Source organism: Lacerta agilis, chromosome 2 (assembly GCF_009819535.1).
Source record: "Lacerta agilis isolate rLacAgi1 chromosome 2, rLacAgi1.pri, whole genome shotgun sequence".
Lineage (NCBI taxonomy): Eukaryota > Metazoa > Chordata > Lepidosauria > Squamata > Lacertidae > Lacerta > Lacerta agilis.
Window position 1 is genome coordinate 40,423,149 of NC_046313.1, and position 70,481 is coordinate 40,493,629.

General features: G+C 43.7%; 4 protein-coding genes across 10 annotated transcripts in view; all 4 read left to right on the forward strand.

Annotated features, from left to right (window-relative positions):
• The window catches only part of LOC117041208 (volume-regulated anion channel subunit LRRC8E-like), an 11,177-nt gene extending 6,883 nt beyond the window's left edge, over positions 1–4,294 (forward strand). For 4 of the 5 annotated variants that reach the window (XM_033139709.1, XM_033139707.1, XM_033139706.1 and 1 more), the window contains exons 2-3: positions 600–742; positions 1,854–4,294. In XM_033139709.1, the coding sequence (XP_032995600.1) occupies positions 605–742; positions 1,854–4,106 (2,391 nt within the window). In that variant the 5' untranslated portion in view covers positions 600–604 and the 3' untranslated portion in view covers positions 4,107–4,294. The remainder of the gene's footprint in view (positions 1–599; positions 743–1,853) is intronic. The other variant, XM_033139705.1, reaches the window with a different exon arrangement.
• Positions 4,295–8,539: 4,245 nt separating this feature from the next.
• LOC117041210 (volume-regulated anion channel subunit LRRC8D-like) lies at positions 8,540–13,702 on the forward strand. The gene is made up of 2 exons (XM_033139710.1): positions 8,540–8,800; positions 12,297–13,702. The coding sequence occupies exon 2, from the start codon at positions 12,299–12,301 to the stop codon at positions 13,460–13,462; it is 1,164 nt and encodes a 387-aa protein (XP_032995601.1). The 5' UTR covers positions 8,540–8,800; positions 12,297–12,298; the 3' UTR covers positions 13,463–13,702.
• Positions 13,703–17,439: 3,737 nt separating this feature from the next.
• Positions 17,440–45,658, forward strand: MAP2K7 (mitogen-activated protein kinase kinase 7). Of its 3 annotated transcripts, none has more exons than XM_033139712.1 (12): positions 17,440–17,619; positions 23,642–23,689; positions 34,073–34,223; positions 35,121–35,187; positions 35,329–35,442; positions 35,750–35,869; positions 35,988–36,095; positions 37,350–37,529; positions 38,254–38,334; positions 43,080–43,222; positions 44,153–44,198; positions 44,593–45,658. In XM_033139712.1, the coding sequence occupies exons 1-12, from the start codon at positions 17,496–17,498 to the stop codon at positions 44,728–44,730; spliced, it is 1,320 nt and encodes a 439-aa protein (XP_032995603.1). In that variant the 5' UTR covers positions 17,440–17,495; the 3' UTR covers positions 44,731–45,658. The 3 variants fall into 3 exon arrangements, with proteins under 3 accessions (XP_032995603.1, XP_032995605.1, XP_032995606.1); XM_033139715.1 differs by lacking the exon at positions 17,440–17,619 and adding an exon at positions 23,923–23,982 and having other exon boundaries at positions 23,644–23,689; XM_033139714.1 differs by lacking the exon at positions 23,642–23,689.
• Positions 45,659–60,509: 14,851 nt separating this feature from the next.
• Positions 60,510–70,481, forward strand: part of LOC117041211 (transforming growth factor beta receptor type 3-like) — an 18,810-nt gene continuing 8,838 nt past the window's right edge. Inside the window, exons 1-12 of the mRNA XM_033139711.1 lie at positions 60,510–60,676; positions 60,786–60,917; positions 63,895–64,067; positions 64,531–64,650; positions 65,087–65,270; positions 65,773–65,932; positions 66,496–66,637; positions 66,895–67,081; positions 68,075–68,325; positions 68,461–68,640; positions 69,342–69,662; positions 70,333–70,465. Of these exons, the coding sequence (XP_032995602.1) occupies positions 60,592–60,676; positions 60,786–60,917; positions 63,895–64,067; positions 64,531–64,650; positions 65,087–65,270; positions 65,773–65,932; positions 66,496–66,637; positions 66,895–67,081; positions 68,075–68,325; positions 68,461–68,640; positions 69,342–69,662; positions 70,333–70,465 (2,068 nt within the window). The 5' untranslated portion in view covers positions 60,510–60,591. The remainder of the gene's footprint in view (positions 60,677–60,785; positions 60,918–63,894; positions 64,068–64,530; positions 64,651–65,086; positions 65,271–65,772; positions 65,933–66,495; positions 66,638–66,894; positions 67,082–68,074; positions 68,326–68,460; positions 68,641–69,341; positions 69,663–70,332; positions 70,466–70,481) is intronic.

A 70,481-nucleotide genomic window follows, 5' to 3' on the forward strand; every position in this document is an offset into this window, starting at 1 on the left:
ACAAACTTAGTTGGTCTCTAAGGTGCTACTGGAAGGAATTTTTTATTTTATTTTGTTTTGACTGGCAGACCAACACAGCTACCTACCTGTAACTGTATTTTTCTATTTTCCCTGTGTATTTAAATACATTAGCAAACACAAGCAAGGAGTGGCAGTTTCTTGAATCCTTGGGTGATTCCCCTAAGCAGCAATGTTGCTGACCAGGTAGCCCTGCCTTGCCTTGCTTCAGTGCTGGGTGTGGCAGCCATAAGCTGCCTCACTGCGAGATGTGGGTGCTGGCCCATGAAAGAGGGAGTAGCATGTCAAAGCACTGCAAGGGGTCCTTATAGGCCTAGAGATGCTACTGCAGTAGATGCCAGGATCTGCCTAATTTGGCTATGTTTTCTGTCAGGTGTAAACACTGGCTATTAAAGTGTTTTTTGGGGCAGGCACCGATCTAGAAGGCAGCTCCCTCTTCATGTACATGGTATTGTCTCAGTGGTGTATGTATGCAGGGCAGAGGACACCTAGGTTGTGCAAGAACAGGAAGAGATTGTAGGCCCATGAGCATTGCTAAAAGTGAGAGGTGACTGTTCTAACCCTTCACTGTCTTTTGGCAGGCAGTATGATCCCGGTGGCCGAATTCAAGCAGTTCACAGACCAGCAGCCAGCCTTCAAGGTTCTCAAGCCATGGTGGGATGTGTTGGCCGAGTACATCACCATAGCCATGCTGATGATAGGAGTTTTTGGCTGCACTTTGCAAGTGAGTGAGTATGGGGGGGGGGAGCCCACGCACAGTTCCCAGATGCTGCCATGGTGTCATAGAATCAGAGAATAGTAGAGTTGCAATGTAGGTGTCTCAGCTAGAGCATCTGTGAAAGATGGTCATCCAGCATCTGCTTGAAAACCTCCAAGGGAGGAGAATTGGAATCATTGGAATCTTGGGGTGATGTTCCACTGCCTGCGGGAGAAGAGGCTCTAAACATTTGGGGGCACTCTGGGTGGAAAAGACCCTGGGCACTGAAATGACCAATTCCTACAGCCTGGGGGGGGCTGGATTCTCTGAAGCCCAACCACTTGTAAGAGATGGCGGCCTAGCACAGTGCACCCTCAGTAACATAGGCAGGGAGGCTCTGTTCTCCAAACGTTGAAGACCCACTTCTCTCCTACGTGGCAGAGAGGAGAGATTGAGTACCTAGTATACTGGATTCATGCAGCCCTAGTACAGAAAAGAAGGCATGGGAGCCACAACTTTCAAGATTCTATCCCATGTTACAGAAAGGGCATGAAAGGGTGATAGATACCGTAGCAGGGCTGGGAAAGACCTCTGTGCCATGACTTCACCTTCTCTTGGCAATGCTTTATCGTAACTCTCCTCAGATCCAAAGAAGCCTACAGAGGGTTAGATCCTTGGGAAGGACAGATGAGACACGTCTCGTATAACCCCTCATTCTGTAATCAGTATTGAAAACGCAGCCCTATAGCCGACACAGCATAGCAAATGCATGCAGACGAGTAATAAGCAGATTTATACAGGGGCAGATTTCCCCTTGGTCCCTTTAGTATTAAGACTAGATTATCAGTTCATTTAAATTAGGTCCATTTTGACTACACATGAAGCAGTATTAGATATTATCATTTCAGACTACAGTTGGGGGGGATGCCTTTTTTTTTAATGTAGAACAAAAACTCATTAAAAATGAAACCAGCACATCAGAAAGAGCTGTTCTAGACCAGCCCACTCCTTGCCATGCTAGTTTTCTACCTGCAGGCTGTACTTGTTCATCCCCACCTGATATAAGCTGTTGCGTTCTACCACCAGCCTCTGTTTTATATCATGTTCCTCTCTTCTCTTTCCTAACCTGATGTGACAGGTGACACAAGATAAGATTATCTGCCTTCCCAACCATGTGCCTGATGGCACAACCTTCACTGGTGCATCTTGTGAAGATTTCACGAAAAAGAGAGCCAATACCTCCGAGCCAATAGGACCCTCTGCCAACCAGCGAATGAATGGATTGAAGAACAACCTAGACCTCCAACAGTACAGCTACATCAATCAGATGTGCTATGAGACGGCCCTCCATTGGTATGCCAAATACTTCCCATACCTTGTGGTCATCCACACCCTCGTCTTCATGGCGTGCACCTCGTTCTGGTTCAAGTTTCCTGGGACCAGTTCCAAGATTGAGCATTTTATCTCCATCCTGAGCAAGTGCTTTGACTCGCCCTGGACTACTCGAGCCATCTCTGAAGTGTCTGGGGATAACCAGGAAAATGCAGTTTTAGAGAAGGGGTATCGGAGGAGGAAAAGCAGTGCCCCCAGCGAGACAGCTGAACTCAACCCCCCCGGGGGATCAGTGTCAGAAAAGAAGGTTTCAGAATCCTCTCCAGCTAGCCTATTGGACAAAAAGGAAGGGGAGCAGGCCAAGGCTCTCTTTGAAAAAGTGAAGAAGTTCCGGCTCCACGTTGAAAAAGGAGACATCCTTTACACCATGTATATCCGCCAAACCGTTCTCAAAGTCTTCAAGTTTCTCGTCATCATTGCCTACAATGCAGCCTTGGTTCCCAATATCAGCTTCATTGTGCCATGCACTGTCAGGATGGAGGACATGACGGGCTATGGCCATTTCTGCTGCAACCACACCAAAGCCCACCTCTTCTCCAAACTGGCCATCTGCTACATCTGCTTCCTTGGCATATACGGCATGACGTGTCTCTACACGCTCTACTGGCTGTTTCACCGGCCGCTGAAAGAGTACTCCTTTCAATTTGCACGCAACGAGACAGGCATCAGCGACATTCCTGATGTCAAGAACGACTTTGCTTTCATGCTCCACCTCATTGACCAGTACGATTCCCTCTACTCCAAGCGCTTTGCTGTGTTCCTTTCTGAGGTCAGTGAGTTCAGACTCAAGCAGATCAACCTCAGCCATGAGTGGACGGTGGACAAACTGCGGCAGAAGCTGCAAACCAATGCCCAAGGCCGGCTGGAGCTCCATCTCTTCATGCTGCCAGGGTTGCCTGACACCACCTTTGAGCTGAATGAGCTGCAGTCCCTGAAGCTGGAGCTCCTCAAAGATGTGACATTCCCACCCTCAGTGACTCAGCTGGCCCAACTCCAGGAGCTCACATTGATCAACTCTCCTGTCAAGCTCTCTTTCACCTCTCTTATGTTCTTCCGTGAACAGCTGAAGGTAATGACTGTGAAGTTTGATGACATCAAAGATATACCACTATGGACCTACAACTTGAGAGGCTTGGAAGAGTTGCACATCTCAGGACTTTTCAGCCCAGAGATGGGCCGGGCAGGAACTCTGGAGAACCTGCGTGAGCTGAGGAATCTGAAGACCTTGACTCTGCACAGCAACATCTCAAAACTGCCACCTAGCGTGTCTGATGTTGCTGCCCATCTGCAGAAGCTCAGGATCTACAATGATGGGACTAAGCTAGTGACCCTCAACAACCTCAAGAAGCTCTTCTCTGTGCAAGAAGTGGAGCTGATAAACTGCAACCTGGAACGCATCCCCCATGCTGTCTTCAGCCTGGTGAACATGCACCAGTTGGACCTCAAGGATAACCAGCTGCAGTCCATTGCGGAGATCATCAGCTTCCAGCATTGCCGCAAGCTGGTGTGCCTCAAACTTTGGCACAACCACATTTCCAGCATTCCTGAACACTTCCGCAAGCTCAAGACCTTAGAGCAGCTTGACCTCAGCCATAACCGCATTGAGGTCCTCCCTTCCCAACTATTCCAATGTTCTAGGCTGCACACTTTGGACCTTTCCTATAACAATATCCAGGTCATCCCTCCTGGGATGGGAGTGCTGCAGAGCCTTCAGCATTTTGCCATTTCTCACAACTCCTTAGAGGCACTGCCAAATGAAATCTTCTTCTGCAAGCAGCTCAGGGTTCTCAAAGTAGGACACAACAAACTGCATCGCCTCTCTGACCGTGTGAGTTGGCTGCCTTCACTCTCCACACTAGACTTGAGAGGAAACCCACTTCAGGCCCTTCCCTTGGAGATTGGCCAGTGCCCAGTGCTCAAACGGAGTGGCCTGCTGGTGGAGAGCAATCTTTATGAGGCGTTGCCTTTGGAAATTAGGGAAAAAATGGAGGATCAGTGATGGGGAGAATGATAAATGGGACCTCTCATGTGTTGGCCCCATTGAGTCCAAACATGGACTGAATGGAGGAGCTGGCTGAAGTTCTATCTTCGGCTGGAACCAAGGAGGGAATGGGAACTTTTCACCCTAATAAAGGGAGCAAAGGAATTGAAAAGACACAACAAAGAGCAAAAGTAGAAAGTGACTTTAAAAACCACCAACAACCCTGTTTTCTGAATGGATAAGACCACAGGAATTATCCATGGGGGGGGGGGGAGCACAGCTACACCTGACCAAATCATCATTATAGCTATTTTTATACATGTGTTGTGTACTGGTGTATCTTTGTGAAATGCCCTGGGGCTTTGCGGGATTGTTTTGTTCAGAACTTCTATCTCTGTTCCCTTCTCCTCACCACTGTATTCAACTCGCAGGCCTGTAGCTTACAAAACCCATCTTTTCAGCTTATTAGAAAACTTTCTTTTCTGCAGTTTCAAATGCCTATATATCATGGGGTGGGGAATCAGGGACAGACAGCTCTTCAACAGGGAAATAGCCTAATTCCCTTTACTTCTTTGTTCAAAGAAGGGCTGTGTTCCTTACCACCGGAAGGACCAGAGCACAATGCCTTCACATACCACTGACTGTAAGGAATCTTCATATGTTTTGTGTGTGTCTGTGTCATACATATGAGTTGCTTTGTCCTTAGAAACCTCACAATCTGGTCCTAAATAGTTTAGTTCATATGTCTTCTGCCAGATTGAATATATAGAGGTGGTTGGATAATGATTTCACCTTCCATTTGCTGAGAACTAGTTGCTTGAGGGAACTTATACAATAAGGGAGAGGTTGCAGTAGTCCCTGGTAATTATTGTTTTGATTAATTAAGTCGTTAAATTCAGAGCCTGCTGAACAATGAAGGCTGAAGTCCCGTGCACACATAACGGCAACAAACCCCACGAAGCTCAGTTGGACTTGCACTTGAGTCAACATTCATAAGACCATATAGAAAGGTGGCAAGGAGACACCCTGATCTATTTGCACTCTTACCAGCAGTCCCTGGGACTCAGCTGCTGAGCCTTGGTTCTGACAGGAGCAAGCTGTGCCCTACACTGGGGCAACCAGTCAGCCAGCCAATGCTTCATACCTGGGAATGGCACAATATGCCTCATTCCTCATGCCAAGGTGGTTGGAGGAGGAGGATGGGTGGGAATGAGAATCTGCTATGTGACTCACAACCAACACAGCTGCGTTTTGGGAGTGCTTCTGAGGCCAGAAAATCGGAAGAGGCTGTTCTGCAGCAAGGTTGTAAAACAGGCCTATTGTGCAGGAACATGCTTTGGTAGCATGAATAACACTGAAGGTATTAACACTGTGGTGGGAGGCCTGGTGTTTACAAGAGCATGCACCACAGTAATTATTTGGCAGTTCATATTTTTGTTTTCCTGGCAAAATGCATTTACTTAAAAGACTTAAATAACATTGGGGGAGGGGAAGAAGAAATGCAAGCAGAATTAAAACAGATGTAAAACATTGTAAAAGGCCGGGATCAATGTAAGAGATCTTCAGTTAATTGGGGAAGAGGCGTAACTTAGTGGTAAAGCACATGCAAAAGGCCCCAACCTCAGTCTCCAGGTGAAGGATAACAGGTGATAGGAAAGTTACAGGTGGGTAGCCGTGCTGGTGATAGGAAAGATTCCCCTACTTGAGCCGCTGCTCAGAGTAAACATTACTGGGCTAGATAGACAAAGAGCCCTACCTGGTATAAGGTAGAATCCTATGTTCCCATGTGCTTGGTACTAAAAGGATATAAAGTGCCAGCTGGGCTTCCTGGAGAGGACATTCCATAAATGTGGTGCCACCACTGAAAAGTCCCTTTCTCTGATTGCCACCAGTCTAACCTAAAGAGGTCGAAACACTTAAGAGATGGGCCTCGGAAGATGACCTATGCATTTGAGCAGAGACCATGAGGCTGCAATCCTAACCCCAGCACCTGGTAGTAAGCCAAGCAAGCAAGAAGCACAGTTCAAGGCCACATTCCAACCAGACACCTGAAGGCCAATGAAGGGTGAGGACGCAGGGCCTAGGGAGAGGTGTGGAGGGCCTGCATCTCTCCCTCCCTGCCCAGGTCTGAAGTTCCCTGGGGAGGTTCGACTGACGCCTTCATTATACACCTTTAGATGCCAGGCAAAAATGTTCCTCTTCAACCAGAACCAGACCTTCAGCTGATTGACATCTTATACCCCTTTAAAATTTCTGTGTGGGAGGGGGTGAGCGGGGTTATTGGTTTGTGGGTTTTTTGTTCTTGTATTATCATGTATTTTGTGCTTTTATATTGTATTTTTAGGTTGTGAACTGCCCTGAGATCTGGGCAAAGGGCAGTATACAAATGTAATAAATTATCATCTAAGCTGTACACCACCTTAGGTTTCAGGCAAGGAGTTTGGGAAAACACTGCAGTGCACCACAGAGGAGTCTGTCAGAAATGGTTGGGATTGTCACTATGTACATCCACTGCCTTTGATATGGGCAATGACTGAAAGGGTCCAGACATGATGGATTAGATGTCGGACTGGATCATTTGCTCCAGTAGCTACTTATGCCAGTATTGGATACCCGACAGATTTATATTCTCTCTTTGATCAGAGGCCTTCAACTGGTGGATTGGGGGCCCACTACCAGGTTGCAGCCTGATCTAAGGTGGGTCACAACAGCATCACTACCACCATACAAATGTATGGAATGAATGAATGAATGAGTCCCCAAATACTTGTTTGGATTACATGGGGGTCCTGTGTATGAAAACACGGAAGACTGTTGCAGCTTAAACATTTATGTGCTATTTACAGGTAGGTAGCTTTGTTGGTCTGCTATAGTCAAAACAAAACAAAACAAAGAATTCCTTCCAGTAGCACCTTAGAGACCAACTAAGTTTGTTCTTGGTATGAGCTTTCGTGTGCATGCACACTTCTTCAGTGCTATGTCACTAGGTTCATTGGCTGTGTGTTAGAGCCTAATGCCACCTAGTGGTTAAAATTATTCAAGCACCTCAAAGAGCAATCATAAAACGCACTTTATTTGTGAAAGATGTGGGTGTTCAAACTCTACTAGACAAGGCTTTTCAGGGATAAGGCAAATAGCCAATTCTTCAAACCCCACTGAAGACCCCTATGCACAACTGCGATTTGTTCTCCTATGCGATCAATTAGCTGCAGACTTCCTTTTGGAAGGGAAGGTTATACATGTTTAAAGGGAATAAATAAATAGGTGGCCACTGTCCATTCCTAATATGGAATTAAGCCTCCTTACCAGTCCTCACAGCATACAGATTTCTGGGATCACAACCAACCACATTGTTCAGCTGTGTCAGTTCTCACAGGGATGTATGTGGGTAGAGTGGGTGATTATGTTCCTGTATTGCACAAGTGAAAAATAATGCAACTTTAAGGAGAGATTTTGCAAAACTGAATCAAGGAATACAGTACATGAAACCTTGACCGAAAAATATTGCATCTGTGCCAACTCTGACCACACATCAGAAAGGGCGGGACCCACCAGTTGATACATGCAAAAGACATGAGTCAGTCAGGTTTCAGGTTGTTATGGGACCTAGAGAAGCCGAGGGAGCTGAGCAAGAACAAGTGGGTGGTCCAAAACAGGGACAGTAGCTTAGGGTGCAGGCATCACACCAGAGAAGAGTCCCTCAGACTGGGGCTAAGGCTTTATTGGGCCTCATGGGCAGGGATTGGCCTTTGAGGGTCACCTGACTGAATGCTCAGGTAGACCAGTATTATATGTCATTGAAGCACAGTTCAGCCTGCTAAACATGCAGTCAAAACAGAGTCCTGGTGCTGCAGAGATTAAGACACCAGTCTGCTGGGAGTCCTGGTTTATGCACACACAGAGGGTGCCATGTAACAGGCCTCTGCATCCTGGGAGCTTGCAGTCTACAAGAGCCAGTATGCTGTGATGGCTATCATGTTGGCATTACTGTATACCAGGGATACCTGGATCTTCAAACTGACCTGTATCAACTTGTGTGCCCTTCCCTTTCTCATGTGTGGCTAGAGTTTCCATGTGCGTCACATTCTTCAGTCAAAGCTTCAATTAGTCCTTGATTCATTCTGAAAACCTTTTAGCCTCTTTATTTCACAGTTGTGTAATGCAGGAACAGATTTCTTGCACAAGTCACTCCACACACCCCTGCCCTGATGACCTTATGGCTGTTACCGGTATTATCAGCCTCCCCTACCTCACAGGGTGGTTATGAAGAGAAAATGAAGGCAGGAAACTATGTTTTGTGGGTGAGGAGTTCTCTGGTGGTTTAGTGATCTTAGCTTAGCCTCTTTCTTTCTTTCTTTCTTTCTTTCTTTCTTTCTTTCTTCCTCCCTCTCTCACATTTTTCCACTGCGAGTGACAAAAGACAGAATAAGAAGTGTGAGTGAATCTGAGGGCGTTTGTCACAACTGGTAGCAATCCCTTTGCAAGGAAATGAATTCCGAGCAACGGAGTTTTGCTTCCCTCCTCCTTCCTCCAGTCCTTTCGTCCTGCATGGAGCTGCCATGGAAACGGAATAAAGCCTCTTGCACTGACTACAGTGTGGTGTGCAGGCTTAATGCACAAGCCCAAGAAGAGGGTCTGGGAGAGGAAGATCCTTGCAGACGGGAGAGAAAAGAGCAGAGGTTGTGCATGAAGAGCTCTAGAACCGCCTGCAGGTGAGGAATTGATGCCAAATGGGATAAGGAAGTCAGAGAGGGAGATGTAACCCATGACCAGTGTTATAACCACAGCCAAAAAAATGCTTGTGTTTATGCATGCTAAAACCACCCTTCTATTTAAGGACAGCCTGCTGCAGATCTAGCAACAGCGAAGTGGTTCTGTTTCAGGGCTGAGTGTCTAGGAGTGCACGTGTTCTGTTGGTGGATGTTTTAGGGTGCCCCCAAACTGTTGATATTTTGTGGGAGGAATACAAACACATACTTGAACTTTAGGTTTGCACAGTTAAAGTGGATTGCAACCTTCTGTCATCCTAGTATCACAAATCCACTTTAAATAAACAACATTGGACTTTTCGCAGTTTACAAAGTGATGGGGAAATGCATTCAAAAGTGTGGGATGAGTGAATTGTTGTTGTTGTTGTTGTTTATTAGATTTGTATAATGCCCTATACTTGCAGGTCTAAGGGCGGTTCAATGACACATAAACACCCTGCACGCAAATAAGGGTGAATGTAAGATAAATACTCTTTGTCATACAACTACCCCATAAACAAATCAGAACAAATGCTCAATGAAGATCAGATATTGTCCAACTACTGTGTAAGCTTTGTGCAAGCATATCAGGATGAATGTTGAATGAACAGGTTGTCTGGAGGAGCTCCAAGTATCGTGGACAAACAACAACACTGTCAGCAGCAACAGCCAAAAGGGAACTGGGAACTAAAGCAACAGCTGCTATCAGAGACACCAGAAGATCTTCCCACAAACAACTTTTAGCACAAATGTGCAAATCACTTACTGTATTGGTATCTCTGCTTTTCAACTTCAAGTAACAGTAATTCTTTCATCTACTCAGAGTGGGATATCATTAAGCCTAGGCCATTTCCCACTTGCCTGATCCTCTGTAGGATGTGGAAGACAAAGATGGGGAAATGGAAAATTGCCTAAACGCCACACAGTAAACCACCCTCTGTATGGCCTTAAGGCATTTTTCCATCTTTCCACTTTCCACAATGCGAAGTCTGGTTACAGGATCTAAGGAGAAAGTGTGAGTAAGGAAGTGTTGTTGCTATTCATGACTTGGAGATAGGTCTTGCTTGGTGAACATCTCAGCATGGCTATATATATTCAACACACGTATTGAATATTTTTCAAGCCACTCCATCTCATTGCAATTATTCTTATTATTCAATAAGATATTTATATCCTGCTCTTCTGTGCCAAAAGCATAATCAAGATAGCATGCAGGACAAAATAATAACAACAACAAACTAAAATGCAATGTTGAAAACAATAACAAGGAAACCACAATAGCAACAAAAAAGCAGGGTTGTTTAAAAAAGATTAAGAGTCCATAGGTCAGGGGTGGGAAACCTGTGGCTCTCCAGATGTTGTTGCAGACTCCCTCAGCCAGCAGAGTCAGTAGCAAGGGTTGATAGGAGCTTGAGGATTCAGCTACATTAGTAAGGAAAAAGCATAACATTGTGACTCCACATAGTACTGTGGAATTCCGTCTCGCCAACTTGCTTTCCCACTATGTTTTTTATAACACATTTTCCAGAAACACTTTTTTTGATGTGTCTAGATCCAGCCTATAACCAGCGACAACTGAAGGGCTACAAGTCCCTCCCTGCCCTAGATTATTATTTTTTTACATTTGGAATGGCAGTTGCCAACTCAGCGACCACAGATGCCCTGCTACCCACAAAGGGCTTCATTGGTGCCCCTGGGTGGGGCAGGACAGATTATGAGTTGTCATCTTTCTTTCTTTTTTAAAGTACTGGTAAGTCTCTAGCCTTCCTGGAAAGTTATGAAGCAAAACATACAGGTACCCTTCTAAGTGATTTCTGCAAGATGGGACAGCCTGGGAGCTGCTGCCTGTCAATGCTTTTAACCAATGAGTGAAGCTGTGATTGATTAACATGTTGTTTAGACACCAGGTATTAGGAATCCCTGGGATCCTAAAGAGCTGTTTTCTCCTGCCCTTTAGTGCACTTTTCCTGTTTCTGTCTTATTTCTAGCCTTTGGATTCTCTTTAGTTTGCCCTTCTTTTCCCCGTAGCAGCCAGGATGCATCTTCCCTAAGGTCTCTTAGTATTTACTAGGGCTTATTCCCAGGTAAGTGGGTGCAGGATGGCAGCCTAGACTTTGGTTTATGGTTGACACTCAGGAAACAGGAGGTTCTTGTGTATTTGGCAGCTGTATGGCAGGTATAAACTCAACAGGTCAAGACAAGCCTTTCCTACTATGGAAAGCCTTGCCATAACTGTACTCTCTCTAAGTCTGGGTTATGCCTGACCACTTCGTTCATCATTGACGGTGCTATCAATAGTGCCACACAATGCCCGCTGTTCAACTACCAGGAGAGGAGCATTCAGTATGCCAACATCAAAATGATGGAACTCCCTCCAAATGTGCATTATGCAAGCTCCTTCTGTTTTATAATTTCAAACACATTTCTGTTTAACCAAGCCTTCCCTGAAGTGTGACCAGTTCTATATTTTAGTCATTCATCACGGAACAGTTTTAATGTTTAACTTTTTATATTGCTCCATGTAACTTTGTATTGCTCACAGATTAGGGAGATATATACATATATTACAGGGCCACCTTAAGCATATCCAGCATCGTGGTGCAAAGCTCCATCCCGCAGCGCCCCCCCCGCATTTCCCAGAGGTTTTTTTTTTTTAGGGAGGATGGTGCTGCTGGCAGAGCTAGAGGAGGCGGGCAGCAGCTAGAGGGTGGCTCCTCCAGCGGGGAAGAGGTAGAGGCTGGAAGCGGTGCCTCCCAGCTCAGCTGGCCACTTTGTGCCATGGTGGCCATGGCAGATGGATGCGACACTGCTTCAGCGCGGCATGGCGGAGGCGGGTGAGGACAGCGAGCAGATGCCGGAAGGTGCTGCGTCCAGCCTCCACCTCTTCCCTGGAACCCAGAACTTGGTGCCCCAGCGCCCCACACCACTGTCATGATATTATTACAAGCCGAGCTGCAAAAGCTGCATGCAGCATGACTATGTGTCTGTTTTTACCCTGTGAGAAAGCTACCAGTTCCACCAGCTTTCTCACACACATGATGTTTTTGTACTTTATTATTGTACCTTCACTTTCGTTTCTGGCTCAAAGATGCCGGACACGCTAATGCACAGCTCTGACTTATTGAGCTGGCTAGCAGAGACATATTCTGCATCGGATCTACAATAAAGTAGTTTTAGCCTTAATGGCTTGTGTGTGTTGTTCTTCATGCTGGGAACAATCACATATTATCAATGTGCCCCTGGACTCGAGTAGCCAGGAGTGCACGGAGGCTTCGTCCCTACCTGGGGGTCAGTCTCACAACTTGCCCCCACAGGACGTTTCCTAACAACCACTAGCCTCTATGGGTAAGACGCCCCTGTATATGTGTATATTTATAAATGGAGTACTTGCTAAATGTGCTAAACAAGCAGTGCAGTAGCCAAGGATGTTACTCAATTCCCACTTGCCATTTGCTTCTAGTGATGTTTAACCTGACAGAAGTGACCTTCCTCGGTGATGCCCACGCTCGGTTCCAGACTCTAAAGCCTTGGTGGGATGTCCTGATGGACTACTTGGTAGTAGCGATGCTGATGGTCTCTCTCCTCTCAGGTACTCTGCTGATTTCTGTTGACCATATGACCTGCTTGCCTCTGAATTACAAGCTAAATGAGACCACAGCAGCTATGCTCAAGCCTGGAGCTATGGACAGTGCCACCAGCGAAGAGTTTTCTGCTGAGAACAGTGGACGCCCAATCAACCTTGACTACCAGCAGTACCTGTACATAAACCATGTCTGCTATCAGAATGCTTTGCCTTGGTTCTCCAAGTATTTTCCTTACCTAGCACTTGTCAACTCACTGCTCTTAATGGCAAGCAGCAACTTCTGGTTCAGGTACCCTAAGACGTCCTCAAAGATCGAACACTTCTTATCCATCCTCATGAAATGCTTCGAGTCACCTTGGACCATCAAGGCCGTATCTGAAATGGTCTACCAGAATTCCCTAGACCTACCCAAAACCACGGATACTGGAGGGTGTCAAGAACAATTTATTTCCCCTTCATCCTCTCCTATCCTTGACTGGAAGGAGAGGGAGCAGGGCCGGGCACTCTTTGAGAAGATCTGCAGATTCAGGGCACACGCTGAAGGTGCTAGCTTGATTTATATGGTCTACATGGGACAAACAATCTTCAAAGTTGCCGAGATCCTAACTGTGCTGGGCTACACCTCCAACTGCATAGGAGCCATCTCCTTTGAACATGTTTGCTGGCTGGACACAGAGAACCTCACTGGCTACTCTGTTTTCCTCTGTAACCACAGCTTGGCTTTCATTCTGCAGAAGTTGATGGTTACCTACCTGTTCTTGGTATTCCTCTATGGGGTGGTGGGGGCTTACCCACTGTTGTGGCTGCTGCGGCAGCCACTGCAAAAGTACTCCTTTAAGCAAACGCGAGAAGACAGTCACTTTCTTGGCATCCCAGATGTCTACAATGACTTTGCTTTCCTCCTGCACATGGCTGATCAGTGCGACCAACTATACTCCTGGCGGTTTGCCATCTTCCTCTCAGCCATGAGCAAGGGCTCTTTGCTCGATGTGGGCCTTGAACACAAGGCAAGTATTGAAGGGCTGCAGCTGCGTGTGCATTGATACTCACTGGCATCAGAGAACTAAGGCTTCGCAAGCTGCCAGGCTATCTAGGGCCCTCTTCTGTGAAATGGAAGTCCTGAAGCTTGCAAACAGTCGCAGACTAAAGCAGCCAGAAAAATAGGTATACTAACCTTTCTCAATCCTCATTGGTCAAGATGGGCCCCACTGACCTAGGAAGGCCCACAGTATGCCACATCACGTTTCCTGACATTATAACCTGGGGTTGCCTCTCTCAGGAGTCTCCACCAGTCTCTCTAGCAACTTTGGCAAGATGAAAGATGCACTGTTCAGACCTGCCCTTGTTGGGCTGGGATTATGAATAGGATTTCATATAGATATGAATATGGAAGGGGTGCAGCTCAATAGTTAAGCATGGGCTTTGTATGCAAAAGAGCATAGGTTCAATTGTTGGCATCTCCAGTTAGGGCTAGGAAAGGCTCCTGTCTGAAACCATGGAGAACTGCAGCCGGTCAGTAATACTGACCTAGACAGATCAATAGTCTGATCCAGTTTAAGGAGCCTCTGATATTCTGATTAACTGAGGGCTGAAGATAAGGCAAATTCATGACTGGATCCTTTAACTTTTGTTTCTATTTTAATGCACTAGTTTTTATTAGCTGCTCTGCAATAAAAACAACAGGTACCTGCATTGCCTGTGAACTTTCCTCCCTGGGGTTAATAACAGCTCTCTCTCTGTGTGTGTGTGTGGGGGGGGGGAGGGATCAAGGAATTGGCACCAAGAATTGGAAAACTTCAATAGAAACCAAAGCCTCTTCTGTATTTCTGCTTAAAACAACAATCCTATACACTGACCTGGGAATAAGTCCAATAGGGACATACTTTTTTAGTAAATATGCATAGGAGTGCTGTAGCATTTATTACATCTGTTCTAGCCCTGAGATATTAACAGAGAAGTAGATCCAAGCTGGCATGATTTCCCTGAGCTATGCTCAAAGTAAACACACGAGCACATACAAATTAATGTATAAAATTGTAACATTTTCTCTGAATAATCTTTTCAATGTTTGTTTGTTTGTAAAAAAAAAAAAAAAAGAATTGCAGGACCCTACAGTTTCAATTTAAGAGTGTAAGGAGTTGTAGGTAGTGAAGTGATCCACTTTCTGACACCAAAGGAAAATATTAGTCATATGATGGCACAATGGGCCATCAGTGTGCCTGGCTGTTAACCAGAAGGTTGGTGATTCAAACCCACCCTGGGACGGCTGTGGGCAGGATTCCTCCATTGCGGAAGGTTGGACTAGATGACCCTTGGGGTTCCTTCCAACCGTAGAATTCTATGATTCTATTTCCAAGCCGCTCATATGTTAATGAAACTAGTGTGGGTTCAACAAACCCTTCTGTCAAAACAAAGAAGATATGTCCTCCTCCATCTCCCTTTCCTGCCTGTCTTAGAGGAATGACACCTTAAGGAAATATGAAAAATGTGTCAATGAGGCACTGACATAAGAAAAGAAGTGTTTCTTATGACAAGAATGAAAAATCACCATAACCTATAACAAATGGAGAGGCCTTGTAGCCCTGCAATCAGAAACAAGGATTTACAGTACAATCCTATACATGTCCATCCAGAAGTTCTATTGTGGTTAATGGGGCTTCCTAAAGTAAGTGGATATAGGATTGCAGCCTTCTTAACTGGTAAGCAGATTGACAAAGGGCTAGTCCACACTTTCACTTATGTCATGCCTGGAAAGCATGAGTCCAAGTAGTTTCCTGCAGATTTCTGCATGACCCACACTTTCAAGGCATGGGTCCAAGCAGTTTCCCCCTTACCCCGCTCCTTTCCAATTGAAAATCTGCTCTTTAGCAGCAGGACGAGAGGAAGTGTGGATAAGCTGGGAGAGCGAGCTCACAAAGTAACCTTAGTAGTCTCTATAGAGTTAAATGAGACAGTTCTGTGGTGTCCCCAGTTCCAAAAACAATTCAGGACAATGTCCCTTATTTTAAACACAAACAAGGAAGAATGCCAAAAACAGAAAAGAGCAACACAGTGGAACTCAGAAGACAAAAAGTACTGTACTCCCATAGACACGAAATGGCCTGTTATAGTTTGCATTTTGTTGGAAGAAACCTATATTATCAGAATGTTCTGGCTGAAGGCAAAACATAATTAAGTGTAGCTAAAGTCACACAGGTGATGTTAACTGAATTAGAGGTGACAGACCATGGCAGGAAAGTCAAAGGAAAACCAGTACGTAAAACTAATTAACGCTCCCCCCCCCCAGCATTTCACCTTTAACAGAAAAACTCTAGGAGTCTGTAAGGATTTGACATTTCCTTTTGATGCAATCTGTACAGTATATGTATTCTTCTATAGGTAAGAATCAAGTAGTTAAGGTGTGGGGAACCCACGGTCCTTCTCCACACGTTTCTAGACTACATGTCCTATCATCCTTGATCCTTAGTAATGTCAGCAGATGGTGATGGGAGTTGGAATCTATCATCTGGAGGGTTCCCCACCCCTGAAGTAGAAGGAATAAATTTAAAATTAAAGATGTGTGTGTCTTAGGATGGAGGCATGTGTGCATGTATATATACATGCAGTTTTCTCTTCTTAAACCCTAACTTGATCACCATCTAAGAGAATGTAATAAAGGCTTGCTTTGCTCTGTACTTTGGTAGCTGTTATCTCATAACATGTTTTCCCATGTACTTCTTCATGCAGTGCATAGTTAAACTATGGAACAGGAGGACAAAAGGTTGGACAGCTTTTGAAGAGGATTAAACAGATTCATGGAGGATGCTGTCAGTGGTAACTAGCCGTGATGGCTACTAGCTCTGCCTCCACTGCTGGAGACAAAATGCTTGATCCTGAATACCAGCTGCTGGAAACCACAGGCAGGGAGAGTGCCCTTGTGCTTGGGTCCTCCTTGTGAGTTTCCAACAGGCATCTGGGTGGCCACTGTGAGACCAGGATATTAGATTAGATGGGCCAGAAGGCTCTTCTTATGTTTGCATCAGACCCTTAAAAGACTGCAGTTCACATTTTAGATGGGAAACAGATCAGCAGCAACTCTAAGGAATATAAGCTCAGCTCTTTCGACTCCCAGACCTGTGCTCTGTTACTTACACTGGATGTCCCAGCAAACATTCTATCATGGGTACTCCACAATACCAAGAAATAGACAACCTTATAAAAAAACCTAACTGTGATTCCCAGCGACCTTTCATGAGGTTGTAGCTGGTTCCATTGGTTCCCTATCTGCGCTTCCTAGTTTCCTATTTGATTCAACAGGCGTCGGACCTAACAGAAGCCAGTGCGACAACTCCCAACTAGTGCAATGCCCTGCAGTGCAATGCATCTTGCTCCGGAGTGTGAGAACCCCCAGAACAGTGCATGCGGGGGTTTGAGGAGAGAGACGGGAGAAAAGGCAGCATATACGTAAATGCAACAAGTACACACATTATTAAGAAGCACAAAGGAAACCCAAGCGCAGGCAGGAAAAAATGCTCTTCCTGTATTTGGAGCAGTTCAGCTCCGGCTGGTCTTCAAGTGTGAGAGGTACGTGTCATAGAATCACAGAACTGTAGAGTTGGACCCAGACAGTCATCTACTCCAACCCCTGCAGGAATATTCTGCTGCAGGCGGAACTTGCACCCAGGACCCCGAGATCAAGAGCCTCAGGTTCTATTGACTGAGCAACCGGGCAGCATCTTCTAACACTCGTCCGACCCGTCATGACTCCCAGACATGCTCCCTAGCCTAGTCCCCATTAAAAATGAGTGGAGATGCACGAATACCGGCGAGGGGAACGTCCAAAATATAATTGACGGAGCGGCCGTGTCGATACTAAGCTCGGGCAGCGCTTTGGTGCCCCTTGCGCATGCGCAAGCGAGGAAAAGCCGCGAGGCAAAACAAGCACAGCGGGCAAAAGTGGAGCCGTGCCTTTGAGGTGGGAGGAGGAGGATGATATGGTGGCCTGGTTGGTCCTTTCCGCGCATGCGCACTGCGGTGTTTGTGTATTCTGGCTGCGCGGTGGCGGCAGCGTCGGCGGCTCCGGGGGAGGGGGGGAAGATGGCGGCGTCCTCGCTGGAGCAGAAACTGTCCCGCTTGGAGGCCAAGCTGAAGCAGGAGAACAGGGAGGCCCGGAGGCGCATCGACCTCAACTTGGAGATCAGTCCGGCCCGGACTCGGCCTAGTAAGGGAGGCTTTGAGGGGGGAAACGGGGGCGGCGGCGGCGGCTGGAGAGGCTCCGCGGAAGGGCCCCCCCTGCTTGGGTGACTGACACGGGCCCGCCTGGGCAGGAGCCCCGGGACCAGAGGGATGGGGGGCGGGGATGGGAAGAGCCGAGCTGCCACGGAGAGGGGCCGGTAGGGAAAGGTCCTCCCGGAGAAGCGAAGGGGTCGGGAAACCCGGGGGGCGGGGGGACAAGGGGGCTCTTGTTTACCACGGAGCCTGGGGGAGGTGGAGGCCCAAGGCCAGGACACACCGGGGCAGGGAGAAAGAAGACCGAGGGGAAAAGGTAGAGAATCCAGTGGGGAAGGGACTTGAAGGAAGGTGTGGGCGGGGGAGGGGGAAGAGAGTTTGAGAAGGAAGAAACATGTAGGAAACAGAGTTGGGACCTGGGACCTAGTGCCCGGGCTATGATCTGCGTGTGGGTTTTTATAGAAGAACTCAGGGTGGAAGGAGAGGAAATGAATGTAGCAGTAGGGGGGCACCGACAGGAGGTCATTGGGAACCTTAGGTTAATCGATCTTCCTGGGGGTGGGAAACCACCTGTGTGTTGAGTTAATGATGTGATGGCGTTAGTGGACCGTGGTTCTTTGATATTTTCATTAAAAATGAGGACAGTACTTAGAACTCTAGAGTTGCTTTAGTGGGGCCAAGAGAAGTTCCCATTTACTGTATTCTGATTAGAAAAATTGATATATAAGGAGTTATGCTGTAACTGTTATACTGGAGGAAGTAAAAGTGGATTTAGGACCCCCCAATTGCCACATTATAACCATGTTTTTAAAGTTAGGGAAGTCTAAGCAACTGCTCATACCCTGCAGTGGAGAGGGAGGAGGGGTGGGTTAGGAATACCATGAAATACCAATACTGTATGCTGTGCTCAGAAATGTCCCCAAGTGTATGCATCTCTAGATCAGGTTCCTGTCATTTGCTGGACTAGTATCTTTTTTGTAAACAAAGAAGTTCACAAGAGCTCTTTATTTAAGTTCTAACTTAAATATAGGAAAGTTCCATATTGTGTACTGTATAGAGCAGTGCTTCCAAAAGTCATATGGTTTTCCCACCCCATCTTGGATTAAAATTTAATGCATCTTTCAGATGTGTATCAGGGATCCTTCTTGTGTCATAGTCTAGTTAATAGTGCATCTTGGTTTATTCTCTTTCTGTTTAGTTATCTTCATTGGTGTTTCTAGGAAGACAAAGGACTTGCCAATTGTACAATGGACTATGGCAAGGACTTACCTGTAGCCTCCATATGCTGAGGGATATAGACATGTGTAGGCATCCAATATGGTGACTTAATTCTTTCAAGATTGCCCTTTAAAGTCAGTTAGAGGATGAAAAGTGTGAAGCTCATCTATTCTCGCAGCTTTTAAAGTTGAATTATTGGTACCTCTGGAGCATGGGAGCTATTTCAACACTGTCTGGACCTGCAGTGCCGTGATAATGTGCACAATCAAAAATCATGTGAGTGGATGCTTATTTATTAATTTTGACCGTTTATGTCCCACCTTTCAACCAAACAATTTTCAAGGCAACTTACAAGCAGGAGGTAACAATACAACCCCCCCCCCCCATTCACACATACAATCTAGCAGCTGCTGGATGGGACCAGAGCTTGCTTTTCATCAGCTCTCTAGTCTCAGGGCAACTGGCAATTGAAGTTGAGTGTTCTTTCTAGAAGCAAGGGGGAGGGAGGAAGCAAATTCCGGCAGCTGCTCATTCTCTGGCTGATGAATGGGGCCAGACTGGTCTCCCTTTTGCCTTACTTCCTGTGAGGCAGGGGGTGCAGGTTCCCAATGGCCCCTGCTGTCCTGGCCAGAGACAGAGTGCGATTCTCTTCTGTTTTCTGGTCCTTGTATTATTGGTACATGATCTCTGGTAAGATTGAAATTGGAATGTGGTTGTTTCTTATCCTAGTGGTGTGGGAAGTAATTATATTATCCTATGTACCCATGTGGTTCTTGTATCTAGATAGTACTGGGGTTTTGTGAATCCAGGATATAGACAAGCAGTTCCAGTATTGTAATGCTAATGTTTGAATTGTTCTTTAATATCCAATAAAGAACAAAGAGCAGATTCACTTTTGAGCCACTTTTCAAATCAGCTCACCTGGTGCAAGATGTCAGGGGGCGGGATGGGAAGGGGATGTTTTAGCTCCTACAACTAGTTGTGGGCTTAATGTGAGTGTAATGCTTTCTAGTTCCACTTTCCATTGTGGTTTTGTGGCTTGGATGTACTGTAGCTTCTTTTCAATCCTGAGTTTAGAAGCTGGAAGTGGAGATTACACTGTGTATGTTACCATAGGTTAGTAGGTTATGTGTGTGTGGTTAGTTAGGGGAGGTTTCTGATAACCCTCCCATGCATTCAGAGACTATGTGAGGAGGATTGTGGGGCTGCATGAGCTAATCCTGGCTCTATTGCAGCATCTAGCAGCCCTGTACCCCCCACTTTACTATGTGAAAAGAGGCTTGTTGTGCATACTGAAATAATAATAATAATAATAATAATAATAATCATCTGACTGGGTTACCCAACACTCTGGGAGGCTTCCAACAAAATATGAAACCACGGTAAAACATCAAACGTATGCATCAAGGTCCTCCACATAAGTTGGGAACTTGATGCTCAGATGTTGCTATATTTGTAGAGTCCCTTCTCCTGTGTGCTAATTGCAGGTGAGGGGGGCTTCTTGCTGTGTAATTGGCAAGAGGCAATTCCTGCTCATGTGGTTCTGCAAACCCCTTAACTTTGAACACATGGGGAGAATCATTGAACTAACCCCCCCCCCCCACAATTGAATAGCCATTTCTGATCTAGGCTTTCTAAATATTTATTCAATGTACTTCTGTTTAGGTCACATTCTGTCTTTCTGAAATCTTATATGCTTACTTTTCACACATTTCTATGAGGGAGATGGTGTTGATGAATGCCTAATAATGTACCCCATTAACCTTAAGAATGTTTACAAAATATTGTCACAAGAGTGACAGAATCATGGTCCTTCCCTAATTAAGAAGCTTCAGTAAGAATAGATACTGCCTTATAGCCAAGCAAATGGTATAGTGGAACTAGGACCAAGGTCTGTATCCTTCCTACCTTGTCGGATGCGCCACAACTATGTAATAGAGAAAGTTTTAATTTACCAGATTGTAGAGGTGGAGTAGGTTTTGTAATCATTAAAAAAGGACAAGACAAAAAAGGACAAGACATACACTTGGTTTCTCTAGTGGAATGGGACAAGCGTAGTGTAGGTGAGAGATTAAAAGGAGGGGAAAAAAGTTCAAATATGCTTTATGGAGAATCCAGATGTACCTCCAGGATTTTTGTTTTACACACTAGCCTCAAACTTAAGTGTAATGTGAGTCTTTCAGTATGCTTTATGCAGAATAATAAGTTTTTATTGAAGGTGACTTTAATGAATTTCAACTCTTTCTGTTTTGTTCTGGGTAGTCCACAAAGGCAACAAAAAACTATTATGTACTTGATGTTTTTTGCCTTACTCTCAAGCTTCTGATATAAAACTCCTGAATTCTACACTGTACTTTGATCCACATTTCAGGCTATCACATCTCATTTTGCATGTGGGTATCCTTTTAGAGAATGAAATTTGAGAATGAGTTATGTGGCCATGTCTTCATAATTGCAGGCTTTTTGTAACAATATGTTAATAGTAGTTTCTTGTAGAATATGTGTGACTTCTGGTTTGTGCTGTTGGTTTCTTTTATTTTATTAAGATGGTGAGGATCAGTTCTTGTTTATTCAAGCTCTTACTTGCAAAAACCGAGTGGAAATTGGGATTTATTATACATTTACAATTAATATTCACAATAAATGGTGGCTTGAATTGAAGTTTTGAAGAGTATAAAAGTCCAAGAGAATATATTTGGAAGTACAACTAGGTTTTTATTGTGAATGATGCCATCATTGGTAGGCTATAAAATTGATTCCCTAAGAATAGTATCCCTTTCATTGTGACAGAAGTCCTACCAAGTAATCCTTATGGCACAGTTTTTCAACCATTTTGGGTCCACAGCTCCCTTGACCAGCTACATTCTTTGTGCGACATCCCTGTGGGGCTCAGGAGCCCAGTTATGTCACCCCTTGCCTGCCGAGCTGGCAGCCCCTCACCCATCCCTTGTGGAGGGTTCCCTCAGCCTTCTCTCTTCTCCCCTCTCCTTGGGAGTCCTCTGGGCATCTGCAGCTTCTGCCCCTGGTCTCTGAGCTGCCCCCCATCACCCCAAAGAGAGGTGCCTCCTCTCACTGCCCCACAGGGGCCTGGGAAGCACCCCCTGGTCAGCTCCAGACACACCATTCACCTGGGAGCTTGTAGCCAGGGCTGCTGCAACAAACAGCTGTGCAAGCCGTTGGGAGGCAGAGATGCGACAAGGGATCAGATGAAGGGAGGGAAGGAAAGAGGGACAGAGGTCAGTATTGCCTATGGCACCCCTGAACATCATTCAAAGCACCCCAGGGTGCCATGGCACACTGCTTGAAAACCACTGCCTTATGGTTCAGTGTGCAAGAAGCAACACCAGAGAGCTTTTCATTGTATGTACCGGTATATGATTTGATGTTATGAGCAGGTGTACTTTGTTAGCTGTTCATATTGCTTATAACATTATGTATATCAGTTAGCCAGTTAATTAACCTCCATGTGTTATCACGAAGCAAAGCAAGGCGTTCATATCCTATTTCAGATCTTGTTTCCTTTCAGGGCATGTAGTGGTGGTCCAACAGAATGAAAGAATAAATAAGGTGATGGTTCAGAGAGTGGCGGTTTTCCTTTAATAAGTTAGAATAGGGGTGGGGAACCTAAGGCCCTACAGAGGTTGTTGGAATACAGTTCCCATCATCCCTGACAATTGACAGTGCTATCTGGGTATCATGGGAGTTGGAAGTCTATTACCTCCCTGAGGTAGAGGCTGTTAGCCGAAGATACTGTTTTTATCAGTCTTTTTAAATCTCATTAGCTTTCAAAAGCAGGAGCAATAATTTCTGCTTCTACTTCTTGGGGATCAACTGAAAACTTTGTGATGATTTTTTTTTTACTTTTTTTTTTGTTAGAGAATGGGCATATTTTATAACAAAAAAGAAATTACTTATGTGCATCAGTTGTGGTGGAGGTCTTTTAGAAAGCAATTTTCAAGGGGAAATGAAGAGAAGTTATTAGCATCTGAGCACTTGGGTAAAAACTAGAACATTTGATACCTTAAAGTAGAAAAAATTTCATGAGTTGCAGGGGCATAAGGTTTTGAATAAGGTTGAGATATTGCTTATGAGAGGTCAGTTTAACATAGATATCAAGGAGCATAAATTATGTTATTGTCTTTAGATTATCCTAGTCACCTCTTACGGTTTAAAATGCTGTTACTAAACTTAATTTTGAGAGTATAGCAAGATCATGGCCTTTAAAGCAAGTCTTTATACTGTGATCAGACCTGGAAACATCACAGATAAAAGATTTCCTAGGCATCTAGGAATATGAAATATTTGAGCGGCAATGGTGCCTAAAAGAAGTGGAGTTTGATGCACATAACATAGTCAGGTGCAATCTTGGAACATTGGATGCTGGCTTTGAAAAATAAGAGCTTTGTCCCTGGGTACTTTAAGTACATTTCATGTATATCTATGATTGTGAAGCGCTGGGCTAGTTTGTTGATGAAGCCATAGTGAATGGGTTTTGCTTTCTAGAAGGAAGGAAGGCCATTGACCAGAACACTGCTGTGCAAGGGAATTGTTGACTAACAGAACAAGAACCATAGCTGTTTTTCATGTTAGAAGCGCTAGGGATGTGAAACCTGTGGAATTGATTCCTTACTGTTTGACGCATCACATTTTCACCTTGTCTGTCCCCTTTGTTGGTTTCTTGCCACCTCCACTCTTTATCCTGAAATTGATTTGAATATGAGTTATTTTCATTTTGATGATTTGATTGTTTCTGTTGTGATTTATCGTGTTTTTTTTTCTTCCTTTTCCCAATCCAGTTATTGTGATCACTCTAAGCCCTGCTCCCGCTCCATCCCAACGTGCAGGTACCAGAACTTTTTATCATCGCAGCTTGGATTTCTTGCATCATTTATTTAATGCTTCCTTCAACTGCATAGAATTGCCACTTGTCTGCTTCTCTTCCAAGTGTGTGTCTGACCCTGCTACCTTCCCCACTTTGGTATTCTCCTTTGCTATTGATGTAGCCTTACTTGCCAAGACTCGCTAGGCAAAGCGGTACGTAAGGCCGTGCATGAAAACATGTTTTGATTGTCCACAGCTGCAGTAGTTGCTTAGCACCTTCCTTTCCTGATGATGTCAAAGCACTTTCTGAAGACAGGTAACCATTAAATTTTCACACTGATATTTCCCGCCTTCTATCTGCCGCCTTCCACTTTAATGTGCCAGAGCCCTCAAGTGGCAAATGGCAGAAATTCATATTGCCATACATTTCCTTAGATTTTCCTGAGTGGAAAGGCAGTGTCAACCTGCATACAGCAAAATTAAGTAGGCTCTACTTTTTGTGATGTCCAGTTGCCTCTGAGGTAGAACCCAGTAGCAAACTGTCAGTGCTGTTGCACACTAGTTTGCTTTAGGGGAGGAAGTCAAGACTGTCCTTTTAGTCAAGGGCAGCTGCTGTAGGGACTTCAAGATGGAAACAGAGTAGCCTTCCTTAGAGTTGAGCAGGGCTCAGATTTCTATGAAGCTCCCAGTAGTGTCTGCTGCATCCTACAACGGTGCCAGACTGTTTCTGATATATAATCTCAGGAGGGTATATATTTATATGTATTTGTTACCTTTGTATGCCTCTTTCCCCCAAAAGAATTTTGATTACTATTAACAGGTTTTCCATGCAGATTCCTGTCTAGGTATCATTTGGTCCCAAATATGCCAGGCTTCAGAGATGGACCTACATGAGCTATTTCAGACAATTCTCTGGACCATTGTTATTCACTGGGGCTTTTATTGCACATGTTTTGGAGATGTGTGCTGTAAATATATAATTGCTACCTAAATAAGCTGTAATTGCATAATATAAAGTCAGGTGAGAGATAGCTTTATTTTATTGTGTAAGAACATCCATTAAACAGTTAATAAAATTCAGTGAAGCACAGATCTAATGCCATACCCTACATGATATGGGGTGGGAGTCTACAGCAGAACTAAAGCTATTCCTCATTTTTTAGTTAGTTGTTACTGTTGCATGGTGCTGGAATCTTCCCTGCCTCATACAGAGAGCTGTCCTTGATCTTCTGGATGTTAAAATTAGGCTCTGGAAGTTAAAAGGATGCTGTGCTGTTAATATTGCTGTAGCGATGTCTCTTATTAAGATTAATGAATTAATTAGGTTCTGGGCATACTGGTGCTTATAGAATCATAGGATCAAAAACTGTAGAGTTGGAAAGGACCCTGAGGAATCTCAACTAAAGCATCCATGGCAGATTGGACAAGTCCATGGTAGTACATGAAGAGGGTTGCACTGTAAATGTTAAAGTCACATAGCATATCCTATCATGCCAAGTGTTTTCATTAGTTTATGCAAATGGGCTTCTTCACCTTCTACGCTGAACTACTTTAGCTGTGCACTGTGAAATAGCTACTGCATTGTTTTTCTACCCTAGAGGCAGCAGTCTTTGAGTACAGAAAATACAGAGACTAGTGTGCCATTTTATCTAGTGGATGCTTGCCTTACAGTGCTTTGAAGCCTTTCAGGATGGGAATGTGTTTCATTAGATTACCTTCCAACGCTTTCCAGTCTTGCCTACCACTAGCTCTTACCTGTGCTTTTGTGCTATGCCACTTGTTCTTTGCAGTTGCCATCCAGCAGAATTTCTTACCCTTCCATTTTCAAATAGTTATTATTCTAACACTTTCTTCTGAAAGCAGCAAATTGACAGTTTGTATGATTATTAGGTTTAAGCATGTGTTACTCTTGACTTGCCAGTTCATGGCGGCCATCTGAAGTGCACATGGTACAGGCAACTCATTGTTGACCAAGGTTAATTATGCAACCAGAGCAGCTTGCGAGCAAGGTGGGTTAGTTTTACTTGAGTCTGCACACCTGATCAGGTACTGCACAAAATCCCATCTCAGCTCCCAACTTTTTGGCTTCATTTTCCCCCCAGTTATTTATTGGAAAACTTAATTCTAGTTCATTTCTCTTATATTTGAGTGAATGGGAAGATTCCAGCTTTAACTTTGAATTATTTTTTCTGTTGTGGCTATATAGAAAATTTAAAATATGACCACTGTGTCTTTTATTGCCTAGCAGTCTAATGGCAAAGAACAATCCCACAAACATTATTTTGTAAGCTGTCTATTGAATTGGCAGATGGAGAAATGTAGGTGACACTTGCAAATATACAGGATTGGCAACTACCTGTATAAAATAACATTAGCTGTGTCTCAAAAAAACCATGTTGGTACCTGAACTTCTATATGTGAGAGACCACTGGGACTTTAAAAGTAGACATGCCTAGGATTTTTCTGTAACTGGTGCACTTCCATGTCTTCTTTCTGGGTAAATGTAGTGAAAGAGGAACATGGCAGCTTGCTGCTTGAATTACAAAGGAATTCATGGCTCATACTGCTGGATAGTGAGTGAGACATTTTGCAATTTAAATGGTGCAGTGCTACTTTTCCTCTGGTACACTTTTCCGATGATCGATGGACTGTTTGTTTTAAAATGGATATTCTTTTCATTAAGGTAGAAGTGAAAAGGCATATAAGCTATATGCATTTTGGGATGCAGGCAACAATATAGGCTTGAGTTATTTCATTTAGTACTGCTGTACAACCACTTTCTAAGCCAGGGTTGGGGGATCTTGTTGGATTCTAATGAGCCCCAACCAGCATGGCCAATGGTGAGGGATGATGGGTGTTGTAGTCCAGGAACATCTAGAGAGCCACAAGTTCTGCATCCTGTTCTGTGGGACAGAATGCTGCATTTAATAATAATAATAATAATTTTATTATTTATACCCCACCCATCTGGCTGAGTTTCTCCAGCCATTTCATTTGGAATAGGTAGTAGAATGCTTGGTGTTAAAAATGACCAGGTTTTGGAGGATGGGGAGATTAGGAAGATAGAATGCAGCTGCTAGAATTAAAAAATAAAACCATTTTTGTGCTTCATTATAGAAGGAAAGTTTCCAGAGCACAAAGACGCAGGCCCACATTTCTCAGCTTGCAATTTCTGCAACCTGAAACTGCTCTTATCCCTCTACAGATGATTCTGTGTCATGCTCTAGTTAGCTTTTTCATTCGAATGCTGTCTTGGCCTTTGCCTGCTTAGCTTGTCTTCTCAATCACAAGAGGCCTGAGTTATGAAAGGCCTATAGATTGTTGTCTTGGGGGGGGGGGACGGGACACAGAAGCACTTGCAGTCCAGCAGTGGAACGGCAGGTTGGAGGTAGACATTATTAAAATGGCCCTTCTGGGCAATATTGTTTTTAAAGTCTCCTTGTGTGAAAAGAACCTTTGCCTCCCATTGTTATGGAAGTCCTACCTACTGTCCGCATCACAACCATTGGAAAATAAACAATTTCAAATATCCCCAAATGGAAAAAAACCCATACAAATTGAGCAATGACGAAAAATTATGCCACTTGATTTTATTTGCATACATTATTTCACAGGGATGAACTCTAGATTGCATTAAAAAAAAAAGCACAGAATTTAAGATTGCTTGCTTATATAGAGACCAGCTTGGCCTTATATAGCAAAAATCACCTCATTGCAGAAATGTAACAGAAATGATGCTTCACTGTATTTGTGACTGTGGAATGCTACCACATGCTACCATATGGAGGCTGTTTCTGTCACTAGAAGTAAAAAAAAACAACCCTTGAGATAACATGCTTTCTTCCTTTTGTCATTTCCGTTGCCAGGCCTATTTTTCTGTGTAAAAGTTTTTATTTTATTTTAAATACACATTCAAATAGAAAGCTAAAAGGAAGTGTTAAGTCTAATCTTCATTCTCATTCCCTGTGTGGGTGGTTGGCGTTCCTTGAACCTCACTCATAATCATATCTGTAATTTGCCTGGCACAGGATTAATTCAATATATGCCAGGAAGAAACAGGATCAAATGATTGAATTTTATCTATTTACTTAGAACCATTGAAATTAGTCACCTTAAGTTGGTCAAGTCCATTAATTTCAGTAATATGACTAACATTGGATACAACCCTTTGTCTCTAAAGTACCTTCCATAAAAAAGGCAGCCTGTCTCCATGGTCCATGAAGAATGTATGTTCAGAAGAATGCCAGTTTGTCTGGATAGCTGAAATACATTTGTATGTGCCTTCATTTCAGCCCTCTTGAGAGAAAGTGATCTTAGAAGTGACTGCATGGTTTGTGAGCCTTGAACTTCCAGGGTAGTGATACTATTTGGTGTAACTTCAGATTTTGAACAAGTGCTGATCCTATGAATATTGACTGGGTTTTTTAAATTAAAGGCATGGGGACTGACACAGAGCATAATTAAATATAACCAAATATTTTTGGAAATAAAGAGGATTCACAGTTATATTTCTAATACTTCTGAAGGTCAGATATATTTCCCCCACCTAACCCAGCAGGATTGTGGCTTTAGAAATTTGACTTCCATTAGTTTCAATTTTTCATGGAAATCTCTTTGCTAAAAGGCAGGACTTATTTATTTATTATTGCATAGATAGACTTATTTCATTGAGATTATATCAGTAATACTGACTTTGTAACTCATTCTCTAGAAGCATCAGGGACTTAATTTCCTAGTTTTATGACTATTTAATTTTAACCCTTTATCACATGTGTGGTTATTTCATGCATACTTAATCAAAATATTAAACCACATTAAACCCACCGCTTCCTGGTTTAAAGTAACTAGAGGCTCACAAGCAGAGACAATATGGAGCTATTTGAACTGGCTTTAGGGGAATGCCTTAAAGCTGCAATGTGGGAAGTTTAAGCAAAAGAAAACATTATTAAGCCATGAAACTCCAGGTGCCTTTCCTGAGCAGTCAGGTATATAAGCTCTTTCAGCATTCTCAGTTTAGAGGTGATTTGCAAGAATAATAATTTCCATGACTTAAAATAATAAGTTGGGAATTTGCCCTTAACAGAAGAGATCTTTTTTCAAATACATCTGGTGCAAGTTTCTATCACATTTAATATGATTGGTACATTGAGCCTGGTTTCAACTCTGGTTAAACTGCTGGTTTAAAGAAAAGCCTTTTATGGGCATGCCGGCAGCTGGAACTAGGTTGTCCTTTTAGCTTAGCTATCACCATTACAGTAATTTAAGCTGATTTATGAAGCTTGCAAAATGTGTAAGTCTGCTCTGCCTGCACTTCTGCCTCCCTGTTCCTAGCCATTGTCATTTAGAGTAGAGTTCATGTTGAATTCAGTCAGTGCTGGTCTGAAATGGCCATGTATGGATTTCTCCTTTACAGATACAGTATTACTATATTTGGATGCAAGGGGGAGGTGTGCAGTAGGGTGTGATGGGGAGGATAGCAGCTATGCAGTATTTTCACAAGCATTAATGTTTCTGGGTTTCTGAATTGGTATATTGATATCTAGGATTAAGAGAGTTTACCCTTTATCCTGTTTGATGCAGCATGATTGATAATCCTCTACTGTCTTCGTGGGCTTGCCCATCTTCTTCCAGGCAGAATTCTCTGTTGCTCTCCAGAGGGCCCCCATCCAATGGGACCATGCTAGTCTGGACAGTTCAGTTGAAACTTTGGTTCATATGCTCACCTTTCATACTGCACATCAAAGAAAGCACGTGCTTAACCCAAGAAGATTAAGCCCTTTTCTGTTTGCAGAAGCATCCTGACTGTCCTTGTGTAGGAGGGTACCTTAGCTCCATTAAAGATGGCGAAACCAGAGAGAAGCTAGTGTCCTTTCATGATATCTGCCTCTCTTTCTCTTTACTTCAACAAACGTGATTCTGCCACTAGTTCTGAAAACTCTTATGTTATAAAGAAGGGTATAAGAAGAAGTTCAAGACTTCAGTAATGTGGAACCTGCAGATCTCAGAGATAAACAAATCCCAAGTTAAAAAGTGGAAGCTGCCACTTCTGTCTGTCTTATAACATATGAACAAGCCTGAGATTAATATATGCCACTCCTCTTGCACCAGTCAGGAGAGGCATATCACATAGTTCAGACCCACTACCAGGGGCCAAGCAAGCACAGTTGCATTGTGCTAGATATGGCACATATGATTCAGATATAAGCCAGCCTGGCATAAAAACTCGTATCTGCCTAGATAATTTTATGTGTATCAAGGCAGCTGAAATGCAGTTTTTTGGCAAACTATAATGGCATTTGGAGAGCACTGTGTTTGCTACCCCTGCTGTAGAGGCTTCTGGAACACATTTTTAAATGGCAAAACTGCTACTTCTTTGCCAATAAACTTTTCAGTGTTTGTCTATCACAATACTCTTATTAAGGTATTCTTCTCACTTTATAGGTTTTGCTCCCTCCAGGGTTAAATTATACTGCTTCATTGGTCACTGGCTTGCTTTTGTTAATAGAGATTCTTAAGCAACTTTAATCTACTGCTTGCAGTTTGCTATAGGCACAATCCTATCTGTGCTTGACAAATCAAAGAGTTCCCAATAGTAGGAAGCCCCAAACCACTGCTATAAGAGCATGCAGTAGAGAGCCATTAGAGAGGTAAGACTGGATGTTTTATAAGAGAGGTATTTTTTTTAAAAAAAAAAAACCAAGTGAAGCCAGAAGAAAACTTTTGAGGTTGTAGCTCAGTTCACTTGTAACGTCTGCTCAGTGTGGGACTTGTTGGTATGAATAGTATACTGAAATGATGGTTTTCTGTCCAGAAAAATCTATGAAAATTATCATTTGCTTATAACTGCAGTCATTTTTGCTGTAGACATAATCCTGCCTCACCCATTTGGTATTTTGGCCCCTGGATCCCTTGCTCTATCAGAACCCTAAGGTACTCATTAAAAAAAAGTTGTAGTAAAAGAAACAAATACAAAATGTAATTCTAAATAAAAAAAATGTCCCTGGTTCTTTAACTTATAAACAGAATATTGCCCGAAACCATCAATCTTTAGAAATGGTGTACATATTTAGATGGCAGTCATAAGTGTTTGACGGATTTGAACTGCGGAAGCTTAAAATACTATAGTGAAGTGCACCTGTGTCCAACCCAGAGTCCATTTATTTGAGTAGGTCTGTTCTGAGCATGACTAATGTTGAATATCAGCACATGTTCCAAGAAAACTTTGAAATGACATGGATCCTACCAGATGGGTTTTTAATGAGCTTAAGACCAATCTCTGTTCATTTTTGTAGTGTTGATTTTCAAAATGGATGGGTTATCCTCTCAATGCAGAATTATGTTAACTTCACTAATTGCTGAAGCGCTTTGCTTTTGAAGTCACTTGCAAAGTCATATACCCTTTCTTTAACCTATGCACTCTGGTGTGGGAAGAAAAGCCAAATTATAAAAAGAATGAAAAGCCAGTTAAAGGAATAAATGTATGGCTCATAATGAGTTTTTTTATTCTTTACATTGTTTCTGAGCAAACTTTTCCAAAGCTCTCCCAAGGCATCACAAAGATACGTTGTGGTGCTGAAAAAGATTTTTTGAATTGCTATGTGTGGCTCCTTTAAATCTAAAACCTATGCCATTGAAAACTTTATGGAAAATTGTTGCCAAACCTGAGATTTAATACAACATAGCTGTTCCATGAGCAAGACTGCAGTGTTTCTGAAAACTATGGGAGACCAGGAAGGAATATCACATTAAATAATGGTTTCTTAAATTAATGTAATTCTATAGTGTTTGAGACTTGATCAGAGTGGAATCTCCCATTTTTGCAGCAATAACATTTCCACCTCTTTTAAATAGTTTTTATCCCCTAAAATGAGCAAATAGGTTAATGCTTTTCATACCTGTCAGGTGGAGACAACCCGGAGAGCAGAAGTTTGTATGATGACACTTATATTTCTACCATTGATCTGCCAGACTTGATCTGCTGTTTATGAAAAGTAGGCCTCAGTTAGTTAGCTGCTTCTAAGATTAATGACTTAGGTAGTCAGGACCCACCTATATACCCCAGTCCTTTGATGGAAATAGAAGCACCTTTAGATTCTTCTGCTCCTTTTCCCACCGAACCAGTCCTACCAACACATCCTCCAAACTTCTAATTAGAAATTTGTTTTCACTGTTGCAACAGAAAACCTTAATAAAACCCATACTATTTCCTCTATGTTGTATTTATAGCATACATTGTAATTAAAGCGGTAATCTTTGCCTTTCTGGTAATTGAATAAGTTTAGAGAAATTCAAGGTAGTGCTGAGGAGATTGCTCTATCGGTGCAAGCAGTTCTGCTTGTTTGATGGAACAACCTCTACACTCCCCCTGTGTCATTCTGGGGAGTCTCTAGAACACACACACCCCAGCTACTGGGTGGGCTTTGGGGGAAACTGTTGTGTGGTGGAAGCATTTGCATGGACTTCTGCTAGTGAGACCATTTAGCTGAATCTGGTGTCTTGTGCTTTTTGTCAACCTGGACTGCAGAAATGTTCATCCATTTCCTGTATTTTCTTTCTTTGCTTTCAGGTTATACTAGAAGCTCCTTTTATGCACTAGCCATTTTAGAATTCTCTTGGCTGACACAGCTGCTCTCAAAGTGGAAATTGGGGCTGCCCAAGCATTGAGAGTGGGTTCACTTGTTAAGTATTTTGTATAGAACCTGGCACAATTCTTCCGAACCATAATTCCTGTCTGAAATCATCACTTCTGCCCAAGTATCAGGAAGCTGGCACTTGAGAATCCACTTTAGCAACGGCAACCTATCATAACTAACTGACAGTAGCAGCACCTCCCTCCCTGCCTCTCCCACCCCAATATTTGCAACCTTGGGGAATAGAAGTGTTTCAGAAATTAAAATTAAAAAATAACATCGTTACTGAGTTCCATTGAGCAACCTTGTCATTGTTAGTGGCAAGATTGCGATATGGAAGCCAGTATTTCTACTTTAGCCAAGGGCTATTGTTGAGGTTGATGAAGGAAATTGTGTGTGGCTGAGTTTTTTATTTTTCAAATGAGCAAGCAAATCCACTGGGGCCGGGGGGGGGGAACTTGTGTCCTGCCAGTCGTTGTTGAACTCCCACCTCCCGTTGATCAGGGATGATGCAGGTTGGATTCCAGCTTCTGGAGGGGCACAGCTTCCCCACCCCTGCACTAGGACTTATTCACTGGTTGATTTAAGGGGCACACCTGTTCCCATTTTTAGAAATAAGCCGTGGCACCAAGAATATGAATTGCAGCTTCGTATTCTGCTTGATCTCATGATGCACTGCTTAGCCTCTGAGCTAAGTGGAGATGAGTTGGGATGTCTGTGTAGAATTGTTGTACTCTGGCTGTGTGCCTTGCTGTGTCCTCCTATTTCCTGTGTAGACACAGGAAACCAGGTAAAATATGAAAGGTTATGGGAAGAATTGCAGTATCAAATAATTGTACACACTGTGCTGGAAAGATTAGATCTAACCATTCAGCTACTAACAGATGTTGCTAAAACCTGTGTAGCATGACTTCTGCTTGCCTGTGCTATTCCCAGGATACTGCAGTTTCTTGATCTAGGTGCCCTGAAGGATCCCCACTTTTAGATTTGTTCAAAAATGGATAGTTGCCCTTAGAATGCTCTCTTCAGGCTTATCAGAGACCTCTGCCTAAATATGCTTCTGCTAAGACCAAGCAGGAAGAAAGTTCTTGGTACTATCTCACATCACACTCACTGTACAAGCCCCTGGGCAAAGAAACTAGGCAAAATGGACAGCTTTATCTTTAGTTCCAGAAGCAGGTTATTTCTAAAAATGGATTTAAATTTAAACCACACATACTCTCCCTCCTGGTCCTAGGCCCAGATTAAGCCTGCAAACAACTTGCCAGTATAATGGCCACACAGTCATTGATCTGCCTACCAGGCAGGTCACTGGTGCCTACCAATGTAACATGAATATGCCAGTTTATGGTTTATTCCCAGTCAACAGATGCCTACTGTTTTAATATATGCATAGGCACCAACAATCCAGTTTAACTTGCTGCATGGATTCTCATATGAGTGAAGCCTGGCCACCCTCTCAGGAAAACAGGGGAAGACCTATTGATTGTGCCCAGCTATCCCCAGGATGGTACAGTTAAAAGCTGTGGCTTCCACACAGATTTGAGAAGATGGGGTTTTAGAACATCTTGGGAGTATAGTAGGGCCAAGCTGACACCTCAGAAGTCAAGGTAACAACTGACTTTTTATTGGAACCACAGGCTGGTTTTCTAGCACCCCTGCCTTCAAGACAAAAAACATTGTGGGCTTGGGCTGCAAAGGAACCTAGATTGAACCAGGAGTCCATGCAGTGCAGCCTCCCTGCCTGACCTCTCCTCTCCTCTCCTCTCCTCTCAGCATTGCAGCTTCCTTTAGCCAACGATGGAAGCAGCCGTTCCACCTCTTTGGACAGCTCGCCCCAGCATCATCACACTCATCCGTCACGCCCCCGAAACTTTCTGGGCCTGCCTCCTCAGCCCCCCTTCCACATGAACAAGAGCATGGAGAGGTAAGGAGAACTAAAACAATTGAGGCAGGTTCTGGTGTGCTGTGCTCATCTTCTCTGCTGTATTGAGACAGGAGGGACCAACTTATTTTGAGAAAGGGAAGCAGTTTGGAGCAAAGATTTTATGTTGTTTAATATCTGATAAATTGGTAAGCGTAGCATATGTGGCAGTGTGCATACCATTTGATCAGATGGGTCTGTGCACAATACATGAAGAGTTTGCTGTCCATGTGCCTGTACAGCCATGGATAATAGCGTGTTGGGGAATTGAATGTTCTCTAGGCACCTTAATCTTGTTGCTTATTGCTATTGCCACAGTCTTTAACAGCTGCTTCACACTGTTCTTTTGATGTAAGAGGCAGAGCTTTTGAAAATGGCTCCTGTCTCAAACCATCTTTGTTAGGTAGATATGGAACTTTCATAATCTCTAGTTGCCTTTTTTGTAATATGTAATATCAGTAGCAGCCCATGCAAAGTTTAAGCTCTCCTGTTTGTGAATTAATGTGCTAAGTTTGTCTGCTAAATGAGTGATTTATTTCATGCACACAAAAATATATTGTAATGGCCTGGGAGTTAGTAGAAGACCTGCTGCTTTTTTGGGTTTCACCAGGTAATAAAAACTCATGATTTAACCTGCACTGTTCTGATCTGCAAACTGAGGTATCTTGTTATGTAAGTGACTTGTGAGTTGCTGGCTTTGAATTCATATTAGAAATTCTCTCATGATGGAGATCTACTAGTTTATAGGGTTGTCTAGATGCCCTTGTTGAGAAGAGGAATGTGTGGTTCTCCACCGAGATGGAGCCTGTTTCTGCAGAGAGAAAGGTCTGAGATGTTCGTATGCCATGGCTAAATGGAAGCAAACACAATATTTTTCCTTTTTTCTCTTTCCCTTTCTAGTATAGAGATTGATCAGAAACTGCAGGAAATTATGAAGCAAACGGGTTACTTGACCATCGGAGGGCAGGTGAGCTGACTTGAGAGGTGCAACAGTTCAAAATATATTGAATCCTGATGTATATTAAGAATTAACCAAAAGCAACCCCCCCACCCTTTTCAATATAAATGGATTGATGAGTAGCTTCTCTATGTGCTCATCTTCTCACAGAGATACCAAGCAGAAATCAATGACCTAGAAAATCTGGGTGAGATTGGAAGTGGGACGTGTGGACAGGTGTGGAAAATGCGTTTCAAGAAGACTGGACACATCATAGCTGTGAAGGTGAGGTAGATCTACAGGGTGTTGAGTGGAATATATCTTAAGATGAAAGGAAACGGCAGAGTGGGACTTTTAGAGGGTTCATTGCTGGTGAAACTTCTAGGTGCCACAGAATATTTGGTACCCTTGTCAGCTGTTGAGAGAGAGTCCAGTTGGGCAGGATTAAGTGGGCCTTAACTTTCTTTGATGGAAAGTAGTGATGCTCTGTGAATTAATCATAAAGCAGTTAAGGGCCATGAGGGATTATCACCTGTGACTCTTTTGGCTCTTTCCACTTCTGCTCCTAATTCCCATTCTTTTCTCTGTTCAGCAAATGCGTCGTTCTGGTAACAAAGAGGAGAACAAGAGGATTCTGATGGACCTGGATGTAGTGCTGAAGAGTCATGACTGTCCTTACATTGTTCAGTGCTTTGGAACTTTCATCACAAATGTAAATGAAGGCGATGCTACTGTTTTCTCAAGTCCGTCTGTATTTTTCAATGTATTTAGAACAGCCACATCGTAATAACCTTAACTTTTACTTTGTTTTTATTTTCCCCATCCCTTAGACTGATGTTTTTATAGCCATGGAGCTAATGGGCACATGTGCAGAGAAGCTGAAAAAACGAATCCAAGGGCCTATCCCGGAGAGGATCTTGGGAAAGATGACTGTGGCGGTGAGGGGTTTTTTTGTTTTTTGTTTTGCTTTTTACATTTAGATCCCACATTTCCCCCATCTAGACATTGGCCCAGTTCACATGTCATGCTAAACATGGAACGAATAACATGCTGGTATAGGCTACTTAATAGTACACCTTTCTTGCTTCAGCTGTGGCAGCTTCACAGATAAAACAAGCCATATATCTGGTCTGTCATGTTGCCTGGACTTGGGCTCATGGCTTGTTTCCTCCAAACAACTGATGAGTGGCGACAAAGGTTTATTCTTGGGTTACCACTTGAGGTTTGTTTGGAGGAAACAAGCCATGAGTCCAGGTCCACATAGCATGACAAGCTAGAATTTGGCTTGTTTTGTCTATGACACAGAGGAGCCATTAATTGCTTCCAGGTTTCCATGATCATGGCTTTTAAGGAGATACGTTGTGCTTCAAACTCCTTCCTGCGTATGGCATCCAGGTATTTTTCTTTTTCAGCTGCATTTTCTGCTGTTTTTGAAGGGACAGCAACCATTCTCCACTTGTTATTTGTTATTTTACATACCATTCTTCTTCTCCACTTACTTGAGCCTCACATGTCTGTTTCTCTTTTGCCACAAAGAAATGAGCTAAGCTTCCCTGCTTGGAGCAAAATGCTGCTGTGGACAGTAGAGGGAGTAAATTTTTAAAAAATAATTACTGCACAGTTGAGCGGATTTTGGCAAAATTTGGAACCCAGGAGTGGACGCTCTGTTCTAAGTGGTTGATTTCCTTTTGGCCATGTGCTGCCCCCTCCCCCTTTGATGCTGCATAATGAGATGTGGTAAAATCTAGGGCTCGGTTGAAAACTCTGAAGTATTATCACACCCCACTGAAAACTATGAAGCCCAAGATCTCACCTTAGGATTCCAAGAATAGTAACAGCATTTCAGTAGTAACAACAGTTCATGAACATGTCACCTTTATTTTCCCCCAATGGTGTCCCTGAAAACTGCTTGGTAATCTGTATGACTGAAGGGCTGTGCTGCAACACTGTCTCCCCACAAGTTGTTGTGTATACAAGACGTTTTGCCCCAGATAGCTGAAACTATCTTTTCCAAGTATCACAAAAGCCTCAGACTGATTGCTGAGTGCATAACCTTTGTCCTCCAAGCAGCACGTGTTTTTACAGGCATGTTGGTAAAAGGGTATAATGAGTTCTAGACTAGTTCTGAGTTGTTTTCCTTATAGTGAGCAACGGTTAATTCTTCCGCATTGTTTCTGATGTGTTGCTTTCAGATTGTCAAAGCACTCTACTATCTGAAAGAGAAGCATGGTGTCATCCATAGAGATGTGAAGCCTTCAAATATCTTGTTGGATGAGAGGGGGCAAATCAAATTGTGTGACTTCGGGATCAGTGGGAGGCTGGTGGACTCGAAAGCCAAAACCCGGAGTGCTGGTTGCGCAGCATATATGGCGGTAAGAGATGGGCAGATGGTGAGAGAACAGCAGCAGGAATCTTGCTGTGCTGTGATTGAACTGAGTAAAAAAATAAAATGACATTGTATGTTGCTCTTACTACTGTTAGACTTTTATGTCATTCTTCCTCCAAGCTGCTTTACATGAGTTGGGTATGATCCCTAGCAGTCTCTCATCCTAGCAGTGCTCTAGGCCAGACCTGCCTCACTGCAACAGTTGAAATGCACCATGTGTCTCGATAACTTCTCTCCAGGACTAAGAATTCCATCGCTTACATTTTACTATAGAAAGTTGTCACTAGATTTGGCCTGAGCTTTTGGGAAACTGTATGGCAACTATTACGCAGATGCTGTTACAGTATCAAAACAGCCTGCATTTTGTCAGAGCAACATCCAATGGGATTCAGCTAAGTTTTTGTGTGCATGGAACAAGGCCCACTCATGCAGTGGGACTCTCTCCTCTCCCCCTGTACCCATGTGCTTCCCCCTAAATCTGTTCTGGAAGGTTGAGGGAACCCCCAGAACAGGTTTAGGAGGTGGGGGGAAATCTTGTTATGTGAATGGCGTTCGTTCTGTGTGCACACACTCCACTTTGTGCTACATTCAGTTCCACCCATGGTTTGGCTTCTGTAATTGGGGGAATCTTGCTAGGTGCAGATAAGAGATCAGTAGCAAAAAGAGGTTTTATTTTTTTACTGAATTTGTAATAATCTTTTTGTTTCCAGCCTGAGAGAATAGATCCCCCTGATCCCTCAAAACCAGATTATGATATCCGTGCAGATGTTTGGAGCCTGGGCATCTCTCTAGTAAGTAAAACCTGCTCCCCATTTTTAAGGAAATTTGTGTACCCTAATGATGCTTGTTGGGATCTTCAGATTCTGGATCATGTCTCAATCATCCTTTAATATAAGCAGTGCTTAGTACATGACATAAACAGCAATAAGCTTTGGGGTGAGTTTTTCTCCTCTTCAGTTTTTTTTTTTAATGGAGTTCACTCCACCTGCACAGGTCCCCCAGACGTTTAACGGTCCGTTGATACCTGCACTCACCACTTTATTTATTAACCGCTGCCACCAACCAGTTTGTCTGGTATTTACTTCACTCAGTTCAGTCAAGGAGAATATTGGAACAAAACTGTTTTATTTGAAGTTTAGTACATAAGCATGTGGTTTCTGAATAAACAGTACTTTCTTGGTTGTGTTCTTGTTAACAACAGTGCCCAACAAATTCTCCCAACCCTGTTCCTACTCCTTCCCTTGCCACCCTTCTTCCAACCTCTCAATACCCACAACAAGCCCCCTAGGCAAAGACAAGCCTAAAGACTAAAGACAAGACTAAAGAACCAAAAACCCAACGAACCCCAGACCAAAGAACTAAGACCCAAAGAACCCCCTTCCTTCCCCGGGAGGGGTTTATATAGCCCACATAACTCCGCCCCCTCAAGGTTCTTACTGGTTATTTCCTTTTAACACCTTCTATGCCAATCCGAAGTGTGGGTGAACGCCACATACCTCCCCCCTTTAGAAAGTTTGATTCAGGAGGGTTCACTTTGCCAAGTGACCTCCTGATCAACTGTCAGTTGCTACACATAAACATACCTCATTATTCATGGATGTCCACCCCCCAAAACAACATATATACAATTTTACTACGGTTATTTTCAGTAGTTCACTCTTCTTCTTCCATTTCCGGTCTCCTGGATAGGGCATCGGCGACGATGTTAAGGGAACTTTCACACTCCTTAGTGTCCTTAAACGCTGTAAGAAGAATCTTTCTCTGGCACCAGTCTTTTCTCTGCCGTATGACACAGTCCACCTCCGATCCCTGCACTCGATGCATCTGTTACGATTGTGGATTCCAAGCTGTGTAAAATCCTTGTTTCTCAGGGTCAAAAGCTCTCTTGGACCAACTTCTCCCTCCTTCAGGATCTCTGTTAAGGGTTCAAGCTCGAGGCCTTGTACACACATCTCTATGTCCTCAACAGCTGCATACGAACTGGTTGTCTGGCTTTTAAATGTACTGGGAACTGTTTTCATAAGTTTATGGATAGCTTCTTTTCTTTAGTCAGCTTGCTGAAGCTTTCTATACAAGCGTGATCACTCAATGAAAGTAGGCTAAAAAGCTCTGATTGCTTATTGCTCATAGCAATCTCCCTTGCTGTCAGTCCATCTTTGGTCTGTATTGATTTATCAGTTCCCACTTTGAGCAATTTGCAGACTACTTTTTTATGTCTTTGCTGTGGTGGCCACATTAACGCTGTGTAACCACGTTTATCTTGGACATTTATTTGTGTTGCATGAGCAGCAGGGTTCCCATCTTCCCACCACACAATCTCTAGTGTAGGAAACACTTTCACTTTCATAGCAAGTTGATGGGACACCATGCCAGCTATAACTTCCAGGACGTTTTTCTTTCTATATTTCCAACTGCGGAATGGTTTAGCATAAATACGACTAGTTGTTCTAACTGATCTCACAGATAGGTCACTGGTCACACTGCAGGTATACCCTCCTTTACCAATTTCACGGGCTTTTTTAACAACATGACTACTATAGTCTAGATTGGGTTGAAGGTTTAGTGACTTGACTGACTTTGATGCATTCAGTTGGACACTACAGATTTCATCGTCCATCCTGAATGTCAGGTATTTTGTGCTATTAATCCCCATGGGTGCACTAAACACACTGTTGTGTGTGTGTTTTGCAGGATCTTGCCCCTATATTCAGTTGGAACCACCAATCGTGGTTGTATCTCACCACCACCCCTTGCTGGGTTGATAAGAATTTCTCTATATAATAAACCTTGGTCCAACTTAAATTGTTCTGGACTCTCAGGAGTTAAGGTTTTATTTATCTCTGCCGCCTCAAAATAGGGTTTTAACTCTAAATCCTCCTTTTGTTTTTCCACACAGTTTGAGGCTTGACTATTAGTCAGGGGAAATAATGTAGCGTCTCTTGTTTCCATAGACACTCTTCCCCCCAGCTGCTCTCCTTCCTTAGTGGTTTCAGCAACTGTATCACTTTGTTCAGGCCTGGGCAACAATAACTTCCCTTGTGCTCTGGTGACTATAAAAGCACTTCGCACATGTTCTACTAAATCCCAACCAATAAGGATTGCGGTGGAAATCTCTTCAGAGATCGCTACTTCCCACTGCCCTGACCAACTCTGATATCCAATATCAACTTTTGCCATCGGTAGTACCTCAGGAGGTTTGAAAATTCCCTTTATTCTTATAGTCTTCCCGGGAATGATGGCCTCCGATTTTACTATATCGGGGTGAAGGATTGTGATTTGTGAGCCCATATCCTTCAGCCCACGGTATTTTTTCCCCTCTACCCAAATGTTTTCCCCAGCACTTTGTAATAAGTGTCCATCATGTTGGATTGTATTACAATGTAGCACCTTGGCCTCAGCTACCTCCTTAGGCCCCTGCTCAACTGTATTCCAGTTGGTTGCCATGACAACCGAGTCAGTTGGGCCCTGCTCTACAGCCTGGACACAAAATGTTTTCTTTGTAGTTGTGGGACTTTTTATTTTCTCTTTTCCTTGCCAACATTCATCCCTCCGATGTCCCCTTTTCCCACATTTCCCACAAAAGATTTCAGGAGGATCTGTCTTGTTGGGTTCATTAACTTTTCCCTCAGCACTCCCTGATTGTAGGGATGTCTTTTCATTGGGCCCCTTCTCTGAGGAGTAATTTCCCTTAGTGGAGTCTGAGGTAAATTTTCCTCGATTTTGTTCAGTTTTATTTTTATTGTTCTCCCAATTCCTCCCCCCATATATGGGTCCATCATACACATAGTCTCGGATTTCATTAATTTCATCTCCTAACCGTGGAGCTACTGCAATGCTTGTGGGGTATCTATCTTTATATTCTGGGAAACGTGTTAACTCTATTTTCACAAGTGTTTGCCCATTGGTGTTGTTACTATTATTCCTATTTTCCAAACTCGCTAATTCCAACCGTCTCATCTCTAACTGAAATTGCATTTCTTTTTCCCTCATTCGCTCCTCTTTCTCTGCTTCTAATTTTTTCCTTTCCTGCTCAGCTTTTAATTTTTCTTTTTCCTGCTCAGCTTTTAATTTAATTTCCATCTCTCTCAATTTATATTCCTGCTCTAGTTTCCACTTTTCAAAACTCTCAGAGATTTTAGGACTCTCTCCCGCAGGTGTGGTTTCAATAGAGCCTGGTTCCCCTTGCAGGTCCCCATTTTCCTCTTCAGCACTTTCTATAGGTGATTCCCTCACCGGGTTCTTAGTCTTTTTGGGTGGCATTTTCTTAAAAATAGGAGTTCAAACAGTCTATTAAAGAAAAGAACGTTTTTCTCTGTCTGTTTTCTGGGCTAGGTTCTCCAAGACTATGGTCTCAAAGTCACGCCTAAGGTTCTTTCTCTAACCTTTTCCAGCGTACTTTGCCCCGACCACAACTTAAACCTTTCTGCCAGAATAACTTTTGAGATCACCAGTTCTTAATTCTTTCTCAGCCTCACGGTGATCAAGAGTCTCCACAATTACACCCTAGGACGGGATAATATCCTTTCCAGATTTATCCTCTCCCCCTTCCAGGTGTATTGCTCCTCTTTCCCGTCACTGGACTTTTTTTTGATCCCACCGCTGCCACCACTTGTGGCGGTTCGCTCCACCTGCACAGGTCCCCCAGACGTTTAACGGTCCGTTGATACCTGCACTCACCACTTTATTTATTAACCGCTGCCACCAACCAGTTTGTCTGGTATTTACTTCACTCAGTTCAGTCAAGGAGAATATTGGAACAAAACTGTTTTATTTGAAGTTTAGTACATAAGCATGTGGTTTCTGAATAAACAGTACTTTCTTGGTTGTGTTCTTGTTAACAACAGTGCCCAACAAATTCTCCCAACCCTGTTCCTACTCCTTCCCTTGCCACCCTTCTTCCAACCTCTCAATACCCACAACAAGCCCCCTAGGCAAAGACAAGCCTAAAGACTAAAGACAAGACTAAAGAACCAAAAACCCAACGAACCCCAGACCAAAGAACTAAGACCCAAAGAACCCCCTTCCTTCCCCGGGAGGGGTTTATATAGCCCACATAACTCCGCCCCCTCAAGGTTCTTACTGGTTATTTCCTTTTAACACCTTCTATGCCAATCCGAAGTGTGGGTGAACGCCACACTTAGTACATGACATAAACAGCAATAAGCTTTGGGGTGAGTTTTTCTCCTCTTCAGTTTTTTTTTTAATGGAGTTCACTGATTCAAAGGAGGCTGAATTCTGGCTATCCTGAGTCCCAGTCTTGTCTCTGCTGTTGAGGCTGGATAAGCCAAGTGATCATTTTGTTCCACATTTCTTCCCTTTCTTGCTCTCATCTCTTTCTGTATAATCACTTAGAATTGTGTTGTTTGTATGGATTTTTATCTATTTGCTTTTGTTGTAAACTGCTCTCCGGCTTATGCAAATGGTGGCATATACATAATTGAAGCATCATTGAAGAGATGCTGATGATAATAATGCTTTTTAGATTATTCCCATTTTTAAGCACTTATTCTTCATTTCTCTACCACCCCTAATGCAGGTTGAGCTGGCTACAGGTCAGTTCCCCTACAAGAACTGTAAAACAGATTTTGAAGTCCTCACCAAGGTGTTGCAGGAAGATCCTCCCCTTCTCCCAAACAACATGGGATTTTCTGTGGATTTCCAGTCCTTTGTGAAAGACTGGTGAGTGAACCGCCTTACATTCATGGTATTTAGAGCGGCTGCTTCAACATTTCTTACATAGACAGGAAGCCCTGCAGTTCCAGCTGGTTCCTCACTTTCCTGCTGAATTCTTGCACACCAGTTGCTTTCTCAGATATTGGCTAATGTTCATTCTAGGGCACCCCATCTTCAATACTATTAATAGTGTATGTAAAAGAATTGGAACTGTTCTGCTTGTTCAAACTGCTACCATGCTCTTCTAAAGACTGAACTCAACCTGTGCTGGTGATTTCCACCTAGAAAGGAAATCCCATATCTGCCTCCAGGACAGCTGTGCTTAAATTCTGGGCTAGCACATATTTGTGTATGACCTCTTCTAGTCTACTACACATTCCTGGCTCTTACCTCTTTTCCGTGTCTGATGTACCGATTCCAAAGGTGTAGGAAGTCCTTCATTGCCATGGAAATAAAAAGTAGCATGCCGTAAGTTAGTTGCATTTCCCCATGCTCCCTTGTTTCCATTCATTCCAACAATTAGGCAGCTGTATCTGCAGCTAATTGCACTCCTTGCAGCTGGCACTGACAATTCCACAAATGCTCAAACAGAAAATCCACTTCTGATAGTGATTGTTTTGTTCCAGTTAATTTTGAGCTTATGTGTCCAACTTGCCACTCCTGGATTCCATCAAACAACCTCACGTAAGATTGTTGCAAACTGCCATGGGATACTGGGCATAGGAAGTTCACCCTGAAAGATTATTGTTATGGCAGGATAATGGACTTCATCCTGTTTGGCTGAGAGAGTTTGAAACTTAGAGTAGACCTATGTCAATATGAGCTCTGTTTGCAAGGATCCATTATGCATCAGGTAATGGAAACATGCCATGTTGGTTGCTCCATAAAATAAATTGGATCCTGTGTTTTGAATGTGTGTTTCTGGTTTTTTTCTAGCCTTACTAAAGATCACAGGAAGAGACCAAAGTACAACAAGCTACTTGTGAGTATTGGACACACCTCTTTCATTGTGAATATTTAAAAAATTCCCCAGGGTTTGGAAAAAAGGCCACAGTGGGTGCTTCTGCCAACCCTTAAAGTTTAGAAATAACCAGTAACGTTTCTTGGAACTAGTTTGTGCCAACTAGCACGGAGGCTGAGATTAATAAAGTGACATCCTTTCTTTTCACCACAGTTTCTTTAAAGGAGAAGGAAAGTTCTTTTACTTTTTTATTTGACTTTGGTCAGATTTTTCCCTGCTCATGCTTGGTGCTGTTGTGTATCCTCCTTGTTGCTTAGCTATAGCTGACAACTGTTGCTCACATCTCTGTAGAAATAACACAGGTGGTGTGACTCCCTTGCTTATTTTCCACCTCGTTTTGCCTATTCCTTTGCAGGAACATAACTTCATCAAGCGTTATGAGACACTGGAAGTGGATGTGGCATCCTGGTTCAAAGATGTCATGGCTAAGACAGAGTCACCCCGCACGAGTAGCATCCTTAGCCAGCACCACCTGCCATTCTTCACCAGGTAGCCATGTAGAGTGGCTATTGTGCCAAGGAAGGACCCCTTGGCAGACAGAGCTTGCAAGGTGGGGCAAGAGAGAGCACCACAACAGACACCTGCCCTCACAACAGCAACTCTTCGGTGGCATGAATTGTTTGCTTCACCTGCTCAAATCACCCTCGCCCATGTTGTCTTTTCCTTCAGTATTGCCATGAAGAGATGGGGTGGCTGTCTGGTCTTTCTGGAATGTGGGTGTGTTCTAGAGCCTTTGGCATTTCTGGCACCAGGCAGCCCAAGAATACAAGGCCTTTTCCAGCCTGTGCTTGTTATCCATCAGGAGTTGCCATGAAGTGACAGATGCTCCCTGCTTGTCTCTCTCCACCTTGTCTGGAGGCTCAACAGTGACCCTTGCTCACGCACTGTGAACAGACACAAAACACAAAAGGAAAAAGAAGATATTTTTTTTACCACTTATTTATTAAGTTTGGACTTGTGGTGCTGCGGGCTGCCTGCTGCACCCGTTCACCCATCCCTGCGTTATTAATGTCTGTTTTTGTTTTTTGTTTTTTCATTTGTGTTTTTGGGATTGTATTTGCTGAGGGGGAATGGGGCTGGACGTAGATGGGTCGTCTGCTGCTTTAGATTCTGAGCTTAGCTGTTGCTGTTGTCTTGGTTTCATTTTTTCTTAGGGCTTCGGGAGACAGGAAAGTGTAGGTTTGAGAATTATTCTCATCCAAGAGTAGCTCAGTTAAAGTGATTTTTCCCTCTTCAATTCTTTTTGAACTCAGGGGTTCCTATCTTTTGTTTTGAGCGTGAACAAAGTTTTGTCAGTGGTGTTTTATTTACCAAAGTGTGTGTTTGGTGCTAGGATAAATGCTTGTTCATTTTCTTCCAGTATTTAAGAAAAGGAAAAGCAGAACTTAAAAGATAATCCTGGCATCAAGAAAGCCATTTTTTTTTTAAAAAAAAAAGATTCAGCCCAAATGATTCTTACTGCTGTGTCTTAGGGATTCTTTAATATATTTAAATAGTAACACATTTATGCCCTATTGTGGACTTAATTGACTCAATTCTTAACTGGTCACAAGTGTGTATCTCCAGTTGAGGATTGGTCAGAGTTTGCTCTTTGGAGATCATGGGCTAGAATCTGCACTGTCTGTCTAGATGCTCAGACTTAATGAAATCTCAGAGGCGGGATTCTAAATTATCCAAAAGGCTTGGAGGATGAAGGCTGAGCACCCTCCTCAATCCTACTCTTTCAGAATAAAGCTTTTTTCTGCTAGTGTTTTTCACAGGATAAGAAGCCAGAAGGGACAGAATTCCAGTCAACTCTAATTGACAGGCATTCCCAAACTGATGGGGCCATGCTGTAGGCACCAAGGTCTCTGGGTCATTGAAGTTGTCATATAAACCCTTAGGGGCAACAATTGCCACCATCAGCCTTGGGAATGAGAGGTGTTCAGAGACTTTGGGAATGAATCCTGGTTTTCTTCTTGAGTCAATTCTGCCAATAACAATTGCATTTCAGGTAGTCCAGAGCTTAAAGCACAGTCCTGAAACTCTGACTTTTAACCTGAAGGTGAGGCTTATTCCTGCTTTCTCTTGCTAGCAAAGGTTGGAGTAACATAATCTTAACTCTTGTCTCAATCCTATGGATGTTTGGGTTAGTGTGGTTATTTGTGGTGCAGGCATGAAAAGGCACTATGATGGTGCACTGCATTGTCAGATGCTTTGCTGTGGCCATACTATACTAGATGTATAGATCAACTTCATAAACCCAACACACACACACACACAGAGAGAGAGAGAGAGAGAGAGAGAGAGAAGTTTTAGACTAAAGTCATAACAGTACTTGGATGTCCTGAAAAGGAGATGCTCCTGTGGTCATTGATGATGCTGGGCTGTCTGCTTATTACAACTCCTTGATACGTGATTCCATCTATATTCTGGCTGTTTCCAAGGGGGAGCGCCTATATTGTATTACCGGTATGTTTCCAAGGGAAGCCAAAATTAGGTACATTCAGTGGCAGAATTAGTGGACGGAGGAGCAGTTATAGCATAATCCATGTTTGGGCGTGTCCTACAAAGTGCTTGGGGGTGCTGGGCAACCTGCCAGAAAGTCAGACCAGACCAAGGGGTTCCTTTGAAAATGGGGCAATGCACTTGTTTGTCTTGTGAAGAAGTAGGTGAGTGTTTTCTGTGACTGATTGGATTTTTAGAGTGGAAAGTTGCTAACAAAATGAGGCAAGTTACCAAAGAGCTTGGAGGACATGGAGAATTCGTTTCCTGAGAGGGTGGAGGTCTTCAGTCCCTGTGACTGGGACATAGTTACAACACAGTGTGGAAGTTCAGTTATTCTGCTGACCTCAGTAGTGACTGTTAATGTTGCAGCATTTTTCGGAATACGAAGGAAGGCAATTTCATTTGCACATAGGCTTTATGAGTAGATGGTTTTGTGCTTAAAAGAAAATGTATGGAGTGTATTATATGAAAAGACATTTGCTGTATGAGAGAAAGTTGGAAGTGAAGAGCTGGTGAAAACTAAAGGGCAGTGAGCAGAGACAGAAAGTTTCAGATTTAAGATGTATCCATACTGTTGAAACAATGAGTGAATATTAATGGTTTTTATGGAAGTGGAGTAGGAAAAGCAATGAAGGTGCTGCTGCTGTGCATGTTTAAGAGATGCCTAGCCTCCAAGATGAATTCCTTTAGTATTGTGGAGGCTTTAACAAGATGTTTTTAGCCTCTTCTGTGAACTTTGGCTATGATGTCTTCCTAAACTCTCCAGAATTTTAAGAAAATCTGAGTGTCTTCCAAAGACATTATGCCACAGTTTGAAAGTAGCTTGAAAATGGTGTGCTAAATCATAGTTTGACAACCAGGAACAAACAACAAATTCACACACTTACCTTTCCCGTTAGAGTAAACTAAAGTTTCCCATTGAATCTGAAATAGTAAACTGAGCTGTTACAGTTCTCTAGCAGTAATAATAAACCATGGTTTGATCCTGGTTAGTAAAATAACAATTTGCCATTTCAGACATAATGAAGAATTGCAGCTGAAACTAACCAGGATCTCTGCACCAACACAGGGTGGGGGTAAAGGGGCAGAATGCATGCCTGATGTTTGCTGCCTTCCTAAACTTTGATTTAGAGAGTCAGTAATGTACACCCAGACATGGTTTTGATTTCAAGATATTGAGAAGTGCTTTGCAAAAAAAAAAGGGTGGTTCTGCATAGGCACAAGACTTTGTTATCTTCAATAGCAAGATCTTTTTGCCGTATTGGAAGCTCTTTGGGTAGAGGACAAACATAGCAGAAATGCAGTTTTGTGTTTCACTTGAGCAAAATAACAAGAAAGCTCATATTAAGACCACTTGGAGATATCATCTATTGGGGTGAAGGGCATAGGAAATCATTTTGCCACAGAAATATGTTTTGGTTAGGAATTGTTCAGGCCTCCCAACTTCAAATTGATACAAGAATGATCCCATAAAGATGCAGATTTGAGGTGTCACTTGCACAAAAATTGGTTTGGAGAAGAGTAATGCATGCTTTCTAGGGCATCTTCCACAAGATGACAAGAAGAGCAGTACACTGTCAAAATATTGAACTGCCTAGAGAAGGAGTGTGGAGAGGGCAAAAACCCTTTATAGCAGAGAACAAGGTATAGTGTCTGAAAGATATAATGAGAAACTCATAGGAGAACTAAAGCCCTGGTGACCAGTAGGACCAGTTGCAGTAGTCTTCTCCGTGGATGATCAGGGTGGCCTGTCTTTCTCAGTGATAGGCCCTCACCCTTCTGCTTGCTTTTGCACAGCCCAGCAATTACGGAGTTAATCACTACTTTTGAGAATTCATCTTGGAAAGTAGGCTGGTAGTCATCAAAGGTCTGATTATGTCTTTCATGTTGTTTTGTCGGGGAAGTGAAGCACCTTGGGTGGAGAATGCTGGAGCAGGTGAGGGAGCAGAGGAGGTATTGGAAGTGTGAAAAGTTGGACTCGAGATCCAGGTGGAAGAAGAGCACGTGCAAGTTAAGAATGGCACTGGGCTGCGTGTAGAAGAAAGTGGTGTTTAAAATTGGATGTCAAGTTAATGTGCGGAGTGTACTGGGAAGTACAGAAGGTGTGGGAAAGAGATAAATAGAAAGGGTTAGTAGAAGCAGTCCAATGGGAGCCATTTTATCGCCTTGTCCTAAAAGCTGGGTGTGCCCTCCTTTTGGCTCTACAGCTTGTTTTTCCATTGGACTGCTATGAAATGTACTTCAGCAAATGAAGTATACTAGTTGGCAGAGAATTGTTGATACATGGTATGACAACTGGCACTGGTAACTTTCCAAAGTGGCTGATATCTAAAAGTGGAACTAGCAGTGGATCTACCTTCTGGCTTGACCAAAAAACCATGGTTTAGCTTTAGAGCACAGAGCCTCTCAAAACTTTTTTATTAGCAGTTGCCAGCACGAATTGGTTAGATGTGCACCACAGCACTAATCTTTAGTGGCTGGCTAGGCCCTGGAAATCTTAAATCAAGAAGCATTGGTTGGAAGATAGCTGAGAGTACAAGAATGTTACTAGAGCACTGAGTTTTCTAGTGCTAATGGAAAGCAGGTGCCCCTAATGATGGGATTGGCTTTGCAACGATGAGATTTTTCTCTTTAAAGATGGCTTTTGGGTTTTGTTTCTTCCTGGTGTTTAAGAATTTGTAGGTATCTGCTTTGCTGCTCCTAGAAGCTATATTCCGTTTAAGATTCCAAGTGATGGAACTGTCAGGTCCCATGAATAAGTGCCTCCTGTAATGTAACTCCTGGAAAACTATTTTGTCCGTTGATCTTCTTAGTGGATATTTATTGAACATTTGTGTCGTATCTTGTGAACTTGGAATTTAAGAAAAGAGCCCTTAAAAAAAAAAGTTGCTTAAAATAAGTAACTCCAGCCTTGCGCTGTTTTAACTTTACATCTGGAACCTTGTGCCAGCCATTGAATAAATATATAAATCTTTTGGCTCTCCTTTCTCTAGTGCCTAAAGACGTCAAGTGCTCCTCCCACAAAGTTGTGAAATAAATTTGCCTACATGTTTGGAAATGTGACATAAGAGATTTTTCCTGCACATTTCATCATATGTACAGCAGAGCAGTAGCTAGATGAGATACCTAGAGATTTCTCCAGGTGTCTGAGTTTGTGTTCTTGTCTTAGAAGGCAAAAGATACCAGCAGGGACTTCAGGGGAATTAGGCTGTTTGCATGCAGGTACTTCAGTACAATCATAGTGAAATATGTACCGGTACTTGAGTATTTATAAAATGACTATTAGATGAAATGCAGTACAATGACTTGGTACCAAGTCCCAGAACTAAATCAGATTTTTTTAAATAGAAGTTATGCAAATGTCAATTAAGGTTAAAATTAAAAATTGAAAATATTTCTCATCAACTGAAAAATTTATCCTGATGGAGAACAAGGCCAAAGTGTTCAAGAAAATGGGAGGGGGTAGATTATAAAACATAATATTTTCACAGGTTCAGAATTATTAGATTGTTCAGCATTTGAAGTGGGAAGCTTCTCACATCACTTAAAAAAAAATTGCACATTTGTCCCTTTCAGGAAATGAGTTTGGATACAGTATTCTATTTCCCTTTGGACTTGAAGCTCTCAAACACTGCAAACAACCCTAAAACAATTGACCTCTTGAAGATCTGGTTCATCTTCCCTTTATTTCAAGAGAAAGCAAGAATAACCTCTTATCAGGAGATTGCCTATCTCTCAAATGTGGAAGGGTGTTTTCCATTCTCAAAAGAAGATTATAATTTAGGTTGCCATGGTGGGGGGAGCGTACAGGGGTGGGGTAGGTTTGGGAAACGTTAAAGGTTTTTTCAAACGTTAAAGGTTTTTTCAAATGTTCAAAAACACGGGGTGTCTTTTCAAGAAAAATTGAGGAAAAAATGCAGTTTTATTGCATTTTTAAAATTATTTTTTTAATGTATTAATTTAGAACAAATCTTTGTTAATGTTATTTTTAATCTGGATGGCTAAATGTTTACAATCGCCTGCCTGACATCTGCTCTTAAAGTGTGTGGGGATATTGGGGTGGGTGGGGCACAGGTGTGCAGCATGCAATTCAAATGGGGGATTTTAAAACAAACAAAACTGTAAAAAAAAAATCATGCCAAAGGTAAGGCAGAGACTAGCTGGGTAGATGGTTATATTCTAGACATTAGCATTTCACTATATTCTCTATATACCATATATTATAAATTTGCATGTTAAAGTAAATAGAAGTAACTTCTATCTTATACAGAAAGGGACTTTAACTTTGGATTACTTGTAAATTTGGTCACTTGTCTTGATTCAGGACTGCCTGAACACCTTAAGCTTTAGGGGCTGCTTGATTTTGTTTTTGTATTTTGTTTTATTTTTGTAGCCACCAAACCTTTGCTTTGCTGCCTTTTCATTAAAAAGGGCATGATCCAAAGAGGGTTTTGAGAGCAGAGCTACTGAGTGGTGGCAGCCAAATTGACTTCAGTTGCAGCCACCATAGAACTAGTAGCCAATTTGCATCTTCTCCAATGCTGTATCTTCCTTTGCTGACCTGTTATACTGAAATCGGCGTCATGGAAACATCTGGAAGCTTTGTATCATGGACATCCACCAGGACAATGCTGTACTCGTGAGCAGTCAGAAGGTTTCAGGCGGCCAGCAGTTTAGCTTTGTTTGCTCAACCAACCTCCCTCATGTTAGTTCCAAGTAATCAAAGCTACACTTTTGTGCACATTTATTTATTGCCCACAGGGAACTGTGTGTGTGTGTGTTTAATTTATTTTTTAAAACTTCCCTTTCTTTGACTTCTTATGGAGGGTGTATTCTTCATTTATAGTACTTAGTGAGTAGACTGTTTTCTCAAAGTGGAGGAATGGAGCATCACAAACAGATTTAATTTCAGGTTGCAGACCACAGTCCAAATTAATTCCAGTGCTTGATTCTTCTCTAAGAGACTTGAAATGCTCGGGCTGTGGTTGGGCATGTGAGGTCTTGGAATCATGTAACTTTAAAATTCCCAGGATTCAATATCATAAGGCTAAGAGTCGGTGAAGTTGCTCATAGGTAATATTGGAAGGACTGAGGCTGGAAATCAAGAGAATCATGATTATGCAGATTGACCAAACTCTGTGTTGAAGAATTCATGAAATTTGCTTTAAAATGATAATTAAGCTGATAAGTTGAATATTTATGCTTGCCTGCTGGCTTCAGAATTTTAATGTAGAACAAATGCTAGTCAGTTACCTTTTAAGAATTTTTTTTCCTAATGTAGATCAAGCTGTTCTAGGTTATTTTCCAAACACCTGATTCACAAGGGTTGCAGCCAAAACATGATAATTTATAGCCCTGTAAAAGAGGAAGATTGACCAGGAGGTGAGTTGGAGAGCTTGCAGACATCCTGCCAATGTTGAATTTTATTCTCAAGTAGAGAGAAAATACTGTTCCTCTGTAGCTTTAGTGGATTTTGCCCAAATACAAGACCATAATATTTCAGAATGGTAGCACAGGAATTGGCATGCAACATGAACTGATGGGGGTGCCTGTAGGTAGAGGAAAGGGACTTAGGAGAGACAGTTACCATTACTTGTTTCTGTCACATCCTAGTTTTAGAGATGGTTTGTACACTCACACAGTGAAATCTGGAGAAATGGTTATCTCTGAGAACTTTGGGATCAGGTCTGGAGAGAAGTCCTGTTTTATTTATCCTACTTAAAAACAACAAAATTGCCACCATATGAGTGGTTCTTAATTTTTTTTAAAAAAAATAAATAAAAATAATTTGGCTCTAGTTTCACATGGGTGCTGTAAACCAAACCATTTTAAAAAGAAAGTAATGCTCTTTATACCAAAGTATTTCAGCTATTTGTTTGGAAGTTTGTGGAGTTTTTAATAGCATAACCATCTCCTTCCTATCCCCACAGCAGGCCATTTTATTAGTAGCTCTTCTTACTGACCTCCAGTTTAATGTCCAGTTAATGGACCCTCTTTATCTTGTTGGAGGGTTTTTTCCCACCAGCACCAGTTGTTCCCAGAGCCATTTGTCACAGGCAAGAAAAGGTTTAATGTGGCTTAGTATGCTAGATGTTATAATGACGTTCAGAAAGCATGGAAATGGCTTATCCCAGGGATAACATGTTGAGTGAATTCCAATCAAGTAAGTACTGGAGTTTGTCTCAGAAGAGGAATGTTCTGATTTATGATTTGAATTTAAAACTGGCCCTCTGACCAGTTTTGGGGGTGGGTGGATAATTTGCTGAGCTCATTGCTTTTCCTACATGCTGAGAAATCTGAAAACAAGCAGGTGCCCTTTTTAAAAATATCAGTTGTACCTTGGATTTTAAAAGATAATTAGAGAATAGTATCTCCCTGGGGTGTCTTCAAGAGTCTTTGTGAAACACTCCTTTCTGTGCCCTATGGGACCCATCCTTGTAGGTTCAGTCCAACAACATAGGACAGTTCAGTGTCACTTGTTTCCTATTATGGTTTGCTAGCCACCTCTCAGTGTGATTTCACTGTCCTAAATTTCATTGCCCACTACTTGGCATGCACCAAATTTTAGAACAGAGACTTTTCCTAGTCAGCACCCCACCTCCCCGTCAGCAGTCCAAACAGCTTGTCAGAAGTAGTTGCCTGCCTCCAAGCAGCGAGGCCAGTCTGATCAATTTTAGTGGAACTTTTGGATTTAGAAACATACCTACAATAGTATAAGGTAAATGACATTCTTGCTTACTTTTGAAAAGCTTTTTTTTACTCTGTTTGTAAAAACCCTCATAGAAGCTTAAAAATAAAACTCTTTCCCTAAATGTCTGTTTCTTTCCATTTCATGCACAATTTTAAAGCCGCTTCCTTCCCCAGAATGGGCTTCTAAGTCATGAAGCATTTTGTACTTGGAATCAACAAGAAAGGCATCCCGGCAACCTTAAGGGAGACGACTCCATCATGATTTAAAATGGGTGGAGAACCTGAGGCCAAGGGGACTCAGTGCAGCTCTCCAGGTCTCTCTTTGGCTTTCGGGACTTTCCCCAGTCCACACACACTCCAGCCCAGCTTCTCATCCTCCTCTACTAGTTTTTAACTGTCTGAAATGTGTCCTTGAATTCTTATAGCCCCTCTTGCATGAATGAAGGACAGAGAGGGGCTGCATATGATATGTAGAAGCTAGTCTACCCACATTTTGCCTCTGCCCATTGTCTCTGCTGCCCATCCCCAAAGGTCACCCAGGAGGGAATGATGTGACCTACAGGCTAATAAAGGCTTTCCACTCCTGATCTAAAAGATTGATATTTCAGATGTAGGAAGTGCTGAGTTATCTGACAAACTTGAAGCTTGGAATAAGTATTAATAATTAATTAATTAATTAATTAATTAATTAATTAAATTTTCTATACTGTCCTTCACCCAAAGATCACAGGGCGGTTTACTATATGAAAACAAAACGTGTAACGTAATAAGCAGAAGAGAGTAGCAAGTGGTGAATGCATTAATTTGAGCAATATCTGTTCTGTTTTTTTCAAAGAAAAGAGGGGAAACTGATAATTTGAAGATGGAGGGAAAATCTTATTTGGTATTTGGGCTGTACAGAGGCCTCTAAGCAGTTTACAATTAAAACTAACGTAGCAGTTTCTGGGTGCAAAGTTAAATCATGCAAATTGACTATTAGAACGTAACGTGCTGAATACATTTGTCACATGCCATCTGTCATAAACTTGGGAAACGGTGACCTGTTCCCTGCATTTGTTTAACATGTAGAGTAAAAATGCTAAAATTGTCATAGAGGTGAGACTCAACTCACATGGGGGTTATGTTCTGGGGATGGCACGTAAAGCCAGAATCATTTATAGTCAATTTGCCTTACCTTGAGACAGCTGAAAATTGCTGAGGTGAACAGTGATGCAGCAGCAGAACCACTCACAAAATGGAAGCAGAGTTTGATAATTACTGGTGATGGTTTTTACTGATACCTAAATCCATGTTAGAAAATTGGCTAAATTCTTTGCTGAAGCATTTTTTTTTGTGACTAGGAGCACATCTTTCCTCAAGTTTAGTACATTTGCTCTGGAGGTTTTGTGACGCAACCTGTCCATTTTAGGCAGAATTTGCTGAATCAGAATCAAAAAGCAGAAAGCTTATTCTTTTATATCTTCCCCTCCCCACCTCCACATTCCTCTCAAAGTATTCTTACCCATCTCCTATAATTTCTTCCCCCAACCCCATCCTCCTTCAGCTTTCTTTTTAAACCAGCCAGTTACTTAATTTCTCCTATCTGGGCCTTTTACATTTGCTATGTCTTCCTATCACAGCCTTCCTCTCTTACCCTTTTTCTTTTCTGTTCTTGACTTGGGATCAAATCCCTGCTCAGCTGTGAAGCTCACTTAGAACCCTTTCAAGAAGTACTGGTTTCTCAAGCTTTACATACTGCACCGGGTGCTAGAATCAAAGAGCTGGAAGAACATAAAAGTGCATTCAGTGCTGATGCAGGACCACGGGAGCATTTGAGATAGCTTAAAAACTGCTTAAAAACCTGTAATAGATGAGTCTACCTTCTGAGGTAGTCCACTGTCCACTGTCAAAACAACACAGGACGTTCTTCCTAATGTTTGTAATTTAAACCCATTGTTTTGGGTCACACGCTCTGGAGCAACACATCTGCTCCATCTATGTGGCAATCTGTCAAATATGTAATGTCCGCTCTGCCCCACACAGCTAAACCAGTTCCTTCAACCTTCCCTCATCAGCCTTGGTCTCAGGTTCACTCATCATCTTTATTGCCCTCTTTCTTAAATTGTAGTGCCCTGTTCTTCAGATGAAGTGTGACCAAAGCATTCTAGAGTGGTGCCATTACTCCTGAATGGGACACCAATAACTTCTGTTGATGCAGCCCAGGATTGCAGTATTACTTTCACATAAGCCTCAAGGCAATTTGCAGTCATACAATTAAAACAAAATAGATTTTAAAACAATTAACACCCCCCCACTGGCTTAACAAAAATACATATAAACCTCCAATGTAGAGATCCATTTGCTGCTTGTTTTTTCCCCCCAAAAGAGAGTCCCAACCCATCTGGAAACGCTTGTCTTTTTAGCCACTGCATTGAACTCTGACTCCAGTTTAGCTTGTGGTTTGCTAAAACCCTTGTTTGTTTTCCCATGTACTGTACATTTAGACTAAAATTCCTCTCTGGGCTCTTTGAGGACTCTTTTTAACATAAATGCAGTACTGTATGTTAAAACGTTTACAATTTGTGGCTAGGCTAATGTATCTGATTTAGTAACAGTCTGAACCACATATTATTGAAGACAACACGAGTTGCCCTACTGAGCCAGATCATCCGTTTATTAGGATCCGTTTCTTAGGATCTGATTCTTGTAGGAAGAAGGATGCTAGGCTGAATGGACTCAGGACAGGAAGACCTTGATCACATGATACAGATTCAATTAACCCATTATGCTAGTAGAAGCCAGTGCAAGGACTCTCACTAGCACAAAAGGGCTTTGCCCCACTCCTCTAGAAGCTCCAGAGCAGCAGGCAGGAGGAGGAGGAGGAGAGGAGACTGTTTCATTGTGCAAGCAGAACTCCTTACTCTGGGTTGTATGCCACATGGCGCTCTCTCCTTCCTAACAGGAGCTCTCTTGTTTACAGTTCCATCTAGCCAGTCAGCTTTGCCCTCCCTCCAGGATATGCCATTCCTTTGCTCCTCACATATATTTCACATTTTTCATTTCCATCTGACAACAACAAGGGAACATGCTCTGTCCTCACTGAGCTAGGTATTGATGGGGAAGAGGGGATCCCCTTTAGATTTTATATTTAAAAGATATTTTTGTACATCTGCAGATTTCAGCTGAGCACGCTCAACCTCCCTCTTGTTTATTGGTCACTCTGCTTTGGTTCCCACCATCTTGAATTCGTTATTCAGGACACTGATGTTAAGAATAAGAGCTTTAAATAAGTACCTGGGCTTTGAACACACCTCCCTGCTTCCATAAACTTCCATGTGAGCAGTTCAAATGGTCCCATTCTCAAGTTTGCTTTTGAAAAATAACCTTGGAGCCCAGCTCCGTTTAGCCCATAACTTTGCAAAGGTACAAAGGTCCAGTTAACATGTTGCACTCCACCATTTACAATCAAAGATAATATATTTTGTTACACCTTCACAATACTTTTAAGACCCAGAGCATTGTGTTCCTGGCATGTTAGTTATATGACAAAGAAATGCTGGTGTTTTCAAAGGCTGCATGCATGCCAACCACATTTCAAGCACATAACTTCAACCAAATTATCCTGAGAACTCTAGTTTATTCCTTGGCATTACAATACCCAGTTCCCTTAAACTGCAGTTCTTAGGTTATTTGGGGGAAGAGTTGAATGTATGCTGTATATGCCACCCTGTATGAGACTCCACAAAATTTCCTCCGTTCCACTACCACTGTATTGTTCAGCAATTTAGGTCAACTCTCTGCTTTCTGTCTGGCTTAATATCTTCTCCTTCCCTCCTGTCCATGTCTGCAAATAAAAAGGCAAAGGCCAATCTAGCCCCACCCATCTGCAGACCAGTTTTGGGTTACTGAGTTTTCAAAGGCAATGAAGTTCCCGTGAAATTCTTTTCTCTAAAGGTGTTTGCATTTATTATTATTAATCAAATTTATATACCACACTATACCCGCATATCTCGGAGCGGATCACAGGAGTAATCCATACCGTGATTCCCCCAGAAATAGAGACATGACCAGCAAAAAGTTAATAGGAGTTTGGACCCCCTTTGGAATGGCAGGGATCAGGTGAGCCCCTGTGGGAGGAACCTCAGGCCAGTCTTGAAAAGCCATGAGACTAATTAACTTTGGTGTCTGAGGAGTCTGCAACACTTACTGTAGGTTCTCATCTGGAAAGTGTTTTATGTTCTATATTCAGTTGTAGGATGAGAATAATAATAATAATAATAATAATAATAATAATAATAATAATTATTATTATTATTATTATTATTATTATTATTATTATTATTATTATTATTATATTTATTATTATTATTATTTAATTATATCCTGCCCTCCCCAGCCATAACCAGGCTCAGGGCGGCTAACATCAAAATATAAATACATTAAAACATAAAATTCAGCAATCAACTGAAATACAGCTTAAAATTGGATTAAAATCAAATAAGATCAGAAAGGCAACTGGCAAATTATGACTATAGGGGTTGGGAACCTTAGGTACTCACCAGGCTCAGCTATTTATATGAGCCGGTGAGAGGAATTAGAGAGGCCCTTTATATATAGGGTCTTGTAGGAGGAGAGGGGTCAGACTGGCCCCCAACCAAAGGCCTGTCGGAACAGCTCCATCTTACAGGCCCTGCAGAAAGATGTCAAGTCCCACAGGGCCCTGGTCTCTTGTGGCAGGGTGTTCCACCAGGCTGGGGCCAGGGCCAAAAAGGCCCTGGCTCTGGTCGAGGCCAGTCTAACCACCTTGAGGCCTGGGACCTCCAAGATGTTATTGTTTGCGGACTGTAGGATCCTCCACAGGGGATACCAGGTACTCCTGTTGGAAATCTAGTGAATCTAGTTGCATCCACTTGTGCAATCCGTTATCCAGACTTTCTCCAACCCAGACTTAATGTTAACCAAAGCACTGCCCAATGGTGGTCTTCCATGCACCTTATGCAATTTACAGCATGCAACATATAGTCCGCAGCATGCTTATGCTACCCATATATTGATTGCTTTTGCTATGACAGACTTCCGCAGGTGTAGGATGGGGCAGTGCATTCTGAGGCCTGCTGCTGCTGCTGCCTTTCTCTGTGGCCTTGGATGAATCACCTGGGTTACGTTTATTCCTCCCTGCGTCAGGCCTGTTCGTTTTTTTCCAGTAGGCCTTGGAGTCTGCCAGAGCATTCTGGGAAAGATGAACATCTTGTAAACGGGCAGCCTGTGGCCTTAAGAGCTGTGTGCAGCCCTCTCTGCCTAATTTCTACCCAGGTGCTTGGCAGGCAGGTAGAAAGAGAGGCCTGCTCCTCCTGCTTTTTGGTTTCTGTCCTGTCTTCCCTGTCTGCTGGTATAAAAGGGCGAGTTCCCTCGTGCCTCTTTGCCGCGACTTTGGAACTCCTCTCCTTCCCTGTTGTTGCTTCTCTGTCCCCTAGTTAGTGATCCGTTAAAGCCAGGACAGATACCTGGAACGTCTCCTTCCTGGCCCTACCTCACTGGGGTGGTAGGCAGGTCACACTGACCCAGATTTCTTCACAGCATACCTGCCGGTGCCTCTCAGGAAGTCTCCTCCTCTGCCTGCGTTAATCATAAATCCACCCCAATCTCCTTGGTAACCCATGCGGGGCTTGCCTTGTGTTTCTCACTCTGTGGGACATCCTTTGGGGTGAAGGTCGCTTGCTTGGTGGCTCCCTGCTTGAGGGGGGGGAGCCATCTCCCCGCCTCTGGGTGTGATGAACCTGCCATGTGAGTTCTTGGGATCTGACAAGGGAGGAGAGACAGACACACAAAGGGAAAGGGAGCTGATGCTTCTCCTTGTAAGTCTGCTTTCTTGATACCTTTCCTCCACTGCTGAATTCCCTTAGAAATAATCAGCTTGCCACATAAACCATGCCCTCCTCCCCTCTCACTTGTAACTTGACCCTCCTTGTGGGCCTAGAGTTATTTTTAACCTCCCATTGACCCGCATAACTTTTTATTATTGTTGTTCGTTAAACTATGCCAGTCTGGAGATAGGAGGCCTTGAATTGGCTCACAGTTTCTGCATCCCTTGGATTAAGCGCTGCAAGTCCTCCCACTTGCTTCCTGTCCTTCAGTTCAGGTAGCACTTTGTCCAACCTCCTCCTCCTCCTCTATTTATCTCCTAACCTGCATCTAGATCCACTGACAGTGGGAGAGCTCTGCTGAGCAAGGTAAGTGTTCCTTGGGCATTCCCTCTCCACATTCTGGGATTTGGGTTGCTGGGAGGTGGAACACGTCCTGGAAACTTTTAATTACAGCCAGTTTAATCCTGTAACACTGAATCTTGCTGTCTCAATGCATCCTTCTTTTAAAGCAGAGCCATAAAGGTGGGAGGGAAGTTTTTGTGGGAAACTTGAGACAGGAGGGAGAATGCCTTTTTGACTGGCAGAAGTTGGGACCAGAAAGAGGGAGAGTAAGTTGCCTTCAGGAAAAGATTGCAGATTCAGTCTACAGAACAGAGAAGCAGGTGCTGGGCAAAATCCTTCTGGCTAGAGACAGATCATCACAGTGGATAATACTGAGCAAAGTGGACCGATGATCTGGATTAGGCTCACACATCTTCCCATATTCAAGGAGTAGAAGCTATTAGATAGTAAACAATTTGGAGGCAGGGTAAGCTCTGGGGTCCCCAATGTGTCACTCATGATCATCATAGTGCCCTCCTCTTGGTGCCAACCAAGATCCCCTGACCCCATTTTTTAAAGAAATTGAGGCTTTTGTGAAGGTTTTTTTTGTTTTGTTTTGTTTTTGTAGCGGAGACATTGCCTGCTTTTTGTGTCAGTTTTATTTCTTTTGAGTGGGTAGGTGTTTAGTCTGGTTTTTGGAGAGGAGGGAGGGGTGTCTGAGCATTACCCATTTTTCTTCAGTGAAATGGGTATTCTTGGATTTCTGTTTGCTCAGGTTGAAATGGTTGGAGACCCTGGCTATATGCTATACCCTTTCACTTTGTGGTGTTAATCGGAAGGGTGGTCACCACCTTCCCCTCTGCTTACAGTTGCAGGAGCACCCACTGCACCCAAAAACATGCACCAAAATGAAGTCCTTCCACCACCACCACCCATCCTGCTATGATTGCGCATATGACACGATAGTTGAAGGAATGTATAATCTGTATTAAGGGACACTGAGTGTGGTCTGTATGCTTGTTTCTGTAGTAGATAGATCAGGAAGGGAGAGAGGAAATGTTGAAGTTCTGTCCCAAAATCCGAACCACAAATTGACTGGTATGAGGTCTTGAGGGCTTGAAAGTGTTTCCAAGTAGCTCCGAGGTTGTGCAACAGCATTCCCTTCAACTCCCATGCTTTCTTGCCCTGGCTTTGCTTTCCTTCCTAGGGTGGAACAAGAGAAAAATCACAGCTTTTCTTTTGGTTCTGAACACCATGCATGGAAGCTGCCAGCATATCGATCACCTATGGAGACAATACCTCCTCCTGCTGTTTGTTGTCTGGGGGTGCTCTGGGACAGGTAAAGTCTAACAGAGTGGCTATTGTAAACATTTAAATGGGATGCACAATAATTATTCACACCAAAGGTGTAAAACGTTTTGCTAAAAAAACAAAAACAAAACACTATTGTGGGGGAGCTGTCCAGGATACATTGCTGTATGTATCCTGAAGTGTACATATAAAAAAGAAATTAACAGTCTTAAAATACATTTTTCTTTGCAACCTTGAATGTAGAGCAGGTCTTTCAACCTTGCTAAATGGCACATGTGTGCACTCACACAGAACAATTTGGGCTTGTCAAATTTTCTTCCCATGCAGCAGAATAGGTAGATGAAGTTGTCAGAGTATAAATGCATTCAATGGGGTTTTATACTAGGGGTTTGAGGGACGTGGGTGGCGCTGTGGTCTAAACCACTGAACCTCTTGACCTTGCCGGTCGCAAGGTTGGCAGTTCAAATTCACACAATGGGGTGAGCTCCCGTTGCTCTGTTCCAGCTCCTGCCAACCTAGCAGTTCGAAAGCACGCCAGTGCAAGTAGTTAAATAGGTACCAGTGCGGCGGGAAGGTAAACGGCGTTTCCGTATGCCCTGGTTTCTGTCACTGTGTTCCATTGCACCAGAAGCGGTTTAGTCATGCTGGTCACATGACATGGAAAAGCTGTCTGCGGACAAATGCCAGCTCCCTTGGCCTGAAAGCAGAGATGAACGCTGCACCCCAAAGTCAAATTCAACTGGATTTAACCATCCATGGGTCCTTTAGCTTTACCTTTACCTTACTAGGGGTTTCCCAATTCTGCATGATGCTTCTGATGCCTTTTGTCCTGCTTCTCTTTATTGGATGTACCTTCAGTAAGCAGCTTGGATTTACAGAGTGTCCTTCATTCTGTACCTGCTTATTTTTCACAGGATGCAATTTCAGTTCCTTGATAACCAAGTACACACAGCTAAGGGCACTTTTAATCTCCAGCTCGGCACTCGGTATTTGTTTTTGGCATTGATTACCATAGGGCAGGTAGATGTTGCCTGTGGGTTGTTTATAGCACGGAGGCTCTTAGGCTACCTGCTGAATTCATAGCCAGCCGACCATGGTTGCTTCCTATAAAGAGAAGAGTCCAGGCTTCCAAAGTTGACCAGGAGTCATAGTTTCTGTTCTGAATGGTGAGGGGAAGGCACTCTGCACTTGCTGTAAGGTACTTCTGCTATTTCTTCACATTCCCAAATTGCGGGGGGGAGACCCACATTGAACACTCCTGCAGCTGTACTTTGGTACCTGGTACAGCTCTCTGTTTCTTACTCATGGTGCCAGTGCATATTTTTTCACATGAAATGTTAAGGGAGGTTGTGTTGATAGAATCATAGAGTTGGAAGAGACCACAAGGGCCATCCAGTCCAACCCCCTGCCAAGCAGGAAACACCATCAAAGCATTCCTGACAGATGGCTGTCAAGCCTCCGCTTAAAGACCTCCAAAGAAGGAGACTCCACCACACTCCTTGGCAGCAAATCCCACTGTCAGACAGCTCTTACTGTCAGGAAGTTCTTCCTAATGTTTAGGTGGAATCTTCTTTCTTGCAGTTTGAATCCATTGCCCCGTGTCTGCTTCTCATGTGCTAAATGGAATTGTACCATCTCAAGCTACCGATGGGGTGTGTGTGTGTTTTTTTAACCCCCCCCCCCCGGTAAAGCGGCCTGTATGTAAAATTCTAGTACACTGAGGAAAAAGAAGTAGCTCTCTGGGGCAACTTAATAACTCTCTGCCCAGAAGGGTAGGCAGAAATAAGAGAGCCCAGGCCAGGCAGCTCCTGAGGCCGCCCTGAGAATATTTGGTAGCTTTTGTTCCTTCCAGTATTTTAAATTGCAAATTGCCTTGGTAGAAAGGTAACAAACCAGCCCAGCCTGCTCTCTACTGTGTTAGTTTTCCTATTACAAGGAACTTCTTGCAATGTAGTCTCAAAACAGTATATAGTCTGGTCTGCCACCTCATTCTCACCCAGTCTGCCTCTCCTAATTACAACATGAGGCAACATGGCCGTCATATTGTTGTGTATGTAATGTGTAGCCCCTGTGCAGGACTAGCAGCTTCCCTGTAATTATTTAATTTGTAAAATGAATGGTCAGTGGTTAGAGCACCTGCTTTGCATGAAGTAGGTCCCAGCTTCATTTCCTAGCATCTTCAGATAGGACTGAGAATGTCCCTAGAGAGCTGCAGTCAGTCAGTGCAGAATACAATACTCTCATCTTCATAATGAAAACAGACATTAAATAATAATAGTGAACTCAGAGGGTTGAGTGCCAAAGGAGTGCCATCAACATGCCCAGGAGAAACAGGGGGCGGGGGGGGGGACTAAAAGGGAGAACCCCCCCCCCCAAAAAAAAACCACTTTCCCGCCAAGCAAGGACTCTACATGCTAATTATCCTTTGGAAAAGGAATATAAAAAGGAAGGAGAAGACTGAGCCCCTTACAAGTTTATAGTATCTTGGTGGAGGGAATGGATAGCTGACTGAAAAATGAACATTTTTTCCCCTTGTACAACTTGTTCAATTTAAAAATAAGCCAGTAAGCCATTGTTTAGAGCAATTGACAGTGACCCTCCCCCCTATGTGGGGACCATGAAATGCACACCGATCCATTTCTGCCCCATCATACCAGTTCCCCCATAGTTTCCTCATTGTTTTATTTTTCCCTCCATCATCCTGAGTCATTGGCCAGATATTCCATATTTTTTGTTTCTCAGACACAGAATGAATTATGCAAAAGAAAGAAAGAAAGAAAACGGATGTATCATTTTGAGCACTTTGTGTTTTGGGAGAAGGGGATGCCAAATGTACACAGTTTAATTAATTAATTAATAATTTATTTATACCCCGCCCATCTGGCTGGGTTTCCTCAGCCACTCTGGGCAGCTTCCAACAGAATATTAAAAGACAATAATTATTTTGGAAACTACTTTTCTGAAACCCTGTTTCTTCCAGCATTGCTCTTCTCCTTCCCCTGCAGCTGCCTGGAACCATCTTGCTTGCCTCCCCAAGTCTGCCTCTACCCCACACCCCGTCCTTGGCTTCTGGGAATCACTGCGAAAAGGCAACGGATGCACCAGCCGGGGCCGCTCTGCCCTGGGGCAAGAAGTCCATGTCATCAGCCTGCAGAAGGGATTGCCGGCAAATGGCCAGGTATGGGAGATCCCCACCCATACCACCTGGTTCTTGTGCTGCATAGCCCCTTCCCATGTATGAGGCTGTATGATGGGTCTCGCTACAGCTCCATTGGATACCCAACCAAGATGGCAGTTCAGCTTGGCTCCACAGTTAAAGGTGTCTCAGTCAGTCATAAAGGCAATACTCTTATTTCAATCACATCTTCACAGTTGTCAGGGCCTGGAAGAAGTCTCTCTTAAGTTACAGAAGGGTTAGGTTAGGCTAGCCAAGTTGTGAGAAGCAAAGAGGAACACCCTGCACAGGGCCTCCATAGTGCTGAGGGTGGGGACATGCCTCACCTGCCGAACATCCAAGGGGCAAGTTGCTAATCCGCTTTTGGTGGTATAGCCAACCTTCCCTGGTTCCTTTCCAATCCCTTCTCCGTTTCCCTCTTTGATCATGCATGGAGAAAGTACCTGTCCCCTTGATCCTCTTTCAGGTAACTCTGATAACTCTGGACCCAGATCCCCTCGACAGAGCCCCCACCTTTGTGCTGTATTCCCAGGAGCCTGTGCGTTGGGTGTTGCTGTCTCCCCCTGGAAAAAACTGGACCTTCCAGGTGAGATGGGATAGAGGGCCAAAGGGCCTGCAAAACATCATGGGGATCACTGAGCCAGGCCCTGCCGAGGAGGTCATTGGAGTCCCTGCTCTATGCAGGCATAGAAGATGAGCAGCAGCTATGGGAAGGGTGGATGGAAAAGCTAATTTGCTACCTCCACAGCACTTTTACAAAATACTTTCAGATCTAGCTCTGTTTGTCTTCAGAGCCATCTTGTGTAGAAAGTTACTATTCTTCCCATTTTACAGATGGGGGAAATTGAGGCTGAGGGAGGCTTGCCTAAGGCCACCCAGTGAGTCTGTGGCTGAGGTGGAACTTGAACCCAGATCTCCCATATTAAAGTGCAGCACTGTTCAACCTTAGTGGGGTGTCAGGGGGGGGGGTTGTCGGTCCTCCAGGCTAGTATATTTTACCTTTGTCTTCCTCCTATCTACAGGTCTCCCCCGGCTCTAATGTTTCAGCCCCAGGGCCAGTGGCTTCTGCTGAGACCAACTTACCAAAGACGCCAAAAGGCCTGCTGAAGTGGGCACGGAGGGAGCATGGAGGGGTCACCTCTCTGGCTGAATACCGTGGAGTCAACAGAATCTACACACGCCTGGGGGCTGGCATGGGCAATGAGGGTAGATATTAGCTCTGATGGAAAGTGTGGCATTATGGCTGTGTGTCCTACAATTCCCCTCACCCCTGACCACTGGCCACTCTGGCTGGGGCTGATTGGAGTTGGAGTCCAGCAACATATGGAGAGACACAGGTTCCCCATTTTTGCTGCTGGCAGTGTGATAAGCAGGAGGAAGGCAGCGAGCTGGTCTTTTGGGTCCTGGGCTAATGCAGTAACTTTGCAGAAGTTGTGCAGGTCTGGGTCTGGTCAGTGCTTGGATGGGAGACCATCCAGGAAGGAAAGATCTGTGCACTACAATCATAGAAGGAAGATGGAATATATACACGGCACAGATAAATAAGACTCACCAGTATCAGCTGGAGAGCAGTTGCCAAAGAGTTTGCATTGCTTGCAAAAAAAGAGAGTAAATTTTGAGGCTGCGCCATAGGGATCAATCACAGCAGCTCTTCTGTGACCATTCAGTCCAGTAAATGCACAGGTGCTTCATTCCTTTCCTTCTCCAGATAGGATTGCCCCAGCCGCTTGCAGATTGCATAGGAATTTCCTGTCCCCGGTGCACTTTGCCTCCAAGTGCCAACTCCAGCCTCTGAGGGTTTGCCTGCATCCTGACCCTCCGCAAGACCTCGAAGTCCACATCATCCTCTCCAAAGGAGTTGCACCAAGGTGCGTGCCAGGCAGGCATCGCCGGAGCTTCAGCATGCGGCTGTTGGACCGGGTGGGGTGGAGTGGCGAAATGTTCATAACGAGATGCCGTGTCTTGAACAGGGAGGTTGTAATTGTTCTTAGTGTAGATGGGGAAGGGGGGATGGTGAGGAAGAATGAAACCTATGCAAGAAGCTGTGCATGATAAGTGACCCTTGGGTTAAAATGGATAAGATATAAACAGGAACATGGAAGCCTGGTACTGCTGACACGGACTGGCAGCAGATCTCCCATATCTTTCTCAGCTCTGTCTGGACTGGAGATGCTGGGGATCGAATCTCTGACCTTCTGCATGCAGAGCAGTTGCCCTGCCACTTAGCTACGGCACTTCCCCCAAAAGTCAAGGCCAGATGGACACAGGCCCTGAGCCAAAAACAAGTAGCGACAGTGGCTGGTATTAGGCCTTGAATATTGGGCAGGGGTCTCTGAGTTGGGGGACGGGTGGCATGGGGCTTCCCTGGCTTCCCTCATGTGCTTAATCCTGTTGTGTGGGGTGGGGGTGGGGGCAGCCTGCTCTCTTCTAGGCCCACCCTGGCTCATTTGACTGTGGAACTTCATGCTGTCCGAAGGCCCCCCCACTGGGGACTGATCTTGATACTGAAGAGTGAGGGAGCTGCTGAGTGGATGGTTCGCACCCACCGCCTCACTGGCCGGCTGCATGTCCTGGTAGGGGCAGGACCTGCTCTGGGTATAGATCTGCAACACTCTAGGCTTGCCTCCTCCCTCCCCTTTTTTTTTGCTAAAGTGAGCCAAGAAGTCTTACTTCCTGGCTCCAACTCTCCACCCCACTAGGCTACTCCCTCTTGGGAGTCTGCCTCCATGCTGCCATTTGATTCCCCTGGACCGTCTCTCGTTTATGGTGTGCCTGCTGCTGCCGCTCTCCATGCCTTGTATATGTAACTCAGGCTGGGATTCCTTTCTAGGCTTCGCACAAAGTCACAGTCAGCAGCACAGAAATGGATCTGCCCCTGACTGTGACGCAGCGGACGTCCCCTCGGCTGACGACCCTCGATCCTTTGCAGTTTGCATCGGAGCAGAATCTGCCTGCCTTTACATCCTACGTTGAGGCTGAGCGAGTGAACAGGCTTCTCCTTTTTGTTGGGATGAATGGTAGGTTTGGAGGGATTCAATGGACATGAATGGGAAAAGTATCCACCAGAGAGCTTGGAGGCAAACCACTAGTGACCGCTGCAGCAGATTCCTGGCATTTATATTCCAGTTCCTCCTGCACCATTTTACCCTGGGCTATACAACCTCAGTTTTATTTTAGGAATGCACCAAATCAAAACACTTTCAGCATGAAAAGTATGCTTCCAAGGGGGCTGAAATGGTGTACACACACACACACACACACACACACACACACACACACACACACCCCATACATTTTGGGGCCCATACATTTTGGGTATCTGAAGAAGTGTGCATGCACACGAAAGCTCATACCAAGAACAAACTCAGTTGGTCTCTAAGGTGCTACTGGAAAGAATTTCCTATTTTGTTTCGATTTTGGGGCCTGTTAACTGATATTTTGCTGCTTCACTGCCATTTTACCAAACCCTTTTGAGAGCTTATTTCCTAGTCGTTATGTGATCCCAGCCAATCAGGATTCACGTAGGTATGATAAATGGCATCAAATAGACAATCAGCTGTTGCTACATTGGTAAAATCAAGAAGGGCAAATGAAGCTGCATTGCCTTTATTCTGAATGCTGAGCCCATGGAAGAGAACAGGAAGGTGTGCCATATTATGTCAGAATGTGCAGACCTTTCACTTGGGTAACAGAAGGAATAGATATGGGGTTGCCAACGTTCTTGGGCCCACGGGCAAGTCTGAAATGGAGAAATTGTTGTGAGTACCCTCCCCTCCACTCCCCTGCAACCTATTCTATGGGCTCCAGCAGAATGCTGCTTCTGAGCCTAATTTCAGTGGTGGGGGGGAGGGTACCCTGCAGACTGTAGAGAAGGCCCCTGTGAGCTGAGCACATGTGTTCCTTCAGGGGCCACACTGGTGACCCTTGGAATAGATCATATTCTGATTAGCAGCAGCAGCGTATAAGGCATGTGATTGCATCACACCCACACACCTGTATTTCCTTTGTAGGGGCCACACCTCCTCCTCTAGAAGCGCCAACACTCTTTTGGCCCATATTGCTGCATCCTCCCAGTTTCACAGCCTCTCAACAGCACTTTGCAGAGGCCAACACAGCTGGCTGGGAGGTGACGAGGCAAGACTTTGGGGGAGAGCATGGTTCTGTTACCTACCCACCGTCTACAGCCAAAACAGAGGGGACAGAATCTATCTTGTGTCTTGGGGACCAGAAGCTTATTCTTGAAAACCAGGACACTCAGAGAGTGAGTAGCCAAGGATGACATCTCCAGATGGACAGAGGGAATCTCTTTCCTACAGTGCCATTTCATGTGGATGGGCAGGTATTCTTTTGCCATTCTACATCAATACCGCTGCACAGACATGTTTTTCTCCTGCAGGTCTCCTGCGTTTCGCCTTCTCCAACCCAGATATCTCCCTCAGAAGCTGCAACGGCCTTCCAGAATCCCCACCTTCACCTTGGCAATGCCCTCCTTAACCTAGAGCTCTACAACACAGAGGCTTTTGCCAAGCAACTTGGACCTTTTGTCGTCTCAGCCAACAGCCTCGTCTTTGTGGAGGTAAAGCGGACGGTGAATATGCAAGAACTGGCATTGGATGCAGCAGTTACATGCCAGAATCTTGTCCCTAAGTGACTCCTCCTCTGTCCAGAGATCTGGTGGCTTGCAGCATGCCCTATCTCTCTCAGAGCCTCAAACAGGGCAGTTGACCTGCTTGTTGCTTTATGGGGGGTGATAAACTTACACTGTAAGGGATAAAGTAACGGGTGATTTGCCATCACTTTTTACCAGCTTAGAAGGGCAACATACATCCTAGGGAAGGTCATGATTTTGTAAGCAAAAGAGCAAGGAATAGACTTAGCAGATTTCATACTGAGGCCCAATTCAAGGCCCAACTTTATGCTTGGTTGCCAATGAAAAAATAGGTATAAAAAGAGAATTCCTGGATGCCAAGAGCCAAGTTTGGGGCAAGTATTAATTGGTGAGAGAACCCCAGCAGAAATTTAAAATAACAAACACCTAGCAAAGTAAAGCATGGAAATATAGGTTATTCTTAGAATATGACTTTCTAAGTTCCTTCCAAAATTCCCCTCTTCTCTTAGCATAGAAAAATACTGTGTGTGTGGCAAGTTAAAAATGGTTTACTTACAAACTCTCCAAAGATCAGATTCATGTGCTTTTCAATGCAGCATTCAGAAAACGTCGGCAGCAAAACTTGCACTTGTGTTTGCAGACCAGACTGTGTTTCCTTTTTCCTCCAGGCTTCCTTGGCAACCTATGACTCGTCTCTTGGCTTCACCATCCAGCATTGCTTCATCTCTAGCTCCTCAGATGCTTCAGAGGCCTCGGTGTATCTGCTGGTCCAGCATGGCTGTCCCGTGGCCGCCGCCCAAGTCAGGCTGTGGAAACCCGAGCTGCCAGGCCAGGCCCAGGATTTGCCTCTGGGGTACCAGGAACGCCAGAGACTGAGCTTTGTGTTGAAACCGTGGTCCAATGCCTCCATCCACTTCTTGCACTGCCGCCTGACGCTCTGCAACAGGGGGTCTCAGGACCCTGCCAGACCCGAGGGCGCAATCCCCAAGGTCTCTGGCTCCCTGGGCTAGGGAACCCTGTCCTTTAGCAGCTGTCTGAGGGCCTGGTAGTGCTACTGCTTCAGAATAGGCTACCCTGATTGGGGATGCTTATGGAGGAAACTGATATGAGGGCAAGCTCTCCACTTGGCCCAGAGGTAGCCAAAATGGTGCCCTCTGCTCGATGATGACGCTGGCTTCCCAATTTCCAGCACCTCAGCTAGCATGGCCATTGGCCAGGGGAGATGAAAATTGTAGTCAATTGGTATCTGGGGGGGGCACCATGTTGGTTATCCCTTAGCTTATTATTATTGCCTCCTCCGAACGGCAGTATCTCTCAAGTGTTTCAAGCAGAGGTCTTTCCTTTGAGATGTTTTACTGGGGATTGAACGTGGGCCCCTCTGTGTGCTTTGCCCCTCAGCTATGACCGGCCCCTTCCAGAAATCCTTGGTCCATCTCTGCTCTGGGGGTGGAAGGGGTGGTGCCTAAGAAAAGATGGAATCAAGAGGAAAGCGAAACCCCTTGGAGGGATGAAAACCCTCTGGAATGGGTCCGTGCCTCCCAGTTAGCTGTAGAAATGAGCTGGCTAGGCTTATGGAGAAGCTGGTGGGATGTAACTGGGCCAAGGCCTACATCCCACTGTTGGGATGTGGCACTCTTCTGAGGCATGTTTTTGTTTCAGTGTCCGTCTGAGAATGAGGCCTGCAGGGGAGAAGAGGAGGTGGTCCAAAGCCGCTTCCAGCGCACCATCACAAAGCCTATGCTAGTGACTGTGGAGACTCCGCTCCGAGCTGCTGCTCCTGGCCTGAAACCAGGTACTTTCCTGTGGGT

Coding starts and splice junctions, on each gene's coding strand:
- MAP2K7 (XM_033139712.1), top strand. CDS start 17,496: ATGGCGGCGTCCTCGCTGGAGCAGAAACTGTCCCGCTTGGAGGCCAAG. Junction 35,188..35,328: donor ACTTGACCATCGGAGGGCAG/GTGAGCTGACTT, acceptor ATCTTCTCACAG/AGATACCAAGCAGAAATCAA. Junction 35,870..35,987: donor TTGGAACTTTCATCACAAAT/GTAAATGAAGGC, acceptor CCCATCCCTTAG/ACTGATGTTTTTATAGCCAT.
- LOC117041210 (XM_033139710.1), top strand. CDS start 12,299: ATGTTTAACCTGACAGAAGTGACCTTCCTCGGTGATGCCCACGCTCGG.